The 71,155-nt window shown below is 31.4% G+C and overlaps 9 protein-coding genes and 2 long non-coding RNA genes across 13 annotated transcripts; 5 read left to right on the plus strand and 6 right to left on the minus strand.

Annotated features, from left to right (window-relative positions):
- On the minus strand, positions 788 to 1,707 carry LOC109351146. The gene is made up of 3 exons (XR_002108191.1): positions 1,686 to 1,707; positions 1,293 to 1,475; positions 788 to 1,180 (listed from the first exon to the last, which is right to left on the minus strand). It is a non-coding gene; the product is annotated as an uncharacterized LOC109351146 (long non-coding RNA).
- Positions 8,511 to 9,364, minus strand: LOC109351152 (CLAVATA3/ESR (CLE)-related protein 41-like). Its single transcript, XM_019592521.1, has one exon. The coding sequence runs from the start codon at positions 9,239 to 9,241 to the stop codon at positions 8,864 to 8,866; it is 378 nt and encodes a 125-aa protein (XP_019448066.1). The 5' UTR covers positions 9,242 to 9,364; the 3' UTR covers positions 8,511 to 8,863.
- Positions 11,162 to 13,069, minus strand: LOC109351161 (protein SLOW GREEN 1, chloroplastic-like). The gene is made up of 2 exons (XM_019592533.1): positions 12,403 to 13,069; positions 11,162 to 11,508 (listed from the first exon to the last, which is right to left on the minus strand). Exons 1-2 carry the CDS (start codon positions 12,938 to 12,940, stop codon positions 11,165 to 11,167), a joined length of 882 nt encoding a protein of 293 aa, XP_019448078.1. The 5' UTR covers positions 12,941 to 13,069; the 3' UTR covers positions 11,162 to 11,164.
- LOC109351169 (V-type proton ATPase subunit F) lies at positions 17,118 to 21,704 on the plus strand. The gene is made up of 5 exons (XM_019592544.1): positions 17,118 to 17,256; positions 17,930 to 18,001; positions 18,683 to 18,764; positions 20,279 to 20,361; positions 21,314 to 21,704. The coding sequence occupies exons 2-5, from the start codon at positions 17,939 to 17,941 to the stop codon at positions 21,476 to 21,478; spliced, it is 393 nt and encodes a 130-aa protein (XP_019448089.1). The 5' UTR covers positions 17,118 to 17,256; positions 17,930 to 17,938; the 3' UTR covers positions 21,479 to 21,704.
- Positions 21,493 to 21,855, minus strand: LOC109351180. The gene is made up of 2 exons (XR_002108194.1): positions 21,825 to 21,855; positions 21,493 to 21,792 (listed from the first exon to the last, which is right to left on the minus strand). It is a non-coding gene; the product is annotated as an uncharacterized LOC109351180 (long non-coding RNA).
- Positions 23,591 to 28,876, plus strand: LOC109351186. Of its 2 annotated transcripts, XM_019592571.1 has the most exons (7): positions 23,591 to 23,859; positions 24,055 to 24,184; positions 24,588 to 24,646; positions 24,695 to 25,160; positions 25,902 to 26,397; positions 27,426 to 27,507; positions 28,521 to 28,876. In XM_019592571.1, exons 1-7 carry the CDS (start codon positions 23,830 to 23,832, stop codon positions 28,731 to 28,733), a joined length of 1,476 nt encoding a protein of 491 aa, XP_019448116.1. In that variant the 5' UTR covers positions 23,591 to 23,829; the 3' UTR covers positions 28,734 to 28,876. The 2 variants fall into 2 exon arrangements, with proteins under 2 accessions (XP_019448116.1, XP_019448109.1); XM_019592564.1 differs by having other exon boundaries at positions 24,588 to 25,160.
- On the minus strand, positions 29,618 to 33,206 carry LOC109351198 (zinc finger CCCH domain-containing protein 17-like). Of its 2 annotated transcripts, XM_019592593.1 has the most exons (4): positions 32,968 to 33,206; positions 31,961 to 32,071; positions 31,059 to 31,833; positions 29,618 to 31,028 (listed from the first exon to the last, which is right to left on the minus strand). In XM_019592593.1, exons 1-4 carry the CDS (start codon positions 33,088 to 33,090, stop codon positions 29,941 to 29,943), a joined length of 2,097 nt encoding a protein of 698 aa, XP_019448138.1. In that variant the 5' UTR covers positions 33,091 to 33,206; the 3' UTR covers positions 29,618 to 29,940. The 2 variants fall into 2 exon arrangements, with proteins under 2 accessions (XP_019448138.1, XP_019448129.1); XM_019592584.1 differs by having other exon boundaries at positions 29,618 to 31,833.
- LOC109358728 (protein TOM THREE HOMOLOG 1-like) lies at positions 34,245 to 38,548 on the minus strand (the record flags this gene model as incomplete). Its single annotated transcript, XM_019603183.1, has 11 exons — positions 34,245 to 34,755; positions 35,371 to 35,448; positions 35,530 to 35,583; positions 35,676 to 35,739; positions 36,498 to 36,543; positions 36,643 to 36,715; positions 37,679 to 37,750; positions 37,850 to 37,942; positions 38,042 to 38,094; positions 38,200 to 38,290; positions 38,378 to 38,548. Coding segments are annotated over 11 exons (888 nt in total), but the record flags the coding sequence as incomplete, so codon positions are not given.
- LOC109351211 (protein NRT1/ PTR FAMILY 8.3-like) lies at positions 43,027 to 47,159 on the plus strand. The gene is made up of 5 exons (XM_019592604.1): positions 43,027 to 43,159; positions 44,124 to 44,229; positions 44,352 to 44,569; positions 45,269 to 45,825; positions 46,250 to 47,159. Exons 1-5 carry the CDS (start codon positions 43,109 to 43,111, stop codon positions 47,070 to 47,072), a joined length of 1,755 nt encoding a protein of 584 aa, XP_019448149.1. The 5' UTR covers positions 43,027 to 43,108; the 3' UTR covers positions 47,073 to 47,159.
- On the plus strand, positions 52,449 to 53,937 carry LOC109351227. The gene is made up of 5 exons (XM_019592628.1): positions 52,449 to 52,696; positions 52,823 to 53,004; positions 53,119 to 53,215; positions 53,333 to 53,470; positions 53,580 to 53,937. The coding sequence occupies exons 1-5, from the start codon at positions 52,588 to 52,590 to the stop codon at positions 53,867 to 53,869; spliced, it is 816 nt and encodes a 271-aa protein (XP_019448173.1). The 5' UTR covers positions 52,449 to 52,587; the 3' UTR covers positions 53,870 to 53,937.
- On the plus strand, positions 64,532 to 70,103 carry LOC109351220 (transmembrane 9 superfamily member 3-like). The gene is made up of 7 exons (XM_019592616.1): positions 64,532 to 64,800; positions 65,035 to 65,075; positions 65,720 to 66,305; positions 66,421 to 66,558; positions 66,670 to 66,826; positions 66,927 to 67,411; positions 69,625 to 70,103. The coding sequence occupies exons 1-7, from the start codon at positions 64,649 to 64,651 to the stop codon at positions 69,842 to 69,844; spliced, it is 1,779 nt and encodes a 592-aa protein (XP_019448161.1). The 5' UTR covers positions 64,532 to 64,648; the 3' UTR covers positions 69,845 to 70,103.

Consider the following 71,155-nt stretch of genomic DNA (forward strand, 5'->3'; position numbering starts at 1 on the left):
TAACCACACATTCATACTTGAATAAAAAACACACATTCTTATACTGACATAATCTTCATATAAGCATACATTTCAACATCCAATTATATTTGGTCTCATCCCAATTTATTATGTACTAGCACTCTAATTCTGCCCCCATAAACAAATGTGAGATGATGTGAATTTACTGAATGCGCACCAAGCATTATGCTTTATGAAAATATGGTATACAAAAACAAATTCCTTATGAAAATACCAATAATAGGACAGGTTTGAGAGACCCACCAATAAGATGTTAGTCTAGTGGTGTAAGGCCCCACTGAATCCCCAAGAATCGTATTAGGCCAAAGGTTAAATGTTCGATTACTATGACCGATACTTGTTTGGAGAGACAACCACGCACCCTGAAAGACATTAGTTCTTTACTCATAGGGTGAAGGGATACCCTTGTTATACAAAAAAAAAAGAGTTTGAGAGACCCAAACACTTTCAAAACCGTCGGGACTACTGCAGTACTTTAATGCAAAGCCTGAACCCTGATATAGGGTAAAACAATGGAATGCACATGTACCCTCTTTTCAAGCATAATGCTGCAACTGAATTTTCAGTTTTGGGGGCAGAGGCTAGAAAGTAAGAATTTGGATCTACAAGTATTACGTATCAGTTGTTTTTGTTTCTCCTAGAGGGAAAAGAGAATACCCTAATCATAGAAAAGTGTTTTGCTAAAGGATGTTAAACCTGAGCATATAACACCTTCAAAGAATGAAAATCTCTCTAATTGCAAAGATAGGATAATAGATCACTTAAATAAAGCATAAGATGATAAATAGGCATCATCAACACTCCATTATTGAATATCAGAGACAGTGCAACATAAGCGATAATTTTCGACCATAGAAAAGTGAATCAAATCAAGTGTAGCAACAATCCCACCAAAAATGTGATGGTGTTATGCAGAATACTAAAGCTTTAATTGATACGAAAGCAAAATTAGATCGTTATTCTTCAACATAGTCCTCCTAACTTACTATATGATCATTTTAGTTTCACAATCAAAGTTATTGCCATAACAAAACTCGCTAAATAGTAAAACTGAGTTATAAAATGATTCATATCTGAAAATGCCATACTATTTCCTTCCTCGGCTGAGCCTCTGCAGTTGATAATTGATGCTCCCCCAAGACTTTCTGTTCTTCTTACTCTGAAACAAATAAAACCGAGTTTTTTCTCCACTACTTAGTTCTCATGTAATGTGATAGAAATTACTAACAAAAGGTGCAGTCATTTTTTCGTTAAACAAATATTCATGTTACCTGTGATTCCATACAGGCAACTAATTGTTCCTTCTGGCGAACACAAGCATCGGCATCGCTATGGCTTGTAGTCATACAATTGAGAAACAAAATCATGTCTTTCATACAAGGTTTCTGAAGTGAACCAAATCTCTTTGAATTGATAAAAAGCCCACCATCTTTTCTTCCCATTATATCCTATAACTTCAAATCCAACAATGAAAAAATCAAATTTTTTTCAGATTTACAGATGAATGAACATGTATCAAAGATCCATCATAATTGAATGATTCATATAGCAAAATGAGACCAAATTACTTCAAAAAAAACATGGATTTGCCCCTTTCAACCGAAAGAGAAGATCGAGGGGCAATAAAGGAAGAAAAGAGAGAGAAAGGGGAAGAAAATTGATACCTTTGAGGAGATTGAACCCTAGCTGCTGCAGAAAAGTGTAACACAGGATTTGCAACAATGGTTCAATTTTTTTCTTTTATTTAATTTAAAACCCCTTTTTTTAATTGTTTACTTTTCATTTTATTTAGCAAATATTTTAAAGTTGAAAAAAAAAAACTTCACTATAAAGGAGGAGGACTCCAACAATAAATATTTTTAATAAAATGAAGTCAAGTTGTCTATGTAAATTATAAAAAAAACAATTGAAAAACAAAAGTTAGCATATTAAATATTAAATTGTATCATTCAACCATTAAAATTATTACGTATATATTATTTTTTAGTTTTGAGAAATATTTTTATAAAATTATTAAATATGATGTATGTTATAATTTTAGTGGTAGAATTAAATAACTTATCTCATGATATAATGAGATATTTTAAGGATTTAATATGTATATATTAACAGTGTAAATGTTTTTTATATTATCAGTTAATCATTCACTATTAATTTACTAATCGTCATTGTCTGTTAAACAAATGTAATACTAATCAATAGTGAATGATGTAAGTAAATTTTTTTTACATCCATTATAACATTAATATGCATTATTGTGTACCCAATAAATAGAAATTACTTACTATTTCATGTGGATAGATATAAATATAGGACAAAAAGTAGGATTGTAATTTGCCACTTTTATAGTTTTTGTAAAATGTTAATAAACTTAATTTAATCATGAATAGGAACACCATTGCAATATAAACCTCTTATACAAATAATATATAAAAGTAAGAAGAAATTCTCAAACGAGTACCAAAAAGTGCAAAATTAAAACTAACATTATAAATTCACTCAAAAATTGTTGAGGTGATTTAAGCCAAACATTGCAATTATTGGTGTAATTTATCCTTTATTTTTATTTTTTTGACATAAATTAAATAAGGTGAGGGAAAACTTTTACTTAGTTTCTACGTATTAGCTCGTTATATAAATCAAGAATTTAAGTTAGCAAATTGTTGGTAAAATAATTGGAATAATATGTCTATTTTATAAGTCTAAAATATTTTAAAAATAGATAAAAAATTAGAAAATCAAATCAAATAAAAAAAGGAGTGAAATGGAAATAGATGATGCTTGTATATAAACCTAACAAAATAAGTGGGCCTGGTGGTGCCAGCCCACAAAACCCGAAAATGAAATGATTTGAGTATTATATTAAGTATTTTTAATGAATTTAGACATTTTAGTTTGGACCAGTCGAGTCAAAATTAAAATCGAGTTCAACTTGGGCTTACTTGACCGAATTAGGCTACCATTTTTTTTCCTTTTTTTTGGACCATTCGTGAAATTTGTTTCACAGCATAATTGTAATATGAACTTATAATAGAAAATACACAATAAATGTTAGTATTATGAACATTTGAACAAAAAAAATAGAGTAATATTTATAAATTATAATAATGTTGTAAAGTGAAACATTATATTATTCGTCTTATTTTGCAAAATATCATTTTAACAATAGATTTATTAGAGCAAATGTTAATTGATATATATAATATTTTTCTTTGTCAAATGTGTATTAATTATTAGTTCGGGACATGATTTGAAATACAATTTAAAACAATAGATCTTTGTCTCTCTCACGTTAGATCAACAACTCTAGAGTAGTGTGATTTGTGATTAGAAGGGACACGACCATGTGTTCTGAGACACGGCCATATTGTCCTAAAATACAACAAGTATAGGCATAGTATGTGATTCCATCTTTATTTAATGAGCCCATCAAAAGTAGCTATATGATAGAGTAACTTTTGCTCATTAACACTATAAGTTCATTGTTTTATAACATGACAAAGTTAAAAAATTAATCTTTCTAACATAGGAGAGAAATGAACATTGAAGCAAGTACTCCCATTTTCTTGTAGAGGAGGCAAGTACTTCCATTTTCTTTTATTGACTGAGTCAGCCTTTGAATTCATACTCGACCTTAAACATGATTAAATACAATACATATTCATTTTAGATAAAGTCTTCTCAATATTACTTATTAGTATGAATATGTAATTTGACATATAAAGTGATATATATATTGTTAATCATGTATATATGAAGCAAAATTTCGAGAATTAATGATAGATTCGACCAAAGAGGTGTCATACACAATTGAATAGAGACACGTATAAATATGATGAGTGACTGACCATGGAATGCGACAAGGCAGATCATACTTATCCTCTACCCGACTCTAAATATTGACGAGATCTAATTTTAAAAATAAATCCGACCCTAAACCCAATGACACCCGACCCTATTCAAAACCGATCATGATTGGAACATACCAAGTGAGCAGGTAGAATCGGTTGGTGCTCACTCCTAATTGACATGACAGAAACTCTATGGAGCTATATTTCTCTGTTTATAGTCATCATTTAATCATAAAGAATATAGAGATTGTATAAAGATTTTATTTTACTAATGAATCTAAATGAACATTTTTTTTTCTGCATGATGTTTTCTCTTACAATTTCACCTAGCCAAGCAGAAATTTATACCTAGCTTGCTGCAGATTCATGTGTCATTCCCCCTGATTCGGCTTGCTGGTTCAGTTGTTTCTAGTGTTACTTCTTATAGATTTAAATAAACTTTTGTTTCACAATAGGAGAAATATCCCATGATAAAATTACTCTTTGTTTCTCATAACTCATTTAGGTAGGTGAGTGCACATCACTAATTACTCTTTTATTCTTTGTTCTTTCTTTAACTTAAACTGTACGTGAAAATCTGGTTTGTTCTTTGTAGAAAACCAATTCGCAAAAGAACCACGAATTGGTACACAAGAATCAATTTGCGTTCTCTACCACAATAAGAATCAACCCCCCTAGTCGCGATTTTGTATGTTGTTAGGGTTAGTGTTTGAAAAATTAAACCCTAAAACTAATAATATAACTCCCACAAATTAAAAAAAAATCAAAAACTCCCTATTGCCGATTTAGGGAGAGAGAGAAAAAAAAAACTCACCTCATTACCGATTTAGAGGAGAGAAAAAAAATAAAAAATAAAATATATAAATCTCCCCATTGCCGATTTAGAGGGAGAGAGAAAAAAAGTTAATTTAATAAAACTCTCCCTAGTGCCGATTTTGGGGGGAGTTAGAGAGAGAAAAACACTGAAATCGGCAATTCCATTGCCGATTTCCGGAAAATTACACCAGTTTTGTAATTTTCTAAAAAGGTGCATCAAAACCGTAAATTTCGTGTCAAGGTGCACCATATGTGTAAATTTTCCAAAAAAAACCACTCCTCCAAAGTTCAAACAAAGACAAGTAGTAATAATAACAAAGAAAATGGAAATAACCAAATAAAGAAAGCAGACAGTAAAAAAAGGAAAGCTGTGAAAGCACTTTGGTTGCTTTAGCCAAAGCAATACCTTTCATCTCTTTTTTGTTTTACTTACATTCTCAAGAACCAATCTTACAAAGCAATGAAGTTAAGTCCTCATGGCATATTAAAGTTACATATTAAAGCAACAAGGTGCCCTTAACTTGAACATAAATTTGGGTTAAAAGTTTTATATACATGGAATGTGGTCCAAAATATCCTTCTATATAATAGTCCATGCATTGCATTTAACATTGAGTTTAGTAAGTGGAACTGTGACTCAATGTTTGAAATGTGAATGAACTTCATCCTATAAAATGGAAAAGTGACAATTTATGATGATTAGCATTTTGGAACATTTGTAGCTATAACCCAAAATTTGGAATTATGATCTAAGAGTGTACAAATGGAGCTACCAAAAAATCCAACAATACAAATGTGACAAATCATCTTCTAAACAAGAAAAACAAATACAAAATTACCTTATAATCATTCTAGTTAAGTTTGTCACTTTCTATTCATAAATGAACATTATAAGTACTATGTACTATTGTACAGATAATAATCTGTCCTCCCAAACTATGTCTTAAATCATGTCCCGAATCAATGATGTTAAAGCAAAAACAGAAAATATAATGAATAGTTAACTTTTTTTAATTGGCATGTCATGTTTTCATTAGTCCGGGACATGGTTTAGGACATAGTTTGAAACAGTAGATCCTTGTCCGTAATGTTTGTACTACCACCACCCAACAAATGGAAAGAGACAATGAATTGAGGCAAGTCCTCAATGGTTTTGCTTCATTTATAAAGGAAAGTGACAAAGGGTACTATAGGAGTTCCTCAGAAAATTATGAGGATACTTTGAGATATTGACCCTTCAAACACACTACTTTGGATGCTAAATCTTTGTAAACTTTTTCACTCAAAACAATGAAAATTGAAGGAAGTTTCTAGCTTCTTTTCTTAAATGCAGTGAGCAAACTGAGACAAAAACAACTCCACCAAAACCTTAGTGCAAATTTGAATCATCATGCCCCTTTTCTCATTGATTTTTTTTGTATCCAATAGTATATTTGTGAAACATATATAACATGAACATAATAAATGATTGGAACATGATCATGGTTTCAATTTCACAACAATAATATGAACAAAGACTACACTCATATCAAACCAATTTGAGGCCTTACAAAACTATACTAAACCATTGCAAATGGACCAAAAAATAAAGGAAAGAAAACCTGAAAATCTTTAGAAATATTATCATCTCACCCTATCTTTTACACCACTTTTTTACATTGTCTAATGACATAAAAATTTGGGGTCATTCTATTGAAATGGTTTATCATAGTAACCACAAACTTATACATCAACAATCAGGAGTAAAAAAACAGTATTTTGGTACTACGAAGGGTATCTCCTCACTCTATGGGTAAGGAACTAATTCATTTCGATGTGTGTGGCTGTCCCTCCCAACAAGTGTTGCTCTCATGAATCGAACTCTTGACGTTTTAGAGTAAAAAAACAGTATGGGAAAATAGAGTTTGAAACCACAAAACCTCTGCATAATCTTCTTCCTTGTTCTATCACTGGATTTACCTGTTAGCAATAGGGTTTGGACCACTAGGAACTTCATGTGCACTATCATTGAAGATCCTGTTTCGCCATTGCAATGGTGACCGAGAAACTCGAGGGTATCCTCTCTTTGCACCTTGCACTTGTTCATGAACATTATGAAAGCCTTTATCACTTCCTCTTAGTGCCATATCCGAATTTTGTTTACTTCCTTCTCTTGCTGAAGCATCTATCACAGTGTTCTTATTGCCGATTTAGGGAGAGAGAGAAAAAAAAAACTCACCTCATTACCGATTTAGAGGAGAGAAAAAAAATAAAAAATAAAATATATAAATCTCCCCATTGCCGATTTAGAGGGAGAGAGAAAAAAAGTTAATTTAATAAAACTCTCCCTAGTGCCGATTTTGGGGGGAGTTAGAGAGAGAAAAACACTGAAATCGGCAATTCCATTGCCGATTTCCGGAAAATTACACCAGTTTTGTAATTTTCTAAAAAGGTGCATCAAAACCGTAAATTTCGTGTCAAGGTGCACCATATGTGTAAATTTTCCAAAAAAAACCACTCCTCCAAAGTTCAAACAAAGACAAGTAGTAATAATAACAAAGAAAATGGAAATAACCAAATAAAGAAAGCAGACAGTAAAAAAAGGAAAGCTGTGAAAGCACTTTGGTTGCTTTAGCCAAAGCAATACCTTTCATCTCTTTTTTGTTTTACTTACATTCTCAAGAACCAATCTTACAAAGCAATGAAGTTAAGTCCTCATGGCATATTAAAGTTACATATTAAAGCAACAAGGTGCCCTTAACTTGAACATAAATTTGGGTTAAAAGTTTTATATACATGGAATGTGGTCCAAAATATCCTTCTATATAATAGTCCATGCATTGCATTTAACATTGAGTTTAGTAAGTGGAACTGTGACTCAATGTTTGAAATGTGAATGAACTTCATCCTATAAAATGGAAAAGTGACAATTTATGATGATTAGCATTTTGGAACATTTGTAGCTATAACCCAAAATTTGGAATTATGATCTAAGAGTGTACAAATGGAGCTACCAAAAAATCCAACAATACAAATGTGACAAATCATCTTCTAAACAAGAAAAACAAATACAAAATTACCTTATAATCATTCTAGTTAAGTTTGTCACTTTCTATTCATAAATGAACATTATAAGTACTATGTACTATTGTACAGATAATAATCTGTCCTCCCAAACTATGTCTTAAATCATGTCCCGAATCAATGATGTTAAAGCAAAAACAGAAAATATAATGAATAGTTAACTTTTTTTAATTGGCATGTCATGTTTTCATTAGTCCGGGACATGGTTTAGGACATAGTTTGAAACAGTAGATCCTTGTCCGTAATGTTTGTACTACCACCACCCAACAAATGGAAAGAGACAATGAATTGAGGCAAGTCCTCAATGGTTTTGCTTCATTTATAAAGGAAAGTGACAAAGGGTACTATAGGAGTTCCTCAGAAAATTATGAGGATACTTTGAGATATTGACCCTTCAAACACACTACTTTGGATGCTAAATCTTTGTAAACTTTTTCACTCAAAACAATGAAAATTGAAGGAAGTTTCTAGCTTCTTTTCTTAAATGCAGTGAGCAAACTGAGACAAAAACAACTCCACCAAAACCTTAGTGCAAATTTGAATCATCATGCCCCTTTTCTCATTGATTTTTTTTGTATCCAATAGTATATTTGTGAAACATATATAACATGAACATAATAAATGATTGGAACATGATCATGGTTTCAATTTCACAACAATAATATGAACAAAGACTACACTCATATCAAACCAATTTGAGGCCTTACAAAACTATACTAAACCATTGCAAATGGACCAAAAAATAAAGGAAAGAAAACCTGAAAATCTTTAGAAATATTATCATCTCACCCTATCTTTTACACCACTTTTTTACATTGTCTAATGACATAAAAATTTGGGGTCATTCTATTGAAATGGTTTATCATAGTAACCACAAACTTATACATCAACAATCAGGAGTAAAAAAACAGTATTTTGGTACTACGAAGGGTATCTCCTCACTCTATGGGTAAGGAACTAATTCATTTCGATGTGTGTGGCTGTCCCTCCCAACAAGTGTTGCTCTCATGAATCGAACTCTTGACGTTTTAGAGTAAAAAAACAGTATGGGAAAATAGAGTTTGAAACCACAAAACCTCTGCATAATCTTCTTCCTTGTTCTATCACTGGATTTACCTGTTAGCAATAGGGTTTGGACCACTAGGAACTTCATGTGCACTATCATTGAAGATCCTGTTTCGCCATTGCAATGGTGACCGAGAAACTCGAGGGTATCCTCTCTTTGCACCTTGCACTTGTTCATGAACATTATGAAAGCCTTTATCACTTCCTCTTAGTGCCATATCCGAATTTTGTTTACTTCCTTCTCTTGCTGAAGCATCTATCACAGTGTTCTTCTTCTTAGTAGTACTACTACTACTACCCTCTTTGGTAGAAGTTAAAGTGTGTTCTATCATAGCAAAAGTGAAGTGAGAAACTAAGAGCAAAGAGAATAAGAACAACAACAAGGTCATGCTAGTGTGAAAGGGTTTTGCTACTTCACTAGCCATGCAAAAATAAATTACCTTATAGAAATCATCCAACAAGGGAAAACAATGTTTTGGTATGTGAATATAAATTGTGAAACATTTTTGAGGTTAAGAAGAGAAAGAGAAGCTATATAAGTTATGTGATGAAAAATGAGTTACACTATATATATATATATATATATATATATAAACATATGAAAAGGGAAAGTAGGGATTGATGAAATTTTTTGCATGGGAATATATTCAGCTTCTTTTTTTGGTTTCCCACATGTATCCTCGCACCGGAGGCAATCATGTCCGAGTCGGGAACGTCCACAGGTACGTGGGGCTAACTCTCCCAGCGAACATTTTTTCCATCCACAAGACTCGAACCTGAGACCTTGCTTAAAGGAAATCAAGCATGTACCACTTGAACCAACGCCCATCGGTTATATTCAACTTCTTTGTGATGAATAAGACAATGTGAATGCAATATGATAGAATTGGCATCTCAATCTAAAGTGGACAAGAAAACACACAGGTAACTGGAGACAGCAAATAGCATCTAAATCTAAGGTAGTTTCCTAGCCAACCACTAGTAATATGTGTGAGGAATCTAAGTAAAAATTGTTAGTAGAAGTGATGATGTTCTGGTTTATTCAACTATGAAGTCTCAAATTATATAAGAGATAAACGAAAGAGTTTATAAGTGAAAAAGACTCATAAAACTGTTGTCTTAATGTTTTAGTTTAAGATGTGTATCACTTGTGGTTCTTTAATATTCTCCAATTCCGCAATAATGAAAATTTGTGGTTGGAGATTCATCAATCACAATCTAGTCAAACAATAATAAGTAAAATTCTTGGTATCTCATAGCTTTTATATTCTATTCCATACTTATATCTTACTTTTTATCTTCTATAAATTTAAAAAATACTTGAAAAAATGACATCTTAGGTTGTCTCTATTTTGATAATTCAAAAAATTAAAATTAAAATACTTATTATTATGTAATGATTTTGATGCTCAAGAAATATAACTCTGGATAAATACAATGCACCACATATCTAAAATGATTTTTTTTCTTTTGCCTTTGTTGTAATTTGGTTTCTATATATATTTAATTATTTACTATAAGTCCTGTATTTCTATTTACACTTAAAACAACTCTAATTTCACTTCCTTTTTTACTTACATTATACATCTCTCATCTTGTAACTCTTAAATCCTAATTACTTGATAAAGATCCTCTAAAGTTGTTGAACAACTACATATTTTGCAATTGGTGAGAACAAGAAACAAGATAATAAGTTCATAATGTTTAAGAATCAATTAATTATTTTTCTTCCATTTCTACTTCAAATTCTTTTCCTCTTAGACTACAAATTTTACCATGAAAAGGAAACAAATTTCTAACAATTTGATTGTGATAAGTACTTTTGTGTGTGAAAGTAGTAATTTTAATAATTTAATGTATTATTAGCATGTTTGGTTACAAAAATAAGTTAATTCAAACCCCTAGAAAAATAAACTATGATAACAAGAGCCAAGCACATATTAAAATTTGTTGGAAGCAAAACAAAGAAATATCGGAGTCAATAATCATTGAAAAAAGAGTTATTAAATATAAATGTTAGATGATTTACTTACAGTGAAAAAACTTTTACATTTTTTGTCCTTCAACTTCTTCAAGGGTGCAAAGCTAATGCAAAAATAATGGTAGATATGTCTTTCATCACAATATAAGGCCATTGCTTTTGACATTATTTCCTTTGGAGACACCATCTTAGACATCTTTTGTCCCAAAACGTGTGACACTGCCACTACGTGTGAAAAATACTTAACTATTAATATATTTTTTCAATCAATCACAAGTAGGTAAGACATGGAATGGTACAACTTTCGAGATAGAAGATGTGTACCCCTTACTCCGATCCCTAAGGACCTCAAATTTAATATTTATTTTCAGCTCTCATTTGCACCAAACAATTTCATCCTTGACAAAGGGGTCCTCAAGTACCCATCAACCTCAAACTTCTTTGGTGATAGCTCCCTGTACTTTGCAAACTGCTCTTTGGCCTCATCATTCTTATCAAGCAAACTATAAATCATGCCCCTACAAAAATAAGGCCTGAAATCACCAGGGTCTTCTTTGGTCAACTCTTGATAAATACCCAAAGCTTCATCCAAGTTCTTCTGCAGGAATTGTATCTGCGCAATTATCAATTTCACATCCCTCGCTTCCTTAACCTTGTTCTCTTCCTCTGCAACCATCAAAGCCTGTTCCAGCCTCTTAATCACTGCTTCCCCTGTTGAGAAACATCGCAAGAGGCCAAATTGAGGCTTAAGAGAAACTGGTAAATGTGAAACTAAAATTTACTTAATGGTCAAATGCGTATATAGCAAGCCAATTACACGGCTTATATAGCTAAAAAGTAAACAATCAAGAGAATTAATCTATAAGCTAAGGTCAAAATAGAGTAACTAACTAGTAAGTATTTGGATCAGAAATACAAGACCATCACAAGCAACTTATCACTAAAGGGCCCAAACCAAGCATCCGGTAAACCAATACAAGGCAAAACCATCGGGTATTCTAAGACTCATAAATGGACGAACCCTTAGCGAATATAACAAGCCAATTGTGCAGCTTATATAGATAACTAGTTAAGAATCAGGCAAATGAATCTAAGTAACTCCTAAATAACGCTAAGGTTAACATAGAGTAACTAACTAGTAAGTATCAGGACCGAGAATAAGGGACTGATGCCATAATTAGTAACCTATTACTAAAGGGCCCAAAGCATAATTACAACACTCCATTGTTAACCATGCTTACCACATATAAAATTGACCGAATCACATAAACATATTGGATTCATCTTAGAGAAAGTCGTGTAAAAGGTGATGACACATACCAAAATTAACAATGTATCTATACCTCGTATCACATATTCGGCAACAATAGCGCAAAGTTAGCCTCGTGCAAACTTGCATTGTAAATACAAGACCAAACCATCACATATGCTATAACTTCCTTCTAAGGCTCATAATTGAGTATCATATCTAACACGAGTGTTCCATTACACAAATCCCATGAAACTAAAATGCTAACTCAACAAACTAATCTAATTTACTTCTTGCTAACACTAACCATTAATCAACAATTCAACATGTTAACTCAACATACTAATTACACTAACCTTCACCATTTCGGTCCATAAGCAAAGCATTCTCAAACAAAGCCTCGAACGATAACTGATTCGAAGCAAGAATTTCCTCATACACATTGCGTGCATTTTCAATCTCCCCAATTTCACTCAACAACCTAGCCAAAAGGAATTTCCATTCAGTTACCTCAGGTTGCGCCACCACCAACCGTTTCAGTATCTTCAATCCCTCCTCATCTTCGCCGAGCTCAAGCTTCTTCTTCAGCAAGGACTTGAGAGAATCCACCGCTCCCTGATTCGTTTCCAGAAACTCCGAAAGCGGCGAGGCCGATACGGCGCCATTTTCTTCGATTATCTGAGACTGTTGGGTGAATGTGATGGGAGGTTCTGCTCTGGCGGGGAGGACGGAGAATTTGGCGGCGATAGCGGCGGTGAATATTGCAGCTCCGGCGAAGGATTTGAGGGTGTGGAGAATGGGGTTGGTGGGAGGATTATAGTTGGAGGTGACACAGTGGTGACGTGGAAGTGAGAAGCGGAGAGTGGTGGAAGACGGTGAAGGAGTGGAAGACATGGTGGTGGTTATGGTGGTTAAGGTGGTGGTGGTGGAATTAGGGTTTGGAGAAAAGAACGACAAGGTTGAAGAACGAATAGAACAACGTTGGTTTTGGACTGGAGATAATATGAAGAGGTTTTGAAGTTGAAAGGTACATTTGAATGGGTATGTAATGTCCCGTTACATGTTCGATTTCCCTTGAGATATTGAGTTCAAACTTTATGGATGAAAAAATAACCGTTAGAAAAGTTTTAACCCTACATACTTGTGTAGATTCCCAATTCAAACAGGATTGTCTGTATACAAAAAGATTCATATCGGAAACAAAAAATAATATTTCAATAGGAAGATGGGTTGATGAGGTACTTTCACTTCCTAGACATAACATTAGGTAACTCTGTCACTAACAAAAGATGAATTTTGATTCATTCAGATTAAAGATAATTTGATTCCTCAGATCAATATTTATCAGGAGAAATGATAATACACTTTTAAAAGTATTGATTACTTATTTATTAGTGTGAGAATAAATTTTTGTTACATAAAAAATATTCCAATACATCATCCTATAAAATTAGCTTACAACATAAAATCTATTTTATGTGTAAAACAATTATTAATAAAAAAAATATTATTTTAGGACATATATTACTTTTTCTATATTTAAACATTTTTATAGTGGAAAATCACATATTTCTATATATCAATCATTTTTTTACATTTATACAACTTATCGCATTTTTCAATTCTAGTAACAATTTCTCATATTTCCACAAAAAAAAACTAGTTATCATGCATCATGCAATCTGATTGCATGACCCATTTTTAGAGGGAATGATTGTTGGAATTTGCATACTATTAATGGGATCACTAGTGGAGATCTTTAAGGATATGAAATGAATTTTGTTTCGAGTCTCATATAGGATGGAGGAGAGAGTTTGAAAGACTATAAGTCTTAAGTTCCTCATTTGTGATGTGGATTAAGGGATACAATGAGTTATGTGAGTGGATGATGACTCACAAACAAAACTCATTCACATACACGCACGCACCACTACTTTAGTCGTCGTCCGACTCGACTCGGACTGGGGTTTGGGCCCAACATATTTTTTAAACATTTTTTATTATTTTTTGGATGTGTGTCTCACCAAATCAAAACATGTGTGACATTCGTGTGACTAGGCCAACACACGATTTGAAGAGTAATGGGAGTGGGAGAGAAGAATCTGGCCAATGAATTAGAATCCGGTCAAAGGGAGGAAGATTCAAGTTGGACTCTTTCCTGGACGTCAGATTGTGTAGCCATTTGGGACGCAATCTCCCATTTGGACCGTCAGCGAAGGTGGTCATTGGAGGCCTTAGATTGTAAATAGAGGTCTCATCCATTCATATTTTCTCATCTCAGTCGAGCATCATTTCCTCGACTTTCTTCTTTCTCCCTTGTAATCTTTGTCGATACATTTTCGGCCTACTTCTTTCTCTTTCTTTCCGTGACATTAGAATTGGCACAAGTACTCAAATTGTAGGAATTTTGAAAACTGATATCGATAATCAAATTGTGGAAAACTATATTGTGGATATTTTGAGAATTGACATTAATAGTTATAACGTGAGTGTATTCGATATTGGTTCTTACAGTGCATAAGAATTCAAAAACAAAGAAGTGTTATGTTTTATCATTGGACGACATGATTGATAGTTTGATTGCACATTTTAGACAATACCACGAAACATTTTAAAGAGAATGATTCAACTAATAAGTATTCTTTCGTGTCATTCAGAATTGTTGCAAACTACATAAACAACAATAATTAATTACATGAGATTATAAGGTGAGTGACACTTAAAATCATTTCTAGAGGATTATTGTAGTATAAATAACCGAGAAAAAATATATGCATTGACGATGATATATGAAATTTATATATTATTATTGTATCATTCATCATTCATGTTTCATTATTATTGACTCTTCAAAAAAATAATACAATAATGAATAATATATTGAGTCGTACATATCTTTACATTAATAATACATATATATTCCAATCTAAATAATTATTGTTCAAACCCAAATAATTATGTGCTTCTCTCCTGTTTAAAAGAAAAAAGAAAAATAATTGTGCCTATAACTTTATTTTGACCTGTGAATAATATTAATAACATACTATTTCTGAAAAATAGTATTTCCAATAATACTATATGTTTATTTAATTATTGTTAGATGGAATTTAGAATTGTTACATTGAAAGATATGAATGAAAAGGTGAAGGCAAATGAAAATGACTAGTAGGAGTTTCGAATTTTAGGCATCTCAGTAATAGAATAGTGACGATATATATTATAAATAATGAAATCATTTTGATATTATAGTAAAAATTGTTCAAACTCAAATATGAGCGAATATAAATAATTTATTATATAAACAAAAATTGTCATATATGATAAGATAGGAATGACCCAAAAAATAACTAAAAATAGGTTGGTCCATTTATTTTCCAAATAACAAATACTTGGGTGATTGAGTTATTTCAATCCAAATTAAAGGACAAAAAAACAAATTAAATTAATGGAGATTGAAATTCAATCTAAACGTAGAAATGATGTTTTTTAATTCAATTTCATTATTGATTTCTTAAATAATATGTTGCATTAAAATATTTACTATTAAAAATAATTAAGTTAAATTTGAATAACATAAGATACTATTATGTTCCAATTTATCTATTTATTTTAAATAATTTTTACTATTTATTTCTATCTTTTATAAGATAAGTTATTTTCTATATTTACTTTAATTTAATAATTTATTGTTGTGTAAGTAATGAAAAAATTATTGAGTACCGAGAGAAAAATATATTAGGAAAAAAGACAAAAGAAATATTATACAATGAATTTAAAATCTGTGGATTGACATTGTAAAGTTTTTTATACCATTGCATCCAACATTGATTTGTATTATTTTTGTTTGAAAATCAATAGTAATTAATAAATTAACAGTGGATAATTTGCTGACATGTAAAAAAATATTTACACTATCAATATATTAATATTAAATCCTTATTCAAATGGATACAATAATTATATTCCTGTACATGATATGATATTTTTTTATAATAATATGTTGGAATTCTTTTCGCAAATACACTTCAAATGAGCACCCGTAAAAAATAATAGTAAATTTGTACCTAAAAATCTAAAATAGCATAAAAATAAGTAATAAAGAACATGAATCAAACTACCAGTAATTTGTTTTATTAGATTAGATTTGGTAATTTAATTCAGTTAGTTGAATAACTTCCATGATTAAATTCTTGGGAGTAACTTAGAAGGACAATTACATATTCTGGAAGAGATTAATTCTATACCCAAAAGAGTGATAAGATATCTTTAATAGTAAAAAAGAAAGAATGATAATTAATACTTTATATCTATTAAATAAATACTTATAATTTTTTTATTTTGAGGTAAAAGAGAAAGAGTAAAAAGTTATAAAGTATATTCCTTTTGCATGAGAAAGATAAATTATTATATATATTTATTGAATCTCAATGTATCGATCACAATATTCACGATCATTCAAACTTATCAAAAAATAGTTCTTTATCAGTGTTTTATATGCTATGATAATAAATAAATCTTAAGGTCAATTTATTATAAAATGTCCTCTTATATCTACATCGACTAATATTTAGTCATAATCAATTGTACGTAGTTATTTCAAATGTTCAAAACAAAAAAAGATTAAGGATATTCATACATAACAAAGATTATACACACTAAAAATAATAATAAATGTAGTTTATAAAGATATTTTTTTTAAATTTGTAATAAATATTTTACAACTTATTTGATATTTTCTTCTAATTTTTTTCTAACAATATTTTTCTATTACAAGAGATTCTACAACATGTCACTCATCAATATCTCCAATTTCTCAATTAAATACTTAAGCATCATCTTCCATAAGTAATTAACAATAATTTTTAAATTAACAATTTATTTTTTATTGCTTATTAGATACATTCATGTAAAATAGATTCTCGGTCGTGTAAATGCACGAGTCTCCTACTAATAGAATAAAATATATTTTCTTCATATTATCTTTCATCACCACTAAAATTAGAGCTTATATCCTATTTAAATATTTCTATAAAAATATTTTGAAAAATATAATAATTTAAAATCCAAATTATAAGGTGATATATATAAACACATCACGAATCACGAATCCACTCGCGCCTGTTACACTCTCCTCTGTTTGTTTCTCCAATCCACGCGCCAAACTTCCCCACGCGCTTCCGTACTCCTCCGTCGTCCCTGTTTCCGATCTGGTTTGTTCAACTTCTCCGTTTTTCTGCGCTCTCAAATTTTTGGTTTACTTATTTCGATGTTGATCATATTCATTATTTCGATTCCTCTTATAATTTGATCACATTCAATAACGAATTATTTGTTCAATTTGTGTTCCAATTTGCATTCAATTAATCAATTTGTAGATCTTAATGTTTGTTTTTATTCGGAGAAATCACAAGTAGTAAGGGATCGTAATTTTAATTTGTCAAATGCAAAGGCTCTATGATCTGTAATTGTTTCAAATTCGAAAGCGCTCTGATTGATTTAGATTTGTAATTTTCATGTTGCGGTCAATTTGATATACCATGAAAATTGGGGCTAGATTATGAAGTATCAATTGTTGAAAGTTTCGCCTCATTTTTTTAAAGGATACCGGATTGATTATGAAGATCATTGGTTCAAATCCTGGAAATAACATCTCTGCTTGCGAGATATATACATATACCCTCCCAGACACTACTAGGTGGGAGTCTCGTGCAATGGGCCGCATTTTTGTTGATTATGGTTATGAATGGATAAAGTGATATGATGTGTTATGACATGTTTATGAATGAATTGCATTTTACTGTTTACTACTATTCAATGACTAATACCTATTGCTAGTTAACAGTCTCTCTGTCTTTTGTTGTTTCACTTGTTTATCATCTTCAGTTATACCAAATGGCCAACAGAGCTCCAATTGCTACAAGAAATTCGGCACTTATTGCCATGATTGCCGATGAGGTATGCTCTTTAGAATTTCATTGACATGTTTTAAAATATCATCTTGTGAAGGTTGATATTTGATATTCGTGATTCTATACCCCTCCTTCAATTTGTAACTTAGAAAATTGAGGATGTTTAGTTGGATAATGCTGATATTTTCTTCATGAGATAAGATCGTTGAGTATTTTGTGAAACATAAAAGTTGTCTTGTGCCTATGATCATTTACCTAAAGGTATTAAAGCAAATAATCTAATAATTAGGACCCATATTGCTCCTAGTTTAGAACAGTAAAAGCCTTGTGATTTAATAGGTTAGGCTTAGTGTCTTGAATGTTTGGGCTCAGAGGTTAGAAAATCGATGGACTGGGAGGCTCTTGAGGATATATGAGGGAAAGTCTTGTTTGCAAGGCATAAGATGGGTTAAGGGGTCAAGTTGGTGAAATGGGATGCTGTGAGTTATAGCTTTGAATTTGGTTGTTCCTTTAATAGTGGAAGCAAGAATTGCTAGGTTTTGAAAAATAAGTTAATATTGTCAAGTCAATGCCCAAACTAGCAACATATTTTGTTCTTTACGCTCTTCTTTTAAAATGCTGACTAGTATCAGTTCCTTGTTCCACTATAGATTTATTTTTTCTTGATTTTTATTCTTAACAATTAAGACTTCCTGAAATCTTATGATGATTTCTTTATTTTACACAGGATACAGTAGTTGGGTTTTTGTTAGCTGGAGTGGGAAATGTTGACATACGTAGGAAGACAAATTACCTCATTGTCGATTCAAGTATGTGGACTCTATTTTACTCGCTGTTCTATATGCTTATGTTTCAAACTCTCCTAAAGTACAATGTTTTACATCATGAAGTGACACCCTGCCTGTTTAGCTACTATCCAGATTGTGATAGACATCCAGTAACAAACACATCAATGTTCTTATAAAGTCCTTCTTCGTTATTAGGTACATGGTGAAAGTTAGAGGATACATATCATAGACCTAGACAATTCTAAGAATTTTGCATATCATACTCTGGTTGTTAGTAGATATATCCTCGAAACTATATGGTTGAACAGGAGGAAAATCTCAGGAGCCTCAGTGCAACGGTAAGGTTGTTGCTTCGTGACCAAGAGACCATGAGTTCAAATCCCGGAAACAACCTCCCTCCTTGCGAGGGTAAGGCTAAGTATATCTACCCTCCCCAGACCTCGTTAGAAGGGAGCCTCATGTAGTAGGCAGTATAACAAGTTGTGTAACTACATATCTATACGATAGCATCAACTTTTTTGTACCTCTGATAATGTGAACTTAAGAAGAATTAGTTTTCCCACTTATTTTATGTGGTCATTTTGTGTTGATGAATGCAATAGAGAGAAAATTGAAGCAACATTTATTTTAGAAAAGATGGTAGAATCTTGTCTTAAGAAGTTTGGGCATGTTGAAAAAGACTTATAGAAGCCCCTATTTAGTAGGGTTGACTAAGGTGAAATAGTCCAACACTGAGTTTAGTAGGCCTGTTGTCTGCTTGTGGCCTGGTACAAATGAAACTCTTTACTCTTGCAAAGAAAATCTCAAGCTCGATGTGTGTTTCCAAATGAGTAGTCTTATCCTGCCACTTCTCTGTTTGGTGGTGGAACCAATGGTGGCAAGAAGATTTGAAGCCATGGCTGAGGATCTTGAAGCTTTAATACCACATTACAAGTAGAGAAATTGAGAGAAAAGAGGGGAGAGAAGAGAGAGAATTCTCTAGATCTGAAAACTGAACTTAAATGATGTGATGCACAAGTAGTATAAGCTATTTATATACTGTGAATGAAGTTGTTACTTATAGCTGCACTTCTAACCTAGGAAGCACATATGCCGATAACGCAAATACTGATGCATCGATACAAATCAACCTAAAAAATAAAAAAAAAATACTTAAAAGATATATAGACAAAACGTATCAAAGAAGCATCTAAGTATCTGAGACGATATAAATCGGATTGCAGTGCTGCGACCATTTTGAAGTCCCCATGCTACATTACTTCTAACAAACTTTTAACAGTTTCTAGCAACCTTAACCATCTTGCTTAGTGAGCTGGGAGCTAAGCTATATGATCCACGCTAATAGAGGAAGACCAAGAAAAACTATAGTAACAAGGTTAAATGGTTTGTCTATGAACATGATTCAATAGGATATTATGACGTCCTGTGTTCAATGTAGCTGAGCTCACCTAGTTGGGAAAGGCTTGGTTATTAATGTTGAAATAAAGTTGATTTTATTTTAAGTTTATGTTTTATCTCCTGGCTTTATTTTTCAGAAACAACTATCAAACAAATTGAGGATGCATTCAAAGAATTCACAGCAAGGGAGGATGTTGCAATTGTGCTGATTAGCCAATATGTAAGTCATAGTTCATGGATATGAAAATGGTTGTGGCTGCTGTGCACTTGCATCTCAATTGAGTAAAAACTGTCTGCAATTGTTAATTGCACTTTGTAGGGCCTGAAACATGTTTGTGTCATTTCCTAAAAGGCCCATTAACCATGTGTTCTGCATGATAATCAAAGAACTTAGAGGGAATCTATTCTTATCATCTACAAAAAACTTAGATGGAAGTTTTGAATGACCAAGTTGCTCAATGAACAATGCTGTACAGGTTTTATTAGACCGGCTAAAGTGGCAATAATGTCATTCATCAATGCCATTATCTCATTAGTTGTCCCATTTTTTAGAAAAGTTGTCTTGTGGATTTAATGATGTGAAAATTGCTTCTCACCATGGCAAACGAGATTGAAGCTAGAGAATTAAGGAGGAGAAGAAGCAGTATGAAAATAACTGCTTGAGAAACCAAGAGGCAATAGAAAGAGGAGTGTTTTGTTATTGAGTGAATTTTATTGAAAATTGGTTTGAATGAATTGAAAATACATTGGAGCTTAACTTATATACACTTTCCAATTGAATTAGAGACTTGAAAACTATACATTTTCCATTTATCCTATAACTAACTACTGTTAATACATCATCATGTGCTTCAAACTCTGTTTTTGGACCTGTTTTCGTGCTTGATTCTTCAACAATGAGCTTATTATACATTGGCAAATGTTGCCAAGTAATTTGGTTTGCACATTTAATTTAATTGCTAGTTCGCTTCATTTTTTCTGGCTCATTTAAGCATCATGGTGTCCTACTTAAAATTCAACGTTTTTCATGCTCTTCATTCTTGTTCCGGCATGTTCGTTACCATTCGACTTTTGGTTTTAAGCTTGGGTTATAATGCTGCCATTTCCCCCTACCCCATGTATCTGCATGTTTTTTCACACATTAAAAGATTTTATACTCTTTCCTTGTGCAGGTTGCGAATATGATAAGATTTTTGGTTGACAGTTATAACAAGCCCATTCCTGCAATACTCGAAATCCCTTCCAAAGACCATCCTTATGATGCTGCACATGATTCAGTTCTTTCACGAGTGAAGTATCTCTTTTCTTCCGAATCAGTGGCATCCGAGAGACGCTAAATCCACCCATTTTCAGTTGCAGCTTTTTATGGTGTTTATTGTTTTTCTTTGTACACCGAGTGATTATTGATCTTTCCATAAAATGTATGAATTATGTGTAAGCTTAAATAAGTTTTATCATCTGCTGATATTTTTAAACTCATGTCCCAAAACTTCAAGATTGGCCAAAGTTTTATGTTATCAAGAACAGATTCATTTGAAATATTAGCTTGAAATGTGTGCTTTATATCATGTGCTAGAATTTTTTTATTGATGCTGCATGTTATGGCATTGTTGAGCTTATGGTTCAGCAAGGCCACACGCAGTGATTTCATCTCCTGAAATCTCTGTCTTCCACAAATGCAACTTCATAGTAGTGTAATTTTAGGATTTTGATTCAGCAACTTTTGGAAATCCGAGTTGTTGAATGAAGATTAGACGACTTAGATTTTGGTCCCAACAAATCAAAATCAAAAAACATTTTGAAATTTAAGTCATGTGATCTTCATCCAATGACTTAAATTTATCGAACTCATCAATGTATATTGTTTAATAGATAAGAATGTACATTGTTTGTATATGTATATTTTATGAAAATAGCTGAAAAATATGCAGGAGATAGAAGAAATTTATCTCTAGAGTCTGCATTTCTTTGTCTTATGGTGCTAGGCACACAAATTGTTACTTGATTTTTTTTATGTAGGTTAAAAAAATGGTTTTGAAACTAGTTTTAGAAGTGGATTCATGAAAACCCATTAAAAATTGGTTTTGAAACTGGATTTGGGAAACATGGTTTAAAATCTGGTTATAGAATTGGTACAAATCGGTTCTAAAAAGTAGTTTATGAAACCCTACAAGTGATATGAAAGAGGTTGTGGAGAAAAACCAAATGAATAAATGATTGTTATTAGCCATTAGAAATTGATTTTTAATTAATATCTTTTTCATATGTCTATTTAATTTCATTCTATATAGTGTCTTGTATCCTATATTTTTGTGTCCATATTGGAGTCATTGGTTTATAGGTATTGAATTATTGGCTAAATCAAAACTATATGTGTTTAAGTTGTATAGGATAAACAAACATTAAAGGTAAAATTTTATTGGAAATCTAAATACACCACTTTTTGATTCATTAGACAATGATTTTATTTTTAATAAAAGTTTAGGCGAGTTGAGTTAGAGATGCTTATCAAATTTCACCTCTTTATTTCATATGTAAAACTCATTTTTAGTACTTCATTGTACTTTGTTGTATAAGTTCACATTTATTGTTAGTTGATATTTATCTATTTCACCACAAAATCACAAAAAATGCTATTTACATAAGCATTTTCCCAAAAATAATATGGCAAAACTTCCACCAATCATAATCATCATAAATAATAATTAAAACTTATGACTCTTGTCTTATCTATGAAGTTGGAGTAATTAAATGAATTATGACATTACAAGACAAATAAAAAGTACTCTAATATCTATATATTATCAATATAAAAATTTATACATATTTAATATAACTATTCATTTGTATTATTTATTTATTAAGAATCAATAATAATTAAACATTATGTACTATCATATATGATTGGTCATAAAAATAAGAGTTAATTACATTGTCTACACATATACAAATCTTCTCTAGTTTTTATACTTCCATTACACTGATCACATTTGCATGAGAAATAAATGTAATTTTGTGAACAAAAAATGTGATAAATGCAATTAAGTTGAACAAAACATGATATATTGTGGAGACAAATCCAAATAATATACAAATTAATATATCTTTATTATTTTTTGTTACAAAATGCATCAACAATTCTAAAAGGATTTGAATTTTTCCTCACAATATATCATATTTTGTTTAACTTAATTGCATTTATCACATTTTTTGTTTAAAATATTATATTTATTTCTCATATAAAGAAGGTAAATGTAATAAAAGTATAAATGTATAATTTACTCTAAAAATAATTAATTATATTTTTTTAATTTAAAATTATTTTTTAACCGAACATGTAACATACAATAACACAACTTGTAGGATCTAGTGCTCACCTAAATAAATGTTGCATATGGAAGTAACAAAAAGTATGGACCACAATAGCATCTTATGTAAGTTGAAGCTGTAAACACAGTTCAAAGACAGGTCTAGTGTTGTATGTATCTTGTCTTCTCTCTCTCTCTCTCTCTCTCTCTCTCTCTCTTCATTGAGAGTGAGAAACATAACTACAACTCAAAGGTTCAACCAAAGTGGTACTTTGCTTAGAGCATAGAAGAAGAACACTCTACACAAACTAAGATTTAATGCATCTGAACTGCATTATATAATAAAGATTGAATTTTTACTCAAACCCCATTTCTCAAAAATGGACTATGAGAGGATCCAAAAGCCTCAGGTTCTTCTATATCTCTCTCTCATTCTCCTCATCATTTTTTTCTGTCTGTTTGATTCAAAAAAATTCAAACTTTTACTATATACTGTGTTTGTGTTGTATACTACCAAGTAAAAACTCTTTTTTTGTTTGATCTGTTCCTTTTCTTTTATGGTATTTGATTTATCTTTTGGCCTTGTTGGAACTTGGGTTTTGTAGGGAGGTGGAGGATTTTCACCAGGAAAATTGAGGAACATTCTATTAGGTGTGGAGAAGAGGAGAAAAGAGGAGGAAGAGCTTCATTCTAATTTCACCATGAGATCTCAGAGTTATGACATGGATGAATCTGGTATCATAGTTCATGTGATTCTTATGGTTTCCTTGAAAATATAATGATAAGGTTGAGAATAAGTAAATAAATCTATGATGTTGAGTTTCTAAGAATGTAAGATTTGACTTAGTGTGATTTCTTATTCACATCAATGTGGTAATTTAGCACTATACTATGATTTACATTAAATGTAAAAAAGATAGAACAAAATGAGAAAATGGAACAAGAAATTAGTTGATATTAATGTACTTTGTTATTTCAATAAGATATGGTAAAGTATTGGTTTTTTGAACCTTGGGTTTCTTTCATTTGAAGAATTTCAAATGCTTATGTGTTTTGACTTTTGATTAGCGTATACTATGATATTGCGCGGCAGTGCCATATAAACGAAGGGCTGAAATTTCCGATATATCTGTTACAGGTGGCAGCGGTTTTGATCATTGTAAAGATGTAGATGTTGTGAGTGTCCTTCCAGATTGTTCAACTTCTGCTATATCTCGCTCCTTCAGCGCAGAGGCAGTAGGTGTCGGTGACCGCATTGTGAAGGATAATGTGGCAATGACTTCAAGGCATAGAATCTTAGAAGACCCTTCTTTGGATTACGATAGTGGGCATGATAATATGAGCATGTCTTCACCAATGTTTGAATTTCAAAAGGCCGAGCGTGCTCCACCGAGAGTGCCCGTAGGACCATTCTCGAAACCAGCACCATCTAAGTGGGATGATGCACAGAAGTGGATAGCAAGTCCAACGTCAAACAGGCCAAGAACAGGACAGACACAAGGTCAAGTAGGACCACGTAAAGTTGGTAGTATTGGTTATGGAAGCAGACAATCTTCAATGAAGGTCGTTGTTGAAGTTCCAGATCCAAGAGAAATTGTGTTAGATGAACCCGATACCAAGCAAATTGATACAAACCAAACTAAGATGGAAAGTGGAGTACAAAAGGTTGTGAATTGGGATGATGACCCGTATGCAACTGAAAATTCTTATGGTAAGCTTTTGATGTTTTAGATTTCGACTTCTTTTACGACTGTCATCACATAAACATACTTTATGTATAGTACTAATATTTATAATCAAATTTTCATGCCATTTTTTTGGTGAAATTCATTTGTTCAATTACTTCTACCATGTCTAGTTGACACATACTCGGCAATTCAGATCACAAAAGCTTAGCCAAATCCAATTTTTTTTCGTTTTTATGAAATTTAATTTAGATTTGATATTGGACTCAGCACCTGATTGTAATATCACATTGCATTACCATTAGAATTTAGGTAGATAGTGTTGACTTAGTTAATAACTTATTTTCAGGCCTAGAGGTATTTGTATGAGATTAGTTTTTGAGGGTTTTTTCTTAACTTATTTTTATTTATGCCGCTAGTTACTTAACCTTGGCCTTGAGTTATGGATTGCATGGTCGCCATGCTTGACAAATCATGCATGAATGATGTGATTAGCTATCAAAACTAGAAACCGAGATATGAGATATTAAGGATATGAATTTGTTTCGTACAGCAAAAAGCTTGAGAATTGAGGAGTCTGTATAGATTTACAAACTCGGCAAAATGGTTTCCTATAACTAGAAGGTGCTAATAATAAGGACATAGTTGCATTCGAAGCAGTTAAATAATCCATGTCTAGTTTAGTTTAGTAATTATAGTATATATAACTGCCGCTTATTAATTCTCTGTTGTTGTCTCATTTCCTTTCTGCTATTCGATATTCGCAGTTAATCTCAGCCAACATAATACATCTATTGCTGTCCAGAGTGCTACAACATTTGTTCCTCCCCCTTCGACGGCTCGGTCTGTATCAATGAGAGATATGGGTACCGAAATGACCCCTATTGCTAGCCAGGAGCCATCAAGAACCGGTACACCTGTGAGGGCAACGACACCGATGCGCAGCCCAAATGCTTCCCAGCCTTCTACTCCCACCAGAACCACTGCAGTACCAACTTTTACCGATGTATCTAATGACCATCTTAATTCCAACAAGAATGAATTGTCTGAAAAGGAGCTACAAATGAAAACCAGACGAGAAATAATAGCCCTTGGAACGCAACTAGGTAAAACGAACATTGCTGCATGGGCTAGCAAAGAAGAAGAGGATAAGGTTGCATCCACTTCACTGAAAACTAAAACAGCCGAACAATCGGCTAAGAGTGTCATTGAAGCACGTGCAGCAGCATGGGAGGAGGCTGAGAAGGCCAAGTATATGGCCAGGTTAGTTTACTCTAATTATTGCATAGAATGTCGTATTTTCTATTAAATTTATATTTCTTTCTTCTATCGCTTTTAGAGATATAAAGCCTTTTATATGCCTCTACGTGATAGCATAAGGTTTCAGGATAATTGTTTCTTGACACGGTATCCCTCATTTTTCAAAGTTGGTATTGGTTCTTGATGATTGTCCATTTATATATGCAAACAAAATCTGGATTTACCACTATTCTGATGTTGTATGATATAGAAAGTTATTTTTCTACATTTCCTCGATACGTATCCTTTTGTAAAACTTCCATATTCATGGATTCCCGTGGTGTCTCACTAACAAGGTACCCGAGTTTCTATGTTCTTTATGAACACATCGTCGTAAATGACTTCATTATGAAGAACCTAAACAGTTGAAGTGAAAAGAAAGGAAACTGGAAATATAGCAAAGGAAACAAATATGATTGCTAGAATGTTGAAAAGTTCTGATGTAAACCGCAGAAGCAGCACTTCAAATGTACAAATTCTTGTTAATGTTGGTAACAATGATATAATCATTTATAGTGTTCCAATATACAAGGGATGATTATTCTTGCTATTTATACCTCTAACAGAAACAATGAAACAAATAAAAACGGGTAACCGAAATATTTGAAAAACCAATCAAAAACTTGAAGGCCTAAGGATCTAAATTCACTGGTGATGTGTGGAGCTTTTCTGTACTTTGTATGTGATTATCTTTCATATCCATATCAGTTCCGTCGTAGTTTTTGTACCTCTTATACCCGGAAACAATAGCTTAAGACTCTTATTCCCACCCGTGAGTATCGATATTGGTACATATTTATGAATGTGTTTCTTATTTGTTGCAATATGAACAAAGGTGAATAAAATTTCTCCGTAAATTTGGCCGGACTTTTGAAACATGAAACCTATATTTTATGAGCATCTGACCTATTTGGAAATGTTTACTCTATATTATTTTAAACTGTTACAATCTATATTTCATCTGAACCAGAACCGGGGTGTTAATTGAACAGGTATAGGCGTGAGGAAATGAAAATTCAGGCTTGGGAGAATCATCAGAAAGCAAAAACAGAAGCCGAGATGAGGAAAATTGAGGTATACACTATTATTACTAAATTTGATGTATGCTCGGATTGTTTCATTTAATTTTCCGGGACATTGTTCTCTAATCCAGATGTAGCATGATTATATCCCAGTTTTAACAATTGTTTTATCTATACTTTCTTTGAAAATATATTGCATGCACTAATGGATCTTCCGTTTAATGTTTGTGCAAAGTGAAACTTGGAGGATTGTTTGCTGAAATGTGTTCATGATCCGAAAAAGTAAATGATATATACAATATGATTATACTTCAAGCTCTATTTTGCATTTGTCTAGCTTCTCGTATTATACTTTTCTTTGCTCGCAAGTATGCAATGACCGATGAAAAGTCGTAGTTGCATCAATATGATATTTATGATTCATGATATTGTCTAGTGGTGGGAATGTGAATGAAATACCTAAAACGTTTTTTCTTAGCATATATGTTGCTTGCTCCGAGGGTGAGCCTCGGTTGCTGCTTAGTGACCTCTACGACACATATTCAAATCCCTCGAATGACTTCTCTGCTTGCGAGATTTAGGTTGCATACATATACCCTATTAGTAATAAATGTGCATTTTGCCCCCATAAAGAAGAAATGTTAGACTACCACTTCTAGTGAACTGAGAACATGTTCGAGATTATTTCTTTACCCTTTGTATGGTTTTCTAAGCTCTATTCATTTTCATTGTTATAAAAGGGTGTCCCGATGCATGAGCCTCCTACCTAGTGGGGTCTGGAGAGGTTTGATGATCTTTTTTAGTAAAATGTCATGTTATTAGTGCAACGACTACCGAATAAGTCCCTTAGAATTTCAAATGACCACTACACAAGGTAAAATTACGTCCCTAAAGATTCAAACGACGACTATCGATTAAGTCCGATTAGCACCAAAATGGTGTCCATTTTAAACTTTCAGGACTTATTTGCCGATCAATATTTTTGGAAGGCTACTTGTCATCGCATCTTTGGAGGACTAACTCGACCCAACATTTCCATTGATAATCATACCATTTTGGTTGCAGGTAGAGGTTGAAAAAATAAGAAGCAAGACACACGATAAGCTCATGAATAAGTTAGCAAGTATAAGGCACAAAGCCGAAGAAAAGCGCGCAGCAGCAGAAGCTAATAGAAATCATCAAGCTACAAAAACTGAAGAACAATCAGAGTATATAAGAAGAACTGGCCATGTCCCTTCTCCATATTTATCATTTTCTTGCTGCAATTGGTGCTCTTAAAAGTAATGCATTTCATTGTCAATGTTGCTTTTTTTTCTTCTTTCTATAGGTTTGCAATTCCTTTTGTTGACTTAAGTATGGTGTAAAATGATACATTGATCTGCATAATAATTGCAATGTAGAAGAGTAATGTTTTTTTGGTCCAATATCAAGCTCGGGTTAGCCTGGACACAACAATAAGTTTATTTGTCTTGTGATCTAGAGTTCGGGATTTCAAATAACTTAATCAGCTCTTTGCATGTGATCATTCCTAGATTTTACTAAATGAGACTTCATGTACTGAGCCAATCTATTAAGAGTGAATACCTAAGAGTAACACTTAAGAGTGAATACCTACTTTAATCTTTATTTTTTTTTTGTATTTATCAATTTGATCACCAAAAAATAAAAATCCAAATTACCATTCAATGATTACGAATATAAGTCAAAATAGTTTTGTCGTAAAATATGTTTAAAATGACTAATTTGCCCCATATTTTTTGGGATCAATGTTTTTCAAATTTGAGAGACCAAACTACTACATATGGAAATTTTGAAGAACCAAAATAGATATTTACTCAGAATTTACGGAATTTTTTTTAAAATTTACTTGAAATAATTTTGGAAGGATAAGATCGTGAAATCGAAAAATGTTAGATAAAGCTAGTTAATACATTTAGATTGATGTAAAAGAAGATGCTTATGTGTGTTATATATGATTTATCATTATTATATTACTATTAGGTTTCATTAGCAAGTGTTAAATAAGTATTGTTTAAATATTATAAAAGATGAAAACTAAGAATGGAAAAATATATAAGCATTGTTCTGTGAACTAAGCATGGTTACAATAGAAATATATTATATGTAAGCAAATAAGTCAAGGTAATTAAAAAACCTTAGAATGAATGCTAATATTATTATCAACTTTCTCATGTTACAAGTCTTGCACTCTGCATAACACTTGTATTCTTGTATAGCACAGAGAAATAAATAACCCATTGATTACATAAAAATATCCATTCAATCTGATTAAAAAGACTATAGTAAAAATTGATTAATACAAAAAAAATAAACTGATAAATGATACCAACATAGTTCTACAAGTAAAATTTAAGCAGAAAATGCTGCAATCAGAGAGGCCTAGATAAAACTTAGAAGGTCCACTATAACATATTCATATCAAAGAGCAGAAAAATGTTCTATCTGTTTCTGAACTTTTCTATAATTATGTAAGCATGACACCAATCTTCTTAGCAAAGTCATCCCCATCTTCATCATCTATGTATTCTTCTTGATCTGGATTTTCACCTTCCTCGACTTGTTCATACTCATAGTACCCCTCATCGACTTGATCATAGTCATAGTCCCCGTCATCCCTCTGATCATCACCTTCATATTCTTGATCCTCCATGGCTTCATCATAGATCGGTTCTTTCTCAGATGATTGACCGTGAGTTGTATCAGTATTAACTGCATTTTTTCCAACCGCATCAATGGCCTGAGACTTGGATCCTTCTTCATGGTTCTTGACATTCTCCATGGTCTCGGACAATGATCCATTTTGTGTCTTTGTGAGAGATTTATGATCTGAGTTGTCGGTCATTTCTGTATTATTATTCTCGGATGAATTGCCACTCGGGGGGGCTGCACCAACTCCGACTCCTCTCTTCTTCTCCTTCAGAATTTCACTAAGAGGTTTTGGACCTTCAAACTGAAAACCATCATCAGATTGTTGGTTATCCCTTAAACCTTTTCTCTTTCCCAGAAACTGTTGGTCCCTGTTCTCACTGCTCCTCCCATTTTTATGTTCAGAAAGACGTTTTGGCACATAAAAACCATTGGTTCTGTCCCCCGTTAGTTCTCTACCCACCGGTCGATCCCTGAAGTTTCTCCTCTCACCATCTTGCACCCTGCCTCTAATTCTATCTTGCAGCATTCCGTGATGAGGGGCTGGTAACCTTCCAGATGACAATCTGCTCCCAACTCTTCTGTCAGATTCCCTCTCTGGGCGACCATCACCACCATTTCCTGGAAGTTTAATTCGTCCTCGGAATCGATTACTGATTGAGCTCTCATTCGAAGGTAACTGGAGTGAATCCTTCCTAGGGAAGTGCCGATGACTATGTTCCTCGCCATGGCTTTCACGAGCACAATCCTGTGCCACAACAGATTTCAAACCATTACTCTTCCTGCGCTTGGATAAATGAAGTCGGAGATCTGAGACCTCAGCATTGTTAGGACTGTCAGATCTGCGGTGAGTCCTTTCTAAATGGGCTGATGGCTTTCTGTGTTGCTCCCACATGTATGTCTCTTGTGTGTGATCATATGAGTCATAACCTTGATGCACACGAAATCTATCTCGGCCAATATCAGCCGCTAAATTATAATCAGCAGAATGTCCTAGATCATACTCACTCAAAGAGTCCAAGTTCCTTTCATCCTGACCTCTCGTGTTTCCAAACTCATCTTCTCCATGATAGTAATCAGAATTCCTAAGTTCATCAGCTACAAGAACATCAAATCCAGGAGATGATTCTCTGAGAAACTCATCATTGTCCTTACCATTGTGGAAGCCATTATCATCTGGCACATAAGCTTGATGCAGACGACTAGACATGACTATAGTGGGCTCATCGGTCACCTGTGGGGTACTTATTATCTCAAATTCTGAAACCTCGTCCTCAAATCCTGTAGATGGCGGTGGCACATGCTTCTTCAACTCAAAAATTTTCTTTTGTGGAGCAGTTCCAACTTTTTGGGCAGGTTTTGCTTCAAAACCTCCAACTGGCTTTGCAACATTTCCTTGGGAAATTTTCCTATCTTGTGTATTATTCTTTTCAATGCCGCCAAATGTCTTCTTAAAACTCTGAGGCTCAGCTCCTTGACTATTCACCGGGGCCTGGGTAACTGCTTTGTTACCAGCATTAGGAATTGGTCCGTGCAAGAAGGCACATCTGTCACCTTTTAAGCAAAGTCCTTTTTGGAAGAAAATGCAAGGGACAGCTGGTTTACTAGAATTATATGGTGCATGTGTTGCAGACGGTGTTGGATGCTGTAACGGTGGCACAGATGGTCCAGCAGCAGTGGCTGGTGGTGTTCCTAATAAGCCATCAAGAGGCTACAAGTGAAAAAACAAAATGCAGTTAGCAAAACACAGACAAGGAAATCAATAACTTAAGAGCAAATGGTTAAAGAATAGTCCACAAACAGACAAAGTATAAATGTATGCATATAGAGACACTCACCGGATGACGGAATGAGCACTTCGGATTTAAGCAATTGCCGTTTAACCAATACCAGCAATCCCTAGGATTAACCCGAGCATACTCGCTATGCCGGTACTCACATTCATTTCCCTGTTCCAATAAATAAGAAAACAAATCAGAATACCAATGGCAACACAATCCAGTTTAGAGTTCAAGATATCACACCAACTTTCAGTGTATGACTAGATAACATGACATTCGGTATATGAAGCATTTAATAGAATTAAGTCAATATTCCTTCGATAATAAGTCTAGATTCGGTATAAATTAGAATTAGAATGGGAAATCTACATAAACATGTGCTGCGTCACTATAGTTCATGAAATCCCGAAATCCGAGGGGTTTGATTTTATAACCTACCAATATAAATCAATGAAAGCAGAGAGGATTTATCTCAAGCAAATTCACATATACTAGGGTTTAATTAATAATTATACAAACAGGTTATTTAATCGAAATAAAGTGTTTTAGTATATTAACATATAGCAAATTCAATAATTACTTAGAAAACATAAAAGAATCATAACAATTAATGTTTGCTTTCAAATGCAACCAAAACATCATCCATAACAATCCATAAACCAAAAGAAGAACAAAAAACAACTAATCTAATATTTGATTTTTATGGCAAAATTTTCTAATTGGATCCACACAATTGATCTAATTAAAACACTAAGTAGTAACTTTTCTATAAAAAAAAGGAGATTTTTTTGCCACACCAATCACTAACAAACACAAAATGAACATGAATAGATCCGATCAATAACACAAAGATCAATGAGAGAGTAATAAACATAACCCACCAATAAAATTAAACAAATCCCAAAAAATTCAAATATAGTCCTCCACACAGATGTGTTTTACCCCAATTGAATCAGAAACCCTAATTCATAAAATTCGCAGAACAAGATCCCATTTCAAAAAATCAAGAAAAGGGTTTTTCAATTGAATAGAAAAAAGGTTGAAATCGAGTGAAAAGATGGTACCTTTTTGCATGTAAGAGGAGATGCAAGAAAGTAGACACAATCGGTGTTCCTCTTCAGAGCTTCATCATGTGAAGAAAGTGTTGGAGTCTGAATCTGATGTTGAGATTGTGATTGGGCTACCATGGCGTGTTTCTTGGTAAAACTTGAAGAGATCGAAATCTTTGTATATTGATCCAAAAATATGAGAAGAGAAAGAGTGAAAAAATAGAGAGAAAGAAAAAGAGAATGTGATAATGAGAAGAACAAAAAATGTTTATGGTACTAATGTTTCCTTATAACACAATATCTTAACCTTAGCCTATGTGGATTTTTTTTATTTTATATTTTCATTATAAAATTTTGAGATTCAAATATTTGTCATATATAATTTTACACTTGTCATTTTATTATTGGCTCTTAACTTTTTTCTTTGTGGTTGTTGGGATGAAATCATATATATTGCATTTTGTATTATCTATGAAAGTATAATGAATGACCAAAAATTTATTTAAAGGTTTTTGTTCATTTATGTGCTTCTTTAATCACTTATTTAAAAACACTATCTTTGTTACGATTTGTTTGTTTTTAAACAACAATAACTTAACCTTTAACTCCTTCACTAATTATACATTTGAATATTGAATGATGAAATTGATTACTATCAAATAAAAGAGTCACTAAGACATGATACATTTAATTTTATATAACATAATGAGTTTTGTATTTCTAGATGACCCTTTAACACTAATGAAAAATAACAATGTCTTATATCATTCCAAATGTTAGATGTTGAAAGAGAATAAAGAATAAGAGATATGAAAAAGATTTTTTGTATGTTCCAATTACTTGCCATACAAAAAGATAATAGGGACTCCATTAGTTCAAAAAACATCAAAAAAATTGGTTTGTTCTTTGCGTTAAATACTTCAATTTTGGAAGGTTTGAGAAACTCTCCAAAACTTTTATCTCTCCTTCATCCAACTCCCAAACAATGGAAAGGTTTTCGAAAATCATCACTTCACTTCCCTTCTAAAACCATACTCCCAAACAAAGCCTCGAGTTTTAGCAAAAGCCGTTCTATATGATTGTATTACATTATACATGGGAGTTGGTGTTACAAACCAACTAATACATGTTCTGAATATTGGGTATTTTGTTTTCTTTGATAACTTGGGAATCCTGTTATTTGAGTATTCAAATTTCAAACATTGGTAGTCAAAAGAGAAGTTTGAACTTGAATATTTGGGGATAATCATATATCAGAGACAACCAAAAAATTAAAAGGAAAAATCAGCATGAATATAATCTGCAGAAGTAAATATAAACCCTTAGCCAAGAGAAAATGAAAGTACATTTCTCACCAACTTGCAGCAGTAAAACCTTATCATACAATACAATATATCAGTGTTTGTTCTCCCAAAATGGTTGATCATTGTGTCAAATTGATCAAGCTCGAAAAGCAACCCTATATTTTCCTACAAACAGTGCAAATATCACATATATCATAGCCCAACAAGCTTGATAATAATTCATAAAATGTCACATCTTAAAACCTACAAAACTAAAGGGAGAACTTTAAATCCCGTGATATATTAGCTTTGTCACTCAACATAGAAAAGACTGACTTCTCTATGTCCGCCGGAAGTGTGAGAAACATCCATGAAAACAGAGTACCGTGAATGGAACCCGAGTCATTTTTCTACAAGTTCATTCTTTTCAGTGAATTTGGTGATATTGTGTGATACCACGCTTTGGTGGCAGCTTCCTCAAAATGAAAAGGACCAAAGAAGAAGGCAATATTTCCACCAACTGCAGCAAAAAATGTGAAAAAGGTAAGACCAATAATAGTTGAGAGACCTTGGACAAGCAGAACAAAAACAAAAACAAACAAGTTTGAGATAAAATGCAAAGTATTAATTAACTTAATGCCAGCTATACCATTGTCAAATATATATATACAAGTATTTCCAACAGCACAGGAAAAGTTGCAACTATTGATACCTAAAATCAACGATTGAATTCCTCTCAAATGGAAATCAGGGCACCAAAAGCCATTTTTTCAGGAGGGAATTTTCTATATGGTTGAAAAATGCGTCAGGATGTTTCCCCTAACAATATGAGTTAGAGGCTTTTGAAACAGCAATTACCTGATTATCTGATTCACTGATTCCCTTGCCATTTAGGTTTCAGGTAAAAACGATGTTACCAATAATCAAGGCTCACCTCAAATCACAAGCCAGAAATGAAAAGTTGAATACAGATAGGTAAACTGAAGAGAAACAGAATTTGGTGCAGTGAAACACAATTCATGTAAGGAATGTCAGAGCTGTCAACAGGGCTTGAAACAAGATTGACCAGGTGAGCTCAAAATAGAGCCAGACATAGAAATGATAACTTGAAATAAAGGAATAGAAACAAACTCACCAAGTAATATATGAAGTTTAGAATGGAATGGTTCAAGACATCAAGGTCGGCAGCTTTATCAAATGCATTAAAGCACATCTGAGACAACAAAATATGATTAAGCTCAATTTGTAAACCAAGCAACAGGACCACTGAGGTTTATAAAGAAAAGGGACTAACCATAACACATCTGACAAAGAAACATGAAAAGCATATGGTGGTCACATAGCCAACCTGCAATATAACAGGTAGATTAATTCTGGGGCAAAGGAAAGGTGGGCAAGAGCAGCTGAATCTAGTAAAAATAGCCTTGTAAAGATGCATACCTCTTGCAGCTTCTTGCGCCGACCTTTGGATTCAACAGGAAAGCGTTGCAGCATCAAGAATAGTCTGTCAAAAAACACAGAAAAGACAAAAGTTGGATAGGTTCGTCAGGGTAACAAAATGCATTCACATGATAAAGATTGAGAGAAAACTTCAGCCCAATTATTTTCACAAAATAATGTGGTGTGCTAGTTGATCCTTTTTTCAGTTTCTTAAGCATTCCATAGTCTGTCAAAGTCTCCTTATTGACAGCCCATTTGGAAATCTAATGCCCCTCAAAAGTCAAACATTTTGTTTGGACAGTACTTAATATGATCAACACAAATTATTTGCAACAAATCCACATCATGCTCTCTCCAAACATGTTTTCTGTACAACTCCAGCTCTGAAACCATGAGCCACTTATTTCTCCGTTGCAAAATAGATAGTTTCTTGGAATAGTTTTTTATGGCGTTCTTGGCGAGCAAAGGTTGTTCTACTTGAGAGCTGCTACAAAGGTTTTTAGGTAATGTGCAATTTATGTAACTTTGGTGAAAAAAGAAGTTGAACTCATTTTCAAGGGTTCTCCTTGCTGTTAAGTATGCTCTAGGATCATATTAAGTTTAGGCCTCTGGTGTTCTATGTGAGTGTTACAACGCTGTAGCCGTCTGACAGGCTCACAGGACATAAGAAGCAGTACTGCGCATTCTTAGCTCCTTTCTAGTTGTGTTGTTTACTCCCTTGTTTCGTGTGGTACCTGCTTAGTGAGTGCTATCCTACACCCTGGATGAATTAATTTCATTCCAAATTACATCATGTGAAGTAGAAAATTGAAACATAATTACCTTCCGCCATAGAGAAGAAAGCCAAGGGCTGCAAACAAAGAGACCCCTGTAGCAACATATGCACAAAACAAAACCTACTTAAAGTCATGGTTAATAAATTCTATTGCTTATCGAAAAATCAACAAAATATCTACAACAGACAAACCTGCAAAAAACATCTTAGACACGATGACCAACACACTGACAGGTTTCCACCATAATATCAACCACAGTGCAATCTGACACAAAAACATCAATACATTCAAAACTAGTGAATATGAACTAGCATCTATTTAAAAAATTGAATAGACATAGATATTATAGAACAAAAGAATTAATGACACAGAAAAGTTGAATATATTAAATATTAAAGGTCAATAGCTAAACATCACTTCGAGGTCAATAATGAAATGAAAGACAGAAACAAAATAAAAATATATTTTTCATTGATCACGTTAAATCCACAGACCCACTAGGTGGGAGTCTCATGCATTGGGTCGCCCTTTTAATCCCATAAATTCACATATGCAGCAAAAGGGATCTACCATTAAGTTTAAATCTTTCAGCTGCAAGAGACAAAAATTCAACTCATCTATGTCTGTTTAGAAAGTTCAATTAGCTGATTCCCAGCAAGCTTTTGATACAGCATCCACTATTCCCATGTAATGCTAGAACCTCTAATGCATCAGTACTTGATCCTAACAATTTTCCTCGGTTACTTACAATCCCTTCCACAGTGGTTTTTTAATACAAAAATAGAAATCCAGTGGCTTTTAGCCACATAAAAATAGCGGGTAGTAAGTCTAGCTCACGCGCTCCCCACAATCAAACATGACTCAGATTTTCTTATTATGATCTTAACATTTACACTAAAAACTTCATTAAAAAGAAACATTCTCTCCAGATAATGGCATTTGGTAAAATTTCACACATTCTCTTAGCCTTAGGATACACCGATACAACAAACCAACATACTCCCCCACCAATATTAATGATTAGTCTATTGATTTGGGGACTTTCTACGGTCAAGATGATGGAAACACAATAAAACAATGCTAAATTAATGCATTTGTGGACCTTTCAAATATGACCAGAACTTCGGATCAGTACATAACTTAGATACCCATTTTTTAAAAATAAGGTTGTCATTCTTTCTCTCACAGTCATGTTACTAATTATTTTACTGGAAATATGATTTTCACCTGAACAATATAAACCACAGCATTGATTGTATAGAAACTTGGTCTGAGTCCATCGGTGGGTACAGCACGTGCCTGAACACATTTCAACAACAAAAAATGGGAAGTACTTAGGCCATCAAAGCAGCAAAATACATTGCCACTTAAAGAAGAAATCCATCAAATAAAACTTGCCTGATAATAAATCTCAGCCCAGAAGAGCACCAAAAGCGTGTAAGTCGTAAAGAAAGCAAGACTTGGCATGTCAACTAAAATATGTTGGACAATCTACAAATAGTAACAACTATGATCATCAGATTAAGCTATTATCTATATATCTATCTATGATTCATTCATTTATTCCATTCCTAAATCCTAACTACCTACATCTGGTTGTAACTTGTGCACATCGCGACGAAAAATGAAAACTGAACATCGAACTGCAAAATTGGAAAGAGCGTACATTAATTATTAGCAGAATAAACATTCATGGAATAAATAATAAAAAAACCATAAAAACGGAAAATTGAATTATAAAAGGAAACCTGCATTGACGAAAAAATTGAGAAAGTGAAAGAGCTTCTGCGTTGTCCAACCATATTCTGGTACTCTCAATTGTATTCTAACAAGTTGAACCTACAAAAACAGCAATGAAAATGAAAACCCTAAAATCGAAGAGGAATGAAGAGAAATGTTGAAAGAGAAAGAGGAAGGTTGTGATACGAGAGCGATGACGGCGACGACGGCGTAGAGGGCGGCGAGGAGGTGGAAGATACGATCCTGCCAGAACGGAGAATCGTTGATATCATGCCACCAATTTGAGGATTCCATTGATGGAAATAGAAACTTTTTTTCTTTCTTCAATTGAAGAAAAGAGAATAAGTAATAATCACAAATAGACCAAAAAAATATATATTCATCATTGTTTTTTTTATAATTTTATTCGAGAGTCAATGTCGATTATGATAAAGTTTAGTTGCTATAAGAAGATAAGTTTATTTTTATCTCATTCGACTATTCAAATTATGACAAATATCATATTTAACTATTTCTAAAGAAATATTTTTAAAAAATTATGTCATGATTTTAGTAACATGATAAAAACATAAAATAACTTATTTTATACTATTAGTGACATGTCATGGTTTTACCTATGGTATCTCTTCACCTTTAGGTAAGTAACTAATCTTTTTTTGGGTGTGGATATTTATCCCAACAAATGTCGTTCCCAGAAAATGAACATTTGATCTTTTGATTATTCTGATGATTAATAAGGTTTTATACTACTAGATCAACGTTTTGTTGGTAGATTAAATATTGATTTGTTATTAATTTAATCATTTTTAAAGAAATTTGTTATTATATTAGTTATTCAAATAATACATTTGTTATTAAGTTAGTCATTGAAAGAAAGTTCTTATAATATTAATCATTGAAAGACTAATTTAGCCACCAATTGAACCATCTAAAGAAATTTGAAATCATATTAATCACTTAAATATTAAATTTGATATATATCATATTAGTTCCTTGAATATTAGATGACTAAGTGTCATTATTATCTTTGTTATAGTTGAATCATATTTACTTAACATTAAATTTGAAAATCATTATTTTTCTAAAATTGTTCAGCAGTACCATAGAGCATTTTTTTACATAGCATATATTAGAAATATATGTGAAGTTTATAAAACATGATTAATTTTTATACTCATTTTTAATCCCGTTTATATATCAAAACCTACCACTTACATTTTTATAGGAAATGAGAAGGGGCAAAAGAAATTATGCATATTTCCCTCTAGTATATACATGTTGAGCTTTAATGCCCAAATAATGTAGGATGAAGGAAAGAGATGTGCTGTCTTACAAGTTGTGTCACTACATGTATCATTAGTTTGTTATTGGTTGAAAAATTTATTTAAGTTCAAAAATTAATAGTTAGTTATTTTCCTGATTAATCACAGTTGATGGCACATGCAGTAGCACAACTTGTGGGATAGCATATGTGTACCCGAAGAGGGATCCGTTTTCACCCAAGTTAAGTTATATTAGTTACACTCAATCTCAGTCATTCATTTTCTTAAATCTAACGGACTAAATGAATAATGAAGTGCAATAAATGATGAGAGAAAAAAAGAAAAATCTTAAATAACTTATTGCACTTACTCATTTGGTTCGTTAAATTAAAAAAAATGAATGATTGAGAGTGAGTATAACTTAAATTAAGTGTAAATGAATCCTCCTTATAATCAAATTATATATTAAAATAGTTATCACATTATTGTTAATTGTGGCTTTGCCATTTAATTCTTTATTTTGATAGCCACAAACTTGGTATTCCAAAGATCCCAATGACAAATTTTATTAGAGAATTTAATTGTTGGCAAATTTAATCTTTGAGATATTAATATGATGAAAAAAAAATTTGATTGACTAATTTGAGGATAATATAATCTTTGGTGACTAATCTCCTAACATATTACTTTGATATTATAATCTTTGGATGACCAAATTGACTAAATGAAATAATATAAACTATTTGATGATAATATCAAATAGTTCATAATTGCACACATGTTCTCATGTGGAATAAAGCAATGATTTTGGGTCTCAAAAAATATATAAATAATATAATAGTTATTTTGGTTTAAATAAATTTCTACCGTTATCTAAACGTAAAAATACGAACTAATGACTAGTTTCTCTGAGAGGTCATACAAAATGTTGAAATAACTAATTTGACCCATATTAATATATTTGTAATCATTTTGATTTGTTGGAATTTTCAAAGACCAAAAGGATATACACACAAAATTTGAATCACCAAAATAAGATATAAATCTTTACTTATAATCATAGAAGCAAAATAACACTTGTAAAATAATGTTATTTTGAGCAATCTTCCAATTTATTTTCACATGTGAACTTTAATTTAGTAACACTTTTTTCTCCATTTGAAAATCTAATGTCCAAAAAAACCCACAATAAAAACATAATGACACAATTATTTATCTTTTTTTGTTTAATACATGTTAGTAATAAATGGATCATAGTTCTATTCATTAATTGAATCAACTACAATCACAATATCAAACAAACTTCTTTTATGACAACTAACATGTCAATCAAGAAAAGTCAAAATTTTAATATCAAGTTAAATTGAGTTATTTAAAATTAGTTTGATACTCAAATGAGTAAAATCATTAATTATGTTGATGAATTCAGTTATTGAATCAAATGAGTTGATTTTAAATAGAAATTTGAAATTATTAAATAAATAAGTTGAATTATTAACCAACTCAATCACCCATATATATAATGTATGTATACCTTTTATATTTACTAACATTGTGACAAACATTTTGTCTGTCGACCTACATTTTTTACTTTTTAGTATCAAATATTTAAGTTTTATATATTTTATTTTGGTAAATTAGAATATATTTTTTAATTTGAATATATTTTATATTATAATTTTTATTGGGTGCACATTATATTGTATTTTTTGTCTTTATTTCAATGGTCAAATTAAGGTAAGAGAGTGTTTAATATATTGGTAGTAGTTATATATTTATTATATGGTTTTTTGTACAAATTAAAAATTGTTAAAGGAAAAATAGTAAAATTATATCATGTTGGTAGTTACATCATGCTTTCCCTTCATGAGTTTTAGTTGAACCACACCAAATTGGAAAAAAATAATTAAATTGAATTTTTAGTTGGAAAAAACCATATCTGATTAAAAATTGTTACCACACAATGTTATATATATTATCCCCTTTCTTTTATTATCACTTCTCTTTCTAAAAAATGAGTAATGAAAATTGGTTAGCATGATTTTTTTTGTCATTTATAAACATTAGTGTGATTGTTGTCAGTGTTGTATAACTCAGACCGTATCGACCGATTCAACTGAAAAGTCATTGAATTGATCCCTATATTGAGACTATGGGTGCCAAATGGATATATATAGTTGAATTTAGGTTTGGATTCTAATAGATGGAAAATCAATCCATATAAATTCATTTAAATAATATTCTAAATTATTCAATATATCAATATTCAAACTTAATGAATAAATTCTAATCAATCTATGAATCTATATTAATGGTTTGAATAGATATCCAACTGAATTAATTTTTATTAGAAATAAAAACTCTTTCAAAGAAAATCATTCTCTTAAAAACCACTAAAAAATACTTTTAAAATTAATATTTTGTTATAATTTTTTTTAAATATCATTTTTTAAAATGTTTTTTATTCTTTTAAAGAAACAATTTAAAAAAGTGAGTTTTGAACTTTAAAGAACTATTTAAATGCACACACATGAGACTAACTGAGACAACACAGTCAATATGTGCATCCTTGGCACTCTGATGCATCAGAACAACACGATTAAATTCAGATCATGGTGCGAATGGCACACCAACTTGGCCTCGTCAGAATATGCATCGTGACACATATGACACGTCAACTAAGGAGAGTTAGAATGTGCATCGTGGTGCACATGGCGCATCAACTTGACATAGTCAGAATGAGCACCTTGGTGCATATGGATATTAGTCATTTTGAAGTGACATGAACTTTTATTTAGTAGATGTGATTTATATGGACATTTTTTATATATTCTAAAAGGGGTTATTATAAGGTTAGTTAAGTTAGTTATGATAAGATTTTATTTGTTTTTTCCTTTTGTATAAAGAGTTGCTTGCTCTTTTTAAGTAATTATGATTTTTGGGTATTACATTATGCTTTGTATATAAAGAGCTTAATACTCATTTATTCAATGTGAAATGAAGTGTATTCAGGAATGAAATCACAGTATATCCATCTAAAAGAATATATTCATCGGATATAATGAATGTAATCAAATTCATGCATTATTAAAATTATCTATTAAATTATATTTATTTAAATCGATTAGGTCTAGTGAATGAATTTTGAAGAATTTAATTTTTTGGATTTCGATGGATTGCAAATAATTTTGACACCTTTAATCGGGAAAAACATATCACATTACAACTTTTAAAACATTAAATCACATTAGATAACATTTTATTTGAAGTTTTCATCTTTTTTATTACATTAAGCCCTGTGGGCCGTCCGCATTGCCCAATAGAAATGCATGTGGACATTACGGGTAAACAAGTTGGGCGAAATAGGCAAAAAGATAAATTTTGGATGTCCTGTTCGCAAAAAATTGCAGGCTATGCAAGTCGGCCCACGGGCTTAGCCCATTTTGCCATAATAGCTATGAGTATAAAAAACTTTACACTGAAAATGCGGGTATATGTTAAACTTAAAAAATAATAGCTGTTTTTTTTTAGCACTCCGAGGAGTACATTTTATTATTTTTATTATTATCATTATCATCCCTTAAAAAAATATAAATAAATTGCAATATTTGTATATTCCTCATTTCTCATATCCTTATTTTCTCAATACAAAAAAATGGGTTCTATTGAAGATGATGCATCGGTTCTAGAACGTTCTCTTCTTCAGGTTTACCCCTTTTCTTTGAATTATGATAATGAAAATTTAATTTTTGAATTGTGATAATGAAATGATAAACTGAGACTATAAGGGGGTGGATGCAATATCTTTGAATTCTAATAGTTGTTTTTTCTTTAAATTTATCTGCTTTTGCTTTAAAATTTATATTTTTAAATATTAATGGCCGTAATGTCTGTTTGTAAATTATGGTCTAGTTGCGTAAAACCTCAATGTTCGATTACTGTTCTACGAATCCCAAAAATGATTAGTTCCTTACCCAGCAAAAAAAGTGAGTGATACCTTTGTTACTTAGTAGTACAAAAAAAATTGGGTTTTGGAGGGAAAGAGAAAAAAAAAAAAAAAGAGGTATTCGGAATCATATCACTTTCCGAAGTGTATTTCATGTTTCTAAAGTTTTCTCTTTTCATTCTTTTGCCTTCAAAATCCGACTCACAAACGAACCCTCATAGAAGCAAATGCTGGAGAGTATCTGAATGCAAGGCTCTCCGGTTAATATTCATACCATGCTTATTAGGTGATTTTAGTTGTGGCTCAAACAAATTGAAGTCACTGTTCTCATTGACAATTTAATTTGTTTACAATTTGCAAGTGTTATTTTACTAACAGGGTGGTACAGTACACAAGACTCCCACCTACTGGGGTTCGGGAAGTGTAGTTGTATGTACTCTTGACCTCGTAAGCGAAGAGACTGTTTATAATATTTGAACCTATGACCAAAACAACCTTACTGTTGCGCCGAGATTCACCCTCCTGATATTTGAATATACTAGTTTAAATTTGATTACTGTGTTTCCCCCTTTCATATATCTTGATATCTAAACATCAAATGTTGATCTGTGAGATTTAATTTGTGGAACAACAAAGTCAGTCTGTTTCTTGATTCTTCGCCGTTGGTCATTTAGAAAAAGTAGCCTTTTGCTCAGAAATTTAACTGTTTATTTTATATCCGAAGGATGAAGAGAGAAAACGATATACGGGAGATGGTTCGGTTGACTTTAAAGGGAGGCCTGTTCTTAAGGAGAATACTGGCAATTGGAGAGCCTGCCCGTTTATCCTAGGTAAGATTTTGCACTTCTCTTATGTGTCGAATGATATAGTTGTTGATCGAATTCTTATGCAATATGATTCACAGGCAAATGATATAGTTGTTGATCGAATTCTTATGCAATATGATTCACAGGCAATGAGTGCTGTGAACGCTTGGCTTACTACGGCATAGCGACAAATCTTGTTACCTATCTTACCCGAAAACTACATGAAGGAAATGTCTCTGCTGCAAGAAATGTCACCACCTGGCAAGGCACTTGTTACCTTACACCTCTCATTGGAGCTGTTCTAGCCGATGCTTACTGGGGACGATACTGGACAATTGCTGGTTTCTCCACAATTTATTTCATTGTAATTACAATCTTAGATAGATTTATTCTCAGTCAAATAATTTTCTACACTCATCTCTCTGTTTATATACTTTTGAAATTCTCCTATTCAACTTCTTAGGTGGATGAAGCAAAATAAAACCTGCATTATGCCAAGGTTTCATCTTTGCATATGATATGTGTTCGCATTCAATGCTTATATGCATAATAAAGTGTTCTGCATAATGTAACTTATAAGGGTTGTTGGATGTTAATGGATAATTTGTAGGTATTGTTTATATATGGAATATGAATTCTATTAAGCAAGTCATGGTAATTAATTAGAAAAAGGCGAAGGATATAGAAGAAAATCAATTTTTGCGCTGCCAAAGAACTTCGGAAAAAAGATAATCAGAAGATTGATTTTAAGTATATTCGGACTTCCTCCCATTGCACTGCTTCTACTCCAAATTTATATTTCTTATCATGGAAGTAATGAAGTAGGGAATATTTCTTTAACAATAAAAGGGAATTAAGACTTCCACTTATGCATAGAGTATAATTATCAAATTCATCCTCACTTTTGTGAAGTTATTGGCTTAATATCAGGAACAATCACTGTTTGTATTAGCAATTTTGCATTCTTCATCATCATTCTTTTTTTCTGTGTATCCTTCGCTTCCATATGCACTCTTCAATTGTCTCTTCATGTTGTAATCTATGATATGGCTGTTTCACTCAGGGGATGTGTACATTGACTCTTTCTGCATCTGCTCCGGCGTTGAAGCCTGCTGAGTGTTTGGGTTCTGTATGCCCTCCGGCTACTCCAGCACAATATGCTGTATTCTTCGTTGGCCTGTACCTGATTGCACTTGGGACAGGTGGAATAAAACCATGTGTGTCGTCTTTCGGGGCGGATCAGTTTGATGATACGGATTCACAAGAAAGGATTAAGAAGGGATCTTTTTTCAACTGGTTTTACTTTTCGATCAACATCGGTGCCCTTGTATCTAGCAGTTTTATTGTGTGGATTCAAGAAAATACCGGCTGGGGTCTTGGATTTGGCATTCCTGCTTTATTTATGGGATTAGCTATCGGAAGCTTCTTTTTAGGTACACCCTTATACAGGTTTCGAAAACCAGGGGGAAGCCCTATTACGAGAATGTGCCAGGTTGTGGTAGCATCTGTTCGGAAAAGGGATCTAGTTGTCCCTGATGATAGTAGTCTTCTATACGAGACACCGGACAAGAGCTCTGCAATAGAAGGAAGTCGGAAACTGGAGCATAGTGATGAATTAAGGTAAATGACTTTTTTATTTCTTTCGCTGATGAATAAGGTAAATGTCTTTTTTATTTCTTTTGCTGATGAATAAGGTAAATGTCTTCTTGATTTTGAGATATATATGTGTAGGGTATCTAAAGGTTTGATTCAACAGAAAAAGCCTTTACCCTTTTTATGATAATATTGTTTCTTGGGTAGTTTGGTAGCATGATTGCTTGTGAACAATCTTGCTTTCGATAGTCTTTTCGTAAGCTGAGAAATCCGATGTTAATTTTTTATTAGCTTTTGTCCTAATAATAATAATCTGTTCTATCATTGATAATGGGATTAATGGCTTAAGTGTTCTTACTTGCTGCAGAAGATTTAACATTTTTTTTATATATTTCATGTATTATCTGTGCTTCCTGCTCTCTAAAACTTCGTTTCTTTTATTTTAATGAAGGTGTCTTGATAGAGCAGCTGTATTGTCTGAGGCCGAGAATGAACACAGCGATTATTCTAATCCGTGGAGACTCTGCACTGTGACACAGGTGGAGGAATTGAAAATTTTGATCCGCATGTTTCCGGTTTGGGCTACTGGGATAGTTTTTTCTGCTGTTTATGCCCAGATGTCAACATTGTTTGTGGAACAAGGAACGATGATGAACACGAGTGTTGGTTCCTTCCGCATTCCACCCGCTTCCCTCTCAAGCTTCGATGTGATTAGTGTTATTTTCTGGGTCCCTGTCTACGACAGGATAATTGTTCCAATTGCAAGGAAATTCACAGGCAAGGAAAGAGGCTTTTCCGAGTTGCAAAGAATGGGAATCGGCCTTTTTCTTTCAGTTTTGTGCATGTCAGCAGCTGCTATTCTTGAGATAATCCGTCTACAGCTTGCGAAAGAGCTTGACCTCGTCGATAAACCTATTGCAGTACCTCTTAATATACTTTGGCAAATCCCTCAGTATTTCTTACTGGGTGCGGCTGAGGTTTTCACATTCGTCGGGCAGCTCGAGTTCTTCTACGACCAATCTCCAGATGCTATGCGGAGTTTATGCAGTGCGCTATCACTTCTAACTACTTCATTGGGTAATTACTTGAGCTCTTTCATTCTTACTCTTGTAACTTACTTCACGACACAAGGCGGAAAACCCGGATGGATTCCAGATAACTTAAACGGAGGTCATCTCGATTACTTTTTCTGGCTTTTAGCTGGACTTAGCTTCTTAAATATGTTGTTGTACGTAATAGCTGCCAATAGGTACAAGAAAAAGACAGTTTCTTAAGATTTGAAAGCATGTTCTGATATTTCCTTATGCTATGGACATGATTGTTACCCTATATGAAATAATGTAGTTCTACAATTATGTACTCTTCTTTCACTTCATGAGAAAATCTGTGTTATGCTTAGTTTAGAAGAGTCATGTCCTTTTTCATGAAGCATATTGTTCAGAAGATTTCTTGCTACACAACTAGGAAAACTTAACAAAAAGCATGTGATGAACATTTGTTCATTTCTAAAGTTTGTATGAAAGCTTTTTCTTGTTAATTGTCATTCCTTTTAGAAAGAGTTTTTCTATATAGTAGGGGTGAACATGGGTCTGGTAAGGCTTATCCCTTACCCGATCCTAAATGTTGGTCGGGTTATTTTTTTGAGCCTGAACCTAGCCCTAGATCTGAAGGCAACCAACCCCAAATGTTGGTCGAGTCAACTTTTGAACTTGAATCCGACCATAGACCCGATTAAATATAATGAATAATCATTTTAGATAAAGTCTTATCAATATTACTTGTTATTATGGTATTTAATTTGACGTATAAAATGATAATATGTATATATTTTGTTAATAGTGATAAACCACCAAACACAGTTACAGACAAAATTTATTTGTGGTTAAAACTTATTCATTTGTGAACTTGTAAAGTTTGTAAGAAAGCATTTTTGTGATAAATGGTGTTTCCCTTCTTAAAGAGTTATGCTATAGTGCTATTTTTTATTCTAGTATAAATGAATGGTCTTTTTAACCAATAAGGTGAAGTGAAAACCACTATTATTTTCTGTTCTCTTTAATATTCGATTGTTCGCTTGTTCTCAAAAAGAGACATTGTAAGACTCACATTCATCCGCTCGACATTATGGTACTTCACTACATGTAAAGGTAGTTAAGCTTAGGTAACAAGGGTATTAGTATAAGAAGAAATCTCATTTACTTTTCTAAATTAAAATGTCTAATAGATTTTATTGGGCATGACTCAAATTCAAGTTCCTTGTGATTTATGACTCCTTTTGTAATTAGCTATACTACACAAACAAAATATTAATGTGTAATTTTAATTTTCATTAGAAGGATAAGTATCAAGAGGAAATGTAGTTGATGAAAACCATACTACACAAAGAAATAATTTAGGCATTAATAGTGTATTAAAGAGAATATAGAAAAGAGTATACTCTCCAAATGCATAAAGTTTACTAGAATGTTGGCTTGAACAACCTTCTATCACATATTTTTTTGGTTACTAATAAGGGAATGAGATCTTCTGTCCTACAATATTGTGTCACTCTATGTACTATGAGTTTTGATTGGTCGAAAAAATATTTAATAATTAAAATTTTAATTTAAATGTATTATTTTTAACCAATCACAACTCATGGCACATGAAATGACTTACGTTGTGAGACAAAATGTGCTCCTACTAATAAGTGAGAGAAGGATCACATGTCCCAACAAAATTTATGTCTCATGTCTAGTTGATCACATTTCATCAAGTAATATAAAAAATATTATTTTATGTTTTTATCATTTCTTTTCTTAATTAGGTGACATTCTTTAATTGGATTGGGATCAATGTTGTAAAAACCGGACCGTAACGGCCGGTTCAACCGGAAAACCGGTGAACCGGATCCCTAACCGGTACGGTACAGGTGTTGAACCGGTCAAAAACCGGTCAAAACCGGTGAACCGGCCGGTATTTCACTAAACCGGTCGATTTATACATATATTTTTTTTTTGAAAAAAAACTTAAAAACTTAAAAACTCATTACAAGTGACCCATCTTTCCAACCCCTCTTCAACACTTCAAGACAAATGCTTCCAAGACATACTTAGATTACATCTTTTGGTTTTTAACATTCGTGTGTAATTAAAAGTGACATTTGTGTAATCTTGGAGTTCTATCTGAAAATAAAATTTGGTGCAAAAATATAATATCGATATGAGATCACTTTGACTCATTAGTGTTAAATGTTAAAACTCCAAATTTATTTGTTTTGTAGAGTGAGTTATGAACTTGTGTCATTTATTTATATTTTGCGGTTGTTAAGTGATACTTTTGGATTGATATATGTTTTGTAATTTAGACTTTGAATTTGTTAAAGGCTTAAAGTTGTTTGTTTATGTGAATTTTGAGTATATTATAAATATGAATTATAAATTTGAGTATCTACATATTTGAATTTTTTTTGTTATAGGTTTATATATATATATATAAATATAAGTAAGTATGTCCGGTTTAACCGACATGCGGTTTAATTACTGAACCACTAGTTGAACCACTGTACCACTATACCAGTACCCTGACTGGTTTGATAACCGGTACGGTTTTAACAACACTGATTGGGATATCATTATGACCAAAAATGGGAAAGGTGATATTCTTTCCTTCCAAGTGTAGGAATTAATTAATGTCTTTTGGTGCATGATTGTCTATCTCAACAAATACCATTCACAAGAATCAAGCTCTTGATATTTTAAACTCTCTGAGATTTAGTGGAGTTTTACACCACTAGATCAACAAAAAATTATTAGTCTTTAACCCTATTTTAGATTGAGTGTAAAATGTATACACTGACAGTGTAAAGATTTATACATATGCACTTCATCATTCACCGTTCATTTGGATTACCTTTTCTGAAAAGTCAACAATAATAAAAAATCAATGGTGATGATACAATAACAGTGTATAAAACTCATACACTGTTAGTGCATACATCCTTTTCTCTTTTAGATTATGTACATGTATTAAATGTACTCCTTCCATCAAGTAGGTCTCAAATTTTATTTCAGCAAACACCATTCGGAGACCTAAGCAATTAATGGTTATCAAGTTTGAAGCAATATAAAACCCAAACAATAACTTATGCCTAGTTTTATTGGGAGAAATCAAACTTTAACAAGATCCTCTAGGGAAATCAATAGCATTACCTTGAATTCTAGTCCCCCTACATAATAGAATCTCCAAAAGTAATCATTATGCATTAATATAAAGCAACATTATGAGATGAAAAGTATTAGTTAAAGTTGTACTAATCTTTTAAAATTGTTTAAATTTGAAATCAAATCTAAACTAGGCCACTTTAAAGGAGTTATAAGTAAAGATATATAATTATTTGTGTCATTCAAAGGAGTTAATTAATTACTATTAAAAAAAAGTGAAAATTAAGATGATGAGTACTAATTCTTCAAAGCCTTAGTATTCAATGTATCATAAAAGAAATCATTCCTTTTTGTTTTCTTTTTTTCCATGAATAGTAAGAAACTAAAATATCACATGCTATCATTAAAATTTGATTCAAGTCTTTGGATTGAATTAGGTGCATCCTATACCCTTCAATGCTTGAGCTGAAGTACTACATATATTAAATTTTAGACATCATAATTATTTGCCAACTTCATCTAACACTCAAGTTCATGTAGTACTCAGAAAATTTGTTGCTGGAATGTAAATGTACATTAATTCAAATCTCATCTATATCTCTGGCACATACATAAGCATTAATTTTGTACCTATCTCTTGCATCCCTAATCTTGATGTTGAAGGGTTAAGTAGGTTTTAATAGTAAAAAGGAATTCCATTAGAGCTTTTTTTAATAAATTGAGCCTTAGGGCCATACTCATTGTAAAGTTTGATAATCAAGTTTCTTTGGTTGGAATGAGGGCTGGAAATGAGCCGAATCGAGTTGAACTAGAACTCAGTTCGATAAGGATTTTCTAGGCTCAAAACTCGACTCAGGTTCTAAACGAGCTATATGTTTCTCGCTTGAATTCGGCTCAATTGAAATTCGCGAACTGTTCGGTTTGACTCATTAGCTCGAATTGATTTAGTTCGTCAAGAGTTTGCGAACTGTTTAGTTCAAATCATTAACTCGATTGGTTCAATTTGTCAGCTCGAATGATAATTAATTATTTAAAATATATAAAATTAAATATTACCCACATATATATACAAACATACACACATATATATAATATACATATTTATACACTTATATAGTCAAATTGAACTGTGCTTATCTCAAGTTCAACTCGTTTGATTCATGAACAAAATTTATCGATCTAAATAACGAGGAGTCAAGTTTCAAATGAATATTGAGTTGATTTAATTCATTACTAGTCCTATATTGGTATGTGATACATAAACTTTACTATAATTTTTCATTGTAATTGATAGTTTTGTCTAACTTTATATGAGACCGCCTCTCTTCTCGATCTAAATTTAAATTATGAAAAACAATAAGTGGGTTAGCATACAATCAATTTTGACCTAAATCTAAATATGTTAAAGTGTAGAGATTCAAATATTAATAAAAAAGTAATGATTTTAGAAAACTTGAATAGAAAGCTTAAGTTAAAATTCAATCAATTTTGACACCAAGAAGTTCTTACACACTTTGGTTGCCTTTAAATTGTGTGTGTGGATCAATCAATATCCACACAAACTACAATGTCTATGAAGTAACAAAATTCCACACTATTGAATCATTCAAAACATAGGTCAAAAAAGTGGTCCATAATACCAAACCAATGATTTCTTTTTTCTTCTATTTCTATTCTACTAATCTTTTTTCAAATGGGGACCCTAAAAAACATGCTATCAAGTGGGGTCCTTTTCTTATATGACACCCACCAAGATGTTTTTCCATGTAGTGGAAGGATATTACTAATATGACCCCAACAAAGGGTAAGAGAAAAAAATAAAAAGGTCCCAAAAGAGAAATGGTTGGTAGCTATACCTTACCAAAAAACATAAAAAGAAAATCTGAAATTTGAATTATGTCTCTTTGGGTGCATGTCTTTTCCTAACCCTCATACTTTTTACATATAAGTGTAGTAGCACAATATGATCACATTGCAATTATTTAGTCCCCCACATATATATAACCAATGAATAAAAAAATTAAAAATAAAGTACCAACACATTTTCAGAATCCCAATAAAACAGCCCACTTTTCTTCTTGGCCCACATGTATCTTTGTATTAGAAATAATCTTGTTCGAGCCGAGAACATCTACAGGTATGTAGGTCTAATTCTTCCAACGAGTATTTTTTTCATCCACAAGACTCGAATCCAATACCTTGCTTAAGGGGAATCAAACATGTACTACTTAAACCAGCACCCGTTGGAATAATTTGTGTTATAAATGTATGTTGTCTTAAATCTTATATCGAATTATGTCTCGTATTAATGATAATAAAGTAAAAATGACAGTAATATAGATGTTTAAATTTTTTGATTGATATGACATATTTTCATTAGCATAATCTATTATTTAGGAAAATCTACTTTCTACTCCATACATTATTATATTTGCCTGATACAAATATTATATTATTAAAGTATATTAAATTAACCAAAGATATATGATAACCTATGAAGGGACACATAATCATCACATATCTTTTCCTTTCTAAGTCTACATGCTTATTCTATTTTGTTCCACAACTTATACATAAATAGACCCATTTCCCATTATTCTTTGTAAGAACCAAGGCACAAACTATAGATACACACCTTAGTTACAAGATGAATGATCTTCATTCTCTAGCTTATACTGATACCTACCACAATTCTTCACTAGGTTGGGATTATCATCACAACAATGGAGTTCTCAATATAGATAGAATCTCTTTAAGTACTATACTTCTCTCTCTCTCTCTATATATATATATATATTCCATCTTATAATATACATATTATATTATATGGTTTTATTATAGCTAGAGTGTTATAATGATTGTTTGTGTTCAATTATTTGCAGTGCCAACTGCTATGAATGAAAGTGCAATATCATTATTCTCATCACCACAAGAATATTGTGATGATGATTTCTCAACTGGGTATCTTGAAGATGCTTTGATTGAATTCACTTCTAAACGTAGACGCTTGTTGCAACCATGTTCTGATGAACAAAGGAATAATTCAAATGATGACTTTGGAAAGGTGTATATATATATATAATTCAGAATATTGTTTTGAATATTTTCACTTTTTCATTAGTTTGCAATAATTCTTCTTGTTCTTGGAATGAAACTTAATAATGTTATATATCTTCAGAGCTTTTGGAATTTCAATTTCAACCCTATATGGAACCATCAACCAGTAGAGAATTTCTACTGCATGAACCATATTGAAAGGATTTTTGGACTTTCAGGTATATATATTTTCTTTGTTCTATATGAGTTCAAAATATTGTTACTTTTGTTATTAATTATTAGAAAAATGTATCTCTAATATAAGAAAAGTATACATGAAACTAATATTGTAGCAGAAACTAGAACACCAGAAGAAACAAAAATTTCAGAATCTGAATCTCCAAATTCATCCTCATCTTCCTATAAAGAAGCATTGTCATCCAAAACCATACAAGTTAATTTACTCACAAGAGATTCTAAACTTACCTCACCTGGTATATATGCTTTTATTCACTCTCTCTTTAGATATTCCTGTGTTTATATATATATATATATGTATATATTAATACATGGTTCTTATATGATGATATAATAAATAAACAGGAACAAGTGGGTATTATGAGAAGAGAAGAAGAAGAAGAAGAATAGTATATCCATTTGCAATGGTGAAACCAGGAGGAATAGAAGGTGATGTGACATTAAAAGACATAAATGAAAGAATGTTAATGGCTCCAACAAGACCAGTGAAGCATCCAGTTGGAGATTTTGCATGTCAGCCATGTGTATCATCACTACAAGGTTCAGGTCTTTCAGGAAAAGCAGTGGTTACACTTACAAGAATTCACACTTTAGGAAGAAGAGGCACTATCACTATTATCAGAACCAAAGGTTAATGTGTTTATGTATGCATGCATGTAATGATGTTATTATTGGCCTACCTTTTTCATTTAATTTCAAGAAGCAGCTTTTTGGGGTATCGTATCTGATTTGATTACCAACATGTTGATTTAGGGGTGTAAAGTCTGTTAGATTTCTAGAAAGATCAAAAGGTTATGTGTTCTATTCATCATGGGAGCGACATTTGTTAGGAGGGATTGTCACATCTCTCGAAAGAAATTAGTTCCTTACGTGTAGAATGAGTGAAAATCATAGGTAATACAAAAAAAAAATAGAGTAATTACTCATTTTAGTCCCTCATGTTTTCTGAACTTACCAGTTTGGTCCTTCAAAAATTGAAAAATCCAAAATAGTTTCTACAAATTTTAAATGTGGGTTAAATTAAACCTTTTGGGGTCAAATTAATATTTACCAAGTGTTTTAAAATATGCTAAAAATGACTAATTTGACTCATATTTAACTTTTTATAGATCATTTTGAGTTTTTCAGTTTTTTAGAGAAAAAACTAGTAATGTCAAAATGGTATCTATGTATAATGTGACATTGATGATGATATAATATATAGTTGCAACCTTATGTTAAAGATGTTGTTTCTTAGAGATTGAGGCCTAACATCCATGAAAAGTTAGAGAAAAAGATACATATAGATAATGTACAAGATTTATATATCATCATTGTATTATTCATCATTGATATTTAATTATTGTTAATTTTTCAAAAAATAATCCAAATGAAGAGTGAATGATAGTGTACATACATGTATATCTTTACAAAGTGCACAGATTTTATTGTAGAAAGAAAAATATGACAGATGAATATAAATAATAAATAAGTTAGAAGGAAAGAAAAAAAAACAACACTTACAAAAGATAGCACAATCTATAGAATCAAGGTTCAGCCACTGCTTTTGGCTCTTGAAAAATACACACCAATCCATGGCATTGCTTCTCCAATCCCCACTTTTTCTTGGTCATGATTGGACCATACTCCTTTCCAGTAATATAGAGAGAAGTGTTGTATAAAATAAGACAAAATATAAAATAAAATGATAATTATATCCTTCTATTTATATTTGTAATGACATTTTTATTCTTAAAATTAATATAAAAATAGTATTTCTCTCTCATATAATGAAGATGATCCTTACTCTATTATTATATATTGTATGGTATTAAATTAACTTGGAGTATGCAGCTGTAATGCACTTACATCTTGGAGCAGGTAAAATGTTTTAAAATTTAATTACAAATATTAGTGCATTCTGGTCAATGACTGTGATTAAATTACATATCATAAGTTCTAACTAAAATTTGAGTCATCAATATAGAGTTGAATTTTTGAAGGGTATAAAGAAAAAAAATGAAGGTTTTAGAGTAATTTTATTAGTGTATTTTATGATCAAGTCTTATATATATTTCTCTTTTTTTCCTTCCAAACTTTGGGTTTAATATGAGTGTTTGTAAAGTTATAACTAATGGATTATTCATAATAGAAATGAAAGAAGAACACTTTCTTTTCTCTTTCCAATTTAAACAATTCATTACATCCACAATTAGAATTTAGAACAATTAAGAACATTATAAAATGAGAACTTGTCAACATAAATTTAGAGTGGATATCCATTTTAATTTTATTAATTATTTGGTACTTGAAAAATAAAATAAAAAACTCTAACATGTCCTCCAACATCTCAAATTATGGTTAAAATAGTCATTTTAATCTCTTCCCAAATAATTTTTCAGACATTTTATCGTGATTAAAGACTACTTTAACCTAGATTTGAAATATTTAATGATTAATTTGAATTTTTTTTAAGTACTAAATTGATAAATACCAATAACTACGAAAATAGATTGCCAATTTACTTGAATAATAAAATTCAATACAATCAATACTCTCAAGTCCTAAGATAAAATAAAAAACTATACTCAAACATATTGCTTTATTAGAAGTAAATTAAATATAGAAGCAAATATTGTTTCTCTTTTTCCCTTTTTTCTTTCCTTTAGTGATAAGATAATACTAGTTTAACAATACAAAGGAAACAAAAGAAAATAAGGTACACCTAAAACTTATAATCTTGCTATATTCCAATCTATGAATTGTGTGCTTCAAATATATCCACAATATATTTGCTTAGGTTAATCTAGTAAATTATATGTAACACTACTTAGATGCAATTTTTCTTATTTTAGCAAATTAACTTGCTATCATAATCAATTGTTTATAAAATATATATCCCTATTAAACCTTAAGAACTAGTACCTCAATCATTAGTCTTGTGCATAATATTATATAATGTAGCTTTTAGCACTAAAAGGGCACAAATTCTTCATGTGGAGTTGTGATATAATTTGGCATTTTGCACACAAGTCAAACCAAATCAATTTTAAACATTGGAGATTGTAGACAATATCTAACATGGGACCACTTGAAAGAATAATATAACCATGCTAATTTATGATATATATAATATTTTTATATGCTATTTGTAAAACATTAATCAGAATAATATAACCATGCTAATTTATGATATATATAATATTTTTATATGCTATTTGTAAAACATTAATCAATTTTGACCTTGTTAGCATTTTTATAAGGTGAATAGAAAAATTTATAGAAAAACCCAAAAATATTTGTTTGTAAACAAAAGTGAATTGAGCCTTGGGTGAATATAGGTAATTGATTAAGACTCAGATTTTTGTGAGAAATCTATTTAACCACTATAATAACTTAAGGGTTGTTACATGTGATCTAGTGATGTAAGACATTGCTAGATCATAAGGATAATAAAAAAAAGTTAAGAATTTGATTACTATGAGCGACAGTTGTTGAGATAATAGTCACACATTCCGAAAAAAAAATAGTTTTTTATTCATAAGATGAGAGGATACCTTAGGTAGTATAAAAAAAACTCAAGTTTTGGTCTACTTTGTCAAAGTTAAAAGTTTACTCAAATTTTTGTATAAAAGAAATATCATTTTGTAATTTATAAACCAAATTTGAGTCACTATCTATGCATGTTGTGTGGATCCACACTATATCTCCTACATTGACATTCTATTTTTTTTAATACTATTGTTTATGTAGCAAAATTCATTCATTAGTGTATTGAGATCTCATTACCCAATTATATATTTAAGTGGGTCGTTGAGTGGGAAATGTATATTGTCTCATACTATACAGAACAATATATATTGTCATTAATTCATTATTAGGTGGACAAGTCCTCTCTCACTTTTTTCCTTTTCAAGATAATTTCTTGGACCATCTTTTTGATGTAATATATGTTGAACCAATTAATTTTGTCATCTATGGTTATATTTTGAGTTTTAGTAATATATATTGTTTTATCACATTTTGACATATTTTTTATAATTTCAATCTGAGAAAAATTACTTAAAATTTGTTATTAACTTCTTTTTTTTGTACATTATATTTTTTTTATTCTCTTGACATGAAAAACTTATCATTAGTATGAGTAGTAACACTCCAAAAGATGAGGAGAAAACAAATAATGAAATGACTCTTGTCATTTATAATTTTTTAAAACGATGATTAAGTACTCTTTAATGTTTGTACTTCAATATTTGAATATCCGACCTTATAGATAAATTTAATGTATACTTTTAGTGTGATTAGTTATTGTAAACTTATTATAATACATTTTCTACCCATTGGATTATTTTGTAATGTCTTACACATTTCAAAAATTAAATATGCCTAAAATTGTTCTTTTGGTCTCTTAAGTTAGTTGTTTATCATAGTTGAGTCCTTTAATTTTATGTTTCACTATAATCCCTCAATTTTATTTTTGCTACACAGTTAGTCTGAAGGTTAATTTTAAAATGGCTATTCTTATATCTTTTAGAATAAATAAAAATGTAATTATACGTTCATGGATCTAAAAAAATGAAAGATATATCATGTCAAAGTTATCCTTGTATTTACGAGTTTAATATTTATATATTAATTGTGTAAGAATTTTATATCATATTGAACCATCTCATATTCATGTGCTAACTATTATTATCTCTTAAGCAAAACAAAAATATTACACATAAATAATAAATGATGTAACGATATTATAGAAAATATTATACTAACATTCATTAAAAGAATAATTACTGAAAAATAATATTATTGAGACATTCATTAATGTAATCCTTTATATAACTGTATAAAACATTCACTTAAACTTATTGAGTGGTACTTAATTAATAAGGAAAATAATAACGTTTAAATAACTTAAGTTTTGCACCCCAAAAAGTATAATGTTGTGTGGCCATAATTAAAGAGACAATAATATGAATGGAAGTGGGTTCCATGCTAAAGAAAATCATCATTTATGATATACTATTCTACTTAATATTAATAGTAGATTGTACTATATTATAGCATTGTTGAACTTCAAGTATTCCCAAAAGCAAAACAAAAATTTGAATATATTTCCACCTTAACATTATAATATATAGTGAATATAATATTCACTTTGGTGTTTATAAATTTATACATTTATCAAATTGATACCTCAAAAACTAAAAATTTACTATAGTATTCAAAGATTTCTAATATTAGTCATAATAGTCTATGTTATAAAAAAGTTATGCTAATTAACTTGATCAATATTTCAATTTTTCGTAGCAATTTAAGTTTTTAAATTTTTTAAGGATCAAGTTGGTATACACAAAAATTTGGAGAGACTAAAATATATCTTGACTCTGTAATATATATGTAGAGTCTATCATGTCATTTTTAAACTCTTGACTTAATCAATGATGAAGAAGAAATCCAATGTATTAGTTGAAATGGAAAGGCCCCTAATCCTATATTAAATACTACAATACTTTCTAAAAAAACATGAATAAAAATAATTATTAGGGTAATATTTATACAATCTTATTGTAAAGATTTATGCACAATTATTATATTATCAATTATTCATTTGTATTACTTTTTTAATAGTCAATGATATTTAAACATGAATGGTCACTACACCATAATTGATATTTAACATCGCTTATGTATTGAACGCTGTTAAATATAAGACTTAACACGAAAGAGAATTAACAATACTTATTGAAGGAAACAAACGTTGTTAATGAGGTCATACCTTTAACGCTTGTTTTAGTGAGCAAGATCTTTTCAAATTCAAAAACAAAACCTTACAGAATAATACATATCACTCAATTTATTATTTCACTTACGTTTCTTCTTCTTCTCCATAACTTACTTTTTTTTCTCTTTTATTTTTAGTTTCTCTCTTCAAGCAAGTTATCGAGTAAATCATTATCTTATTTTAGCTCATTTATTTCTCTCTTCACTAATAGTGTGATCTTTATTTATTGTGAAGTTATGCAACTATGGTGAAGTTATCGATTTTTTGTTTTTCTTTTCAAGTATAAGGCAAATCATATCTTATTTTACTTGTTGTGAAGTTATGCAGCTATGATGTTCTAGGTTTTTTGCTATGGTGAACATTGGAGAAGAAATAATGAACAATTTCCGTAAGATCTCATTACTCATATGTTATTTTATAATATTGGAATCTGTTAAGGTTGAGTGTAGTTAAAGTCGTTGCTGATTTAACAAATCTATTGTAAATGTGGTGGAGTTGAACATGCTTGATATAATGTTTGAGAGAGATATTGTCTTATTTAGAAAGTAGACATTTAACAGCGCTTGCTTTAGCGCTGTTAAATGTCTACTTTATATAGTGTCGTTGAATATAACCTTATGTACTATTGCGCCACAAAAACGTTGTTAAATAACAATTTTAAGCGTTATTGTTTTTCTATTCTAGCATAGTGGGTAAACGATGTAGTAATAATATATCAAACTCATAATACACTTTCAGTATATACATTTTTTTCTTAATAATTATTGCATAAAAAATTTACATATAGAAATTTGAAACATCACTCCTATATATATGGAGCACATGACAACTAGTCTTACAATTCTATACCTTCGGTCCTACATTGTCACAATGAAACAATGACATAGGGCAATACTTTATTTTGTTAGGGTAGGTGCTTGTTAATTATTGGAATTGTTTTTATTTATTTAAATTTTCTAGTTTTCTGTTGATTAAAAGTGGAGTAAGATTTTCCTTTTGGGCTTCTAATCTAAACTTTTAGAAAGAAAATAAAACAAATATGTAGGGTGGCATTAGGCCATTTATTTCATTTTCCTTTTATAATAATAATAATAATATTATTATTATTATTACTACAACTACAATAAAAAATTATGTAAAAGTTAAATATTATCAATTTGGTTATTGGAATTGGTATCATCATTGAATTTGATTTTTAGTGTTATATTAAACTAACTCTAGTTCCCAATTTTGACAATCATCAATCTTCTACTAGTTTAAAACATGAATTTAATCCCTGAATTTTGCTCCAATCCATTAATTTAGTACCATCACATTAAAAAGCTCACATTTTTTGGATTACCATTCTTATATAGATTTTTAATGTGTTGATAAGGCATAGAGAAGCTTTATAAGATAGTAAAAGGAATTATTTGTTTGAAATATAAGATAGTGTTGTACATAGAATTATTAGGTTTATCTCCAATTGAGAGCAAAACCATAGGATAAAGGTAAATAAAGATTAAACTTGATAAGAATAGTTATATATTAGAATGAAAAAGAGAGGAAAGAAGATAAATAAATACCCTAAGGTTTGCTCGTGTTAGATTTTGGAGAGAAAAAATAGAAATAAAAAACTTTCATTAAATACATTTATGAGATGATTCTAAAGTATTCCATTTTCCTCCATTCTTCTCGAAAACCTAACTCAGAAACAGACTTAGCGTAAAGTTATCATTGTTGTTCCAATTATCAATAAGAATAATCCATTTTAAAGCATAAAAAAAAATTTGTTTTATATAGAAGATTTTATGATATTGTGGGCTTCTTCCATGATATGACTAAAAAAATTATGCTGTGGCCTTATGGGCTTTAGTCACAGGTCAAGGAGGATATCATGTGATTTTTGCATAAAATTTTTCCTTCAATGATTTTTAATATATGTTTATCTTTATAATATATTAATAATTTAAAGTTAAATGAAATATTTAAATTAGGTAATAAAATTTTATAATACCTAATGAATCATTCATTCAAACCATCTAATGATTTCAGAATATTAGGATAATCATATTATTTTTTTTGATAAAGTGTAGTAATTAATTATAATTTTTGCTAAGGTATTTTGAAAAAAAATTAAATAAAGTTTTAAACAAAAATAAAATGGCATGCATATAGAAAATATTTTGTTGACGAATAAAATTTTTACTTCAAAACTAAAATATATTACAAGTGTCATGATCAAATTTGCTAATTAATGATAAATTTTAACATGTAGTTGATTCAAATAGTATATACTTAAAGATAAAACTTCATTAGAGATTTAATCCCATTATATTATGGATAATTCTGATTTAAATAGGATTGCCTCTAAATAATGATATTTTAGCTAAATGAAAAGTATGTCTTGCAATAAATGTTGATAAATCATACATTATCCTAAAAGTTGGATCAATTTTTAATTTAGTCCCTTTAATTTTTTTTTGCCTCATGTTGGATCTTAAATGTATCCAAAGTTTGATTTTGTTCCTTCACATTAATTATGAGATGACATGAATAAAATGATGTTTGCCATATGTTCCACTAATTGCTAAAGTGGGTAGGAGTGGAGTCAACACATCATACCTTAAATAAGACATGTACTAAAATAAAACTTTTGAAATATTCAAGGAGAAAAGGCAATCCAAAAATGTATTAGGGACTAAAAATAAAATTGAATCAACTTTCATAGATAAAAAAACATAATTAAGTTTGTTTAGGGAATAAAAAAAGAACATGACTATCATATAACACTTGAATTGAATGAGTTTCTCTAATGTGTGCCATGGACATTCATTAAGGATCACTAAAAACAAGATTTTTTTTTTAAAAATTAATTAAATATTGGTATGATTAATATATAGATATTTAACAGGTGTCTTTGTCATTTGGATACACACTATAAAAATAAGGATGAGCTACTATAAAGAACATGTTGCACTTTAGGCTCTAAAATGTGTGGATATGGAATAAACTTTAATGTATATCTATTAATTGAGATGTAATAGAAAAAAATGTAGCTTAATTTATGAAGATTTTACCTAATGGATTTAGGAATGACATATATATAAAGCATTATCCATAAGTAGAGAGATTGTTTTAAATATTTGAACTCGTGATATATTCGTTACTAATCAACCTTATTCTTGTACAACGACCCACCCTTTATCTTTGACAAATGACCTATATTATCAATATACTCTCAAATGATTCCATCAAATTTCCAAATGTTGAATAAAATGACCCCTTCATCTCTCATTCCAATCAACCTCCAAATTTTTATGTGTTATCATTTTTTGTCTCTCTAAAAATTTCAATATTTAATATATTGATCTCTATTCCCTCCATCACCATTTTCATCACCTTTCACCTCAATACTATCTCCTACTTCAATCTCAATAATTAATCCTAATGGAGATGTTGATGGTGACAAATCATATATAAAAAATAAAGCATAGTGAAGGAGATGAAACTTTGCAATATGTTTCCCTTAATGGTGAATTTATTTTCCTTAAATCAAGAATATGTTTTATTTTAATTTTGCATACAATGTAGAGTAGAAATATAGAATCCAACTATGAGCATGTCAAACTTAATATCACTTACCAACAAGACATTTGTCTAGTGGTGTAAGATCCGGTTAGATTCTAGGATGACCAAAAGGCCAATGATTCAATTCTTGAGAGCAACACTTGTTGGGAAGGACAACCACACACCATGAAAGAGAATAGTTCATTATCCAAAAGGTAAGGGAATATCATTGGTAGTAAAGAAAAACCTAATATCTCTTACGAGTGGATCTATGACCTAGAGGCAGAATGTTCAACATAGGTTAAAAATTAAAATAATAATTATCATCAATTATAAAAGGATGAAAACATTAATGTTGAGATTATAAAATTTAAATATATTTAATCAAATAAATTACATATTTCATAATTAATCTTTATGTGATTTTACATTTTGAAATCTTTGAATGATCAATTTACTGTTAATGTTATTGAATACTTCTAGCTAAATGGAAGTCACTGGACAATCATTCATTCGATTATGCAACCTATTTTTCACAATCTTCAAAGTTGAAAAATTCTTTTTACAATTGTATTGCTAACTTTAAAAGAAAATAAACTAATAAGTCAATAATTTCTTATACTTTCAACCAACTTATCTAAGAAATTATTGATTCCTTTCAATTAAGTAAATTCAACACTGTTATGCACATCAATGATATAATTCTCAAGTTAATTATCAAACATCGTCAAATTAGTTGAACAAAAATCATATGAATAAAACTTTATAAATCCAATCAATTTTCTCATATCAAAACTAGAGAAGAAATAACTACACTATAAATCAAGACATACAAAGAAACAATTTAATATTTGTCTTCGAGAAACGAACATGACATTTCTTAAATTATATGTCCATAATATTATAAAATAATTTAACACAATAATGATTTTTTTGTTTTTCATAAAACATGTAATGTCATTTATAAAAAAATAAATTTAGGTTTATAGAGTTATACATTATATATACATATTTTTTTCGAAAAATTGTAGTCCTCAAATACATATAACACCATTCTTGTCTCTCACATGGGTGTTTATATTTATAGGTGTGTTATGAAAATAATTTCCTTTATTTGGTAGGTATTTATTAAATCTGATGTAATGCATAATATAATAATGTAAATTACTTAAATAGTTGATTGTAATAATACATATAGTTCTACGTTTGTATGTATTTGATGAAATGAAATTTAAAGATAAATTATTTTATTTGAGTTGCTTATTTTTTAATTAGTATAATATGTTCTATCAACCAATATTTTCATGTTACATTCTCCCAATGAGGTTGTCATACCATAAGAATAGGTGTCATATTAAAATTATTTTATTTTGATGTTTAAGCTTTTTAACTTTTTCAAACCTCTATTGTCTTAGAAGTTTGAATACTTTATTTTCAATTACAGAAGTATCTATAATTCATGTTTTTTTATTCATATTTATAATTCATGTTTTTATTCATATTTTTCTATTTTGATGTTTAAGCTTTTTAACTTTTTCAAATCTTTATTGTCTTAGAAGTTTGAATACTTTATTTTCAATTATTCAAGTATTTATAATTCATATTTTTCCATTTCTCTTTAGTGTCATTCTAAATCTAGATTGAATGAGACTATCCATAACATTAACCATCTTTTTCTATCATTAGAAGTACTTACAAATTATATAAATATTTCACTATAAATTTTTTGTCTAATGTTATAAGATGTTAATAGATATCTAAAAGAATAATAATTCAATAATAACATTTATTCGAGGAATAATTATATGTCCAAACGACAATATTCCCTAGTAAAAAAGTAACCCCTTCCAGATAGTTGTCCCTCCTAATAGTTTAACTATTAATCTTTTCGTGATCTGGATGTATAATGATATCTTACACTACTATACCAGCTTATTGGTTTTACAAAAAGAATTATATAAATATATTTTTTATCTCTAGATATTGAGTATAAAAGAAGAGAGAAAAGTGACTCAAATAGCTTTGGTTGTTCTTGTTTCTTTTGTGTGTTACCTGATCTGATTTGTATTGTGAAGAAGAAGAAGAAATAATAGAAGAAAGTGGTATGAGGAGTAACATGTTTTCAACTTTTCTCTTCGTTTTCACCATTTCCTTATTCTCTTTCAATGTTCTCTCTGATTCCTCAAATCACCGTTACAATGATGGTGACAACGTTCCTCTCTACGCCAACAAAGTCGGTCCTTTTCATAACCCCAGGTACTTTTTTTCATCTCTTGTTACTCTTCACATCCCAATTCCAAACAACTCGATCCTTCTTTATAGGATCTACTAAATCAATTTCATTTTCGTAATTTTTTTTGGAATTTGGGGGTTTGTCGTGTAACCCTTGATTTTCAACGATTTGAACCGTTTTAGATGTTGGGTTATGCTCAAAATTTGATCTTGTTTTGAATTTTGTTATTTATTTGTTTTTTGGTTTGATTGTTACAGTGAAACGTACCGGTACTTTGACTTGCCATTTTGTGTAACAGGTAGTTATCTGAATTTATCATTTCCCCTTAAACTTTATTAGTTTTTAGTCTCTTTATTGTTATTTTTATTATTAAAGGGTGAGTTTGACGCAATGGTAACCTTTGACACGAGTTAAAGAGTTCAAATCGTGGAAACAGTCTCTCTACTTGGGGATAAGGCCGCATACATCTACCGCACTGGGCCGCCCTTATTGTTATTTTTATTATAAGGGGAAATTACATCGACCTGGCCTGAGATTTAGCTTAATTACAGTATTTCCTGTTTTATAAGTCAAATGTAATGGTAATTGAATCTCAGGGTGTTGTGAAAGTGAAATAACAGCGGTGTCAAGTTAACTAAGCCATACCTAAAGGGTGATTGATGTGATTTTATCTTATTATGCTGTTGTTGTGTAAGTGTGACTACTCGGAAGTTGAAGCATGCATGGGATTTGTGTTTCAGCTATTTCGATTTTCTGTTTCTATGTTAGTAATTGTTTTACCTGACCAGCTAAACGAGTTGGTAATCTCTTTATGTTTTAATGGAAGTCCTATGAATCATCTGCACAAAGAACAAATTTTGATTTCTTCGATGTAATTGATTGCTTGTGATGGTTTTTAAAGTTAATATATGTAATCCTGAAATGAGTGCTTTTATATGCCAGGTAAAGAGAAAGACAAGACTGAAGCACTCGGTGAGGTGTTGAATGGTGATCGCCTTGTTAGTGCTCCTTATGCACTTGATTTCAAAAAGGATAGAGACTCTAAGTCTGTATGCAAGAGGAAGCTCACAAAGGAGAAAGTTGCTCAATTCCGAGAAGCAGTTAGAAAGGACTATTATTTTCAAATGTATTATGATGACTTGCCAATCTGGGGATTTATTGGAACTGTTGACAAAGAAGGAAAAGCTGATCCCAGCGAGTATAAGTATTTTCTTTACAAACACATTCAGTTTGATGTTCTCTACAACAAAGATCGTGTGATTGAAATTAGTGCCCGGATGGATCCGCATTCTCTGGTGGATCTGACTGAAGACAAGGAAATTGACACTGAGTTTTTGTATACCGTAAAATGGAAGGAAACGGATATCCCATTTGAGAAGAGAATGGAAAAATACTCCCAGTCTTCTTCTTTGCCACATCACTTAGAGATTCACTGGTTCTCAATCATAAACTCATGTGTAACAGTTCTTCTTTTGACTGGTTTTTTGGCAACCATTCTTATGCGAGTCTTGAAGAATGATTTTATGAAGTATGACTTTCTTGCTCATATATCACCGGATTGTCATCTTATTATTATTTGCCAAATTGTTTTACTTATCTTTTTTTGCCTGTTTTTTCTTTCTATCTGCTGCAATTTTCTTTAGATATGCACAAGATGAGGAAGCTGCTGATGATCAAGAGGAGACAGGATGGAAGTACATTCACGGTGATGTTTTCCGGTTTCCAAAGTACAAGTCTTTGTTTGCGGCAGCCCTTGGTTCTGGCACCCAGTTGTTCGCACTGTAAGAATCTTGTGATGGCTGTTTTCCCCTTCTGCGTTGAAGCTGATTTGTTTGCTTTCTAAATTATAAACGTGATTAAATGTTGTTTTCTGTTTCTCTATTCTTCTGCAGTACGATCTTTATTTTTATGCTTGCATTGGTTGGCGTATTTTATCCCTATAACCGAGGAGCTTTATTTACTGCACTGGTGGTCATATATGCTCTCACATCTGGCATTGCTGGCTACACTGCTACTTCCTTCTATATTCAACTTGAAGGGTCTAATTGGGTACATATGGTCTCCTTGCATCGATGTCTCACGGTTTCGTTGTATTGATATAATGCTTGTGAAATGAAATGATATAATACATTATTTTCTTGTTCTACAGGTTAGAAACTTACTGCTAACAGGATGCCTCTTCTGTGCCCCACTGTTCCTCATGTTTTGCTTCCTTAACACAGTTGCGATTGCGTATAACGCAACTGCTGCTCTTCCATTTGGCACGATTTTGGTGATAGTCCTAATATGGACATTGGTAACTTCTCCATTACTTGTGTTGGGTGGTATTGCAGGTAAAAATAGTGGAGCTGAGTTCCAAGCACCTGTCCGCACCACAAAATATCCCCGAGAGATTCCGCCTCTGCCTTGGTACAGGAGCACCATTCCTCAGATGGCAATGGCAGGATTTCTCCCTTTCAGTGCCATCTACATAGAGCTGTACTACATTTTTGCCAGTGTTTGGGGCCACAGGATTTATACTATCTACAGCATACTGTTCATCGTCTTCATTATTCTGTTGATTGTCACTGCTTTTATCACTGTGGCTTTGACATACTTTCAACTTGCTGCTGAAGATCATGAATGGTGGTGGAGGTACGTAACTTCTTGCTGTAGTTGTATGTTGTCATTTTCACTACATATATACTTAAATCAGGTTCAATTTCTTCTCATATTGTCTATACTTTGGGTTAAAGGAAATTGTCAATAGCTATGTAAAGAGAATAAAATTTTGTAGAAAAAAGGAGTTGAAGACATGCTTATATTCTTATACTAATATATAGATGAACAAAGAAGTTTCCTTCTTCACTTTTTATTCGCAAGGTTCCAAAAGATTCTGTACTATATTCCCATATTCCAAGTAAAATAGTAAAAAAGATAGGATCGAAGATATAAAATGAGTTTAGTTATGAGGTGATGGTTATCCCACAAGGAATGGAAGATACATGCTATGTTAGACAAAAGAATAGGATTAGAACATATTTTCGGGATTTTATTAAGGTTAAAATTCTGGATCTTTTCTTTTCTAAAGTCCATATGATAGAATTTTGACTAAGTTTTACGTTGGCTGTCAATTGCCTAACACAACCTTAACCTTTTATCCGGGTTTAGGACTTTCTATGTATAGCATCAAGCACACATAGACAAAGATATTATTAGAAATGAATGCATTAGAGAGAAATTTGGAGTAGTTGTGATTGTAGAAAAGATGGTAGAGTCATGCCTTAGGTTTGCACATGTTTGGAGGGGACCGATAGAAGGCCCCAAATGAAGTGGAAGTTAATCCAATTCCTAGAGGAAGAGGGAGACCAAGAAACCCCATAGGCGAAACGACTAGGAAATTTTTACAGATCAATGCTTTATCAATGAACATGATTTATGATAGAGCATTGTGGTGTCGTTCGGTCAATGTAGCTGACTCCACATAGTGAGATTAAGGCTTGATTGTTGTTCTTTTCTAAAGTAATTTTTTTATCTTCTGCTTTCTCTTTTTCATATGGTTATTTTACGGGATCCTTATTGTCTGAATTAAACAAGAATTTAAAACAGCTATGGATATCGACAATATCATTTCACACAGGTCCTTTACTTTGAACTTGAATTATCATCTCATCTCATCTCCCTTTTATGGGATCCTTATTGATGAGCTTTCATTTCCTATGGACCCACTTTACACACACTCACATGTTGGGAGGGTTGGAATGCAATTGATTTAGGGTCTGCTATGTCCAAATTGATGTCATATTTTCCCGTTCTCATATTCCGTTCACTCAAACAAGAAGACCCTTGGTACAGGACAATATTTTTACCTGCAGAAGTAGGACTAAAGGGTGGCTTTTGTAAGGTTTTTGTTAATGGTATAATGGAATGTAATGTACCTTGGAATATTTAGCTTTTCTAGGACTAACATAACATTCATCAGTAGGTAATGTACCTGCTAATTTTGTTTTTATTTTTCTTTTGGATGACATTCTCTAGTACCTACCTTTATTTATATATGAGGAGGACGACTTGAGCGAAAGCGTGGTGGGTCTTAATTGTCCGGCCCTAGGCCCAAGGACAACTGAATTCAAGCTCATTATAAGGGCTGGCCTAGTGTCCCGAGCCCATGGGCAAAGACATGCATAGCCAATGCCTAAACCTAAAAGACATCCTTTAGAGGAAAATTGAGTGAATTTGGCACAACTTATCTAAACATCGTGCTTTTTTGTGTCCAAAAAATGGGAGAAATATAGTTAAAGAAGGATTTCATATCATTTTTGTTTATAGATATTGACAAAATTTCAAATAGTCATACTTGTACCATGTTTGATTCTCTAGAAGAAGAAGAAAAAAAGCCAAATTTAGAAATAGGAAATGAGGAGACACACAAGGAGAAAAGAGACAAATAAAGGATTTATTACATAATTTAGCTTTAAGTTGATTATCCTGCCGGTGTTTCGGACCTGACCTGGGCTTCGCTTAATGCTTCAGTCTCACTCTTCTTAGGCCCATCGACCTGAAAGTTAAGCCTGAGTCTATGCCCTCTGATCTAGGCTAAGGACCAACCCAACCCATGAATTTGTATTGGAAGAGTCACCATGTCATTTTCTGTGATAACTTTAACTAAATTCTTTTGCAGGAATGTGTAAATTTTAGCTAGTATTGAATGTATTTTCTTCTCGCACCTTTTCTTTTAAATAACTATATGCTCGTTCTGAATCTTCTCGAGGTAGGGCCATTTTAAACATCGAAGAGGATGTGCGATAAAAGCTTATGACATTGGTAATTCTCATCCTGATATTAATGTCGGTTTGTGTTGCCTTTAGGTCTTTCCTTTGCGGTGGATCAACTGGCTTGTTCATCTATGGCTACTGCTTGTACTATTACTACGCACGATCCGATATGTCTGGTTTCATGCAAACTTCGTTCTTCTTCGGTTACATGGCCTGTATTTGCTATGGCTTCTTCCTCATGCTTGGCAGTGTAGGCTTCCGCGCCTCTCTGTTCTTCGTCCGCCATATATACAAGTCCATCAAGTGTGAGTAACTATGGTTGTTGTTGAACTTACCTGAAAAGAAAAAGGGGTATGTGATTTTATTCTATTCTTTCTTTTACCTAAGGTAGGTTATAATATAGTGTATGTACCTAAGAAGAAGAGAAGCATTGACTCTTTTCCATGCATTGGTGTCATGTTATTATCTCTGCTTTTGTAACTGCATGCATAATCATAATCTTGGCACTTAAGGAGGATTTTTGGAACTATGGGACTTAATCTTTGATTCTAGTCACAATTTTATTCCAACTAGCTTTTTTATCAGTTCATTTTTCTGTGTTCTCTATAAAATTCACCATCTTATACCGTATCATTGCATCATTTATCATTCATGTTTAATTATTATTAACTCTCCAAAGAAGTAATACAAATGAATGGTAATGATGTATTGACTCTGTGTAAATTTTTTTACTGACAATACATATTTTCTGTTTATAAAGTGGAACAACTAAACATTAGTTAAAATTATAAAATCAAAATTCATAATCAGCAATACATAATTTTATCAAAGTTTTAGAGCAGCCTCAACATCACCAGAATATTGCTGAGATAATTATCTTCTTAAAACTCAATTTATTGTTTGATAATGTATCTTATTTTTTCTTTTTATGACACGTGTTTTATTTTTCTTTTTTTATAATAAATATAAAAAATTAAAATACATGTTAAATAATGAGTGAGTTTAAAGTAGTTGTCTCCTAGTATCATAAAGTACTTTATTTTATATTTAAAAACATGTGTTTAACAAATTTTAAATAACAATTTCTTGAAAATAATTTTGAATATTGAAAAGACTTTATCCGGCAAAGACAAAACTCATCTTAGTGCCATCCAAAGAAATTAGTTTTAACTGTATCGACGTACATTCAAATTAAGTTATACTATTTATTTAATCTCATTCATTTTTTTTAAATTGTATCAGACAAAGTGTACTTAACAAAAGTTTCAAAAACAACTACTTGGCAAAAAGTCATATTGAATATGTATATAAGCCTATCCAAATAGTCTATATTAATTTTTTCATTTCTCATAATAACAATTATTTTTATGAGTCATTTTCTATATATATATAGTCATGTAATATCATATAGGAATGACTCTTTTACTAAATATACTTCTAAGTAATTGCTCCGTAGATCCTATATCTATCTATATAAAGAAAAAATCATGTAACGAGGAGATTTTTATTTGAATAAATGGTATTTCGAAATTGGAACGAGTATAATAAAATTAATGATACTTCTTTATCTTTTAAGTTGTTATTTGGGCAAAGCATATTGAAGGAGAAAGTGAGGTGACAAAAG

This window comes from Lupinus angustifolius, chromosome LG01, assembly GCF_001865875.1.
Source record: "Lupinus angustifolius cultivar Tanjil chromosome LG01, LupAngTanjil_v1.0, whole genome shotgun sequence".
Lineage (NCBI taxonomy): Eukaryota > Viridiplantae > Streptophyta > Magnoliopsida > Fabales > Fabaceae > Lupinus > Lupinus angustifolius.

What these genes read in the sequence shown, in the direction of transcription:
- LOC109351227 (XM_019592628.1), top strand. Translation starts at nt 52,588, where the DNA reads ATGAATGATCTTCATTCTCTAGCTTATACTGATACCTACCACAATTCT. An exon ending in CAAATGATGACTTTGGAAAG is followed by an intron (nt 53,005 to 53,118) that starts GTGTATATATAT and finishes ATATATCTTCAG; the next exon opens with AGCTTTTGGAATTTCAATTT. An exon ending in TTCTAAACTTACCTCACCTG is followed by an intron (nt 53,471 to 53,579) that starts GTATATATGCTT and finishes ATAAATAAACAG; the next exon opens with GAACAAGTGGGTATTATGAG.
- LOC109351186 (XM_019592564.1), top strand. Translation starts at nt 23,830, where the DNA reads ATGGACTATGAGAGGATCCAAAAGCCTCAG. An exon ending in AAGGCCAAGTATATGGCCAG is followed by an intron (nt 26,398 to 27,425) that starts GTTAGTTTACTC and finishes TTAATTGAACAG; the next exon opens with GTATAGGCGTGAGGAAATGA. An exon ending in CCGAGATGAGGAAAATTGAG is followed by an intron (nt 27,508 to 28,520) that starts GTATACACTATT and finishes TTTTGGTTGCAG; the next exon opens with GTAGAGGTTGAAAAAATAAG.
- LOC109351169 (XM_019592544.1), top strand. Translation starts at nt 17,939, where the DNA reads ATGGCCAACAGAGCTCCAATTGCTACAAGAAATTCGGCACTTATTGCC. An exon ending in TTGCCATGATTGCCGATGAG is followed by an intron (nt 18,002 to 18,682) that starts GTATGCTCTTTA and finishes TATTTTACACAG; the next exon opens with GATACAGTAGTTGGGTTTTT. An exon ending in TTACCTCATTGTCGATTCAA is followed by an intron (nt 18,765 to 20,278) that starts GTATGTGGACTC and finishes TTTATTTTTCAG; the next exon opens with AAACAACTATCAAACAAATT.
- LOC109351161 (XM_019592533.1), bottom strand. Translation starts at nt 12,940, where the DNA reads ATGTCTTCCACTCCTTCACCGTCTTCCACCACTCTCCGCTTCTCACTT. An exon ending in TATGGACCGAAATGGTGAAG is followed by an intron (nt 11,509 to 12,402) that starts GTTAGTGTAATT and finishes GTTTCTCAACAG; the next exon opens with GGGAAGCAGTGATTAAGAGG.
- LOC109351220 (XM_019592616.1), top strand. Translation starts at nt 64,649, where the DNA reads ATGAGGAGTAACATGTTTTCAACTTTTCTCTTCGTTTTCACCATTTCC. An exon ending in GGTCCTTTTCATAACCCCAG is followed by an intron (nt 64,801 to 65,034) that starts GTACTTTTTTTC and finishes TGATTGTTACAG; the next exon opens with TGAAACGTACCGGTACTTTG. An exon ending in GATCATGAATGGTGGTGGAG is followed by an intron (nt 67,412 to 69,624) that starts GTACGTAACTTC and finishes TGTTGCCTTTAG; the next exon opens with GTCTTTCCTTTGCGGTGGAT.
- LOC109351152 (XM_019592521.1), bottom strand. Translation starts at nt 9,241, where the DNA reads ATGGCTAGTGAAGTAGCAAAACCCTTTCACACTAGCATGACCTTGTTG.
- LOC109351198 (XM_019592584.1), bottom strand. Translation starts at nt 33,090, where the DNA reads ATGGTAGCCCAATCACAATCTCAACATCAGATTCAGACTCCAACACTT. An exon ending in CTCCTCTTACATGCAAAAAG is followed by an intron (nt 32,072 to 32,967) that starts GTACCATCTTTT and finishes TTATTGGAACAG; the next exon opens with GGAAATGAATGTGAGTACCG. An exon ending in AGTGCTCATTCCGTCATCCG is followed by an intron (nt 31,834 to 31,960) that starts GTGAGTGTCTCT and finishes TTTCACTTGTAG; the next exon opens with CCTCTTGATGGCTTATTAGG.
- LOC109351211 (XM_019592604.1), top strand. Translation starts at nt 43,109, where the DNA reads ATGGGTTCTATTGAAGATGATGCATCGGTTCTAGAACGTTCTCTTCTT. An exon ending in AGCCTGCCCGTTTATCCTAG is followed by an intron (nt 44,230 to 44,351) that starts GTAAGATTTTGC and finishes TATGATTCACAG; the next exon opens with GCAATGAGTGCTGTGAACGC. An exon ending in GAGCATAGTGATGAATTAAG is followed by an intron (nt 45,826 to 46,249) that starts GTAAATGACTTT and finishes ATTTTAATGAAG; the next exon opens with GTGTCTTGATAGAGCAGCTG.